Source organism: Palaemon carinicauda, chromosome 11 (assembly GCF_036898095.1).
Source record: "Palaemon carinicauda isolate YSFRI2023 chromosome 11, ASM3689809v2, whole genome shotgun sequence".
In the NCBI taxonomy this organism is placed as follows: domain Eukaryota; kingdom Metazoa; phylum Arthropoda; class Malacostraca; order Decapoda; family Palaemonidae; genus Palaemon; species Palaemon carinicauda.
This window is the reverse complement of record NC_090735.1, coordinates 21,983,490-22,055,578: the sequence shown is the minus strand read 5'-3', so window position 1 is coordinate 22,055,578 and position 72,089 is coordinate 21,983,490. Positions and strand designations below refer to the sequence as shown.

At 40.9% G+C, this 72,089-nt stretch overlaps 1 long non-coding RNA gene across 1 annotated transcript; it reads right to left on the bottom strand.

The window, feature by feature from the left end:
• Positions 1 to 37,669: 37,669 nt before the first annotated feature.
• LOC137649993 (uncharacterized) lies at positions 37,670 to 64,585 on the bottom strand. The gene is made up of 4 exons (XR_011045890.1): positions 64,509 to 64,585; positions 63,853 to 64,088; positions 57,640 to 57,750; positions 37,670 to 38,006 (listed from the first exon to the last, which is right to left on the bottom strand). It is a non-coding gene; the product is annotated as an uncharacterized lncRNA (long non-coding RNA).
• Positions 64,586 to 72,089: the final 7,504 nt, after the last annotated feature.

Genomic DNA, 72,089 nt, shown 5'->3' with positions numbered 1-72,089 from the left:
TCGGCAATGAAGCCTGTCGCTCAGCCTTTCCCTCACCTTCAGGCTTAAAGGAATAACTTTTTCCTGCCCGCTGGATCTATCCTCGCTCATGCGAAGCTACGATCGTCCCTGCCCTAGTCGGAGGAAGACCTCCAACTTGGAGCATGGCTCGGACTTTTAGTCCTTTAAGAGATCTTCTCAAGACCCTTTATGACAGGCCTCGGATTGTATTCCGCCTTGGGTCTCCTGCTCACTCTGGCCACGGCCAGTGTGTAAGCAATCTTCTTGGTCTCTTACGACTCCCCCCTTTCTAAGGAAGTGGGGAAGGCAACATTCAGGTTCGCTCCTGAGTTGTTGACTAGACTCAGAATCTGGGGGTCCCGGCCCTTCGGTCCAATTCCTTCAAGATTTCGAGTCTCCATTCTGTATCTGATATCCCAAGACCTTCTCTTTCTTGCCAGTAAAGGAATCGAGAGGTTAGCACTGGAAACAGCTGCAGTTTGTCCTCAGTTGCAGCCAATTTGGGAGCACAAGGAGGACACGGGGAGAGTCACCAGTATACCTCTTCAGCCCGGACTCAAGGACATTCATCTCAACCTGTCTCCAGACCCTCCCCCGTCACGTCGCCCTACAGCACGATGTTGGATACATCGCAACGTCCCTCGCCTTCGAGTAATACTACTCTGTGACGCAGGTGCTACAAGCTGGAGTCTGGAAGCGTCTAATGACCTTCGCAGCCCGCTTCCTGCAGGGCATGACCCACAGGAGTCTCGATATGTTTTCTATTGCTCTGTGGTGGCTACACAACAGCTGGTCTAACCTCAGGCTCCTTTTTTTGGACAGGTAGCAGAAGGTTGAGGGCATTGTTATCAGGTTTTAGTCTGCATGAACGAAAGAAGTATGTCTGGCTCTTATTTCTTTCTTCATCATCCCCTCTACGGGGAAGCAGCATCCTGGTCTCTGCATAGCTGACCTCGAACCTCTGCAGGTAAACCATGCTTCCTTGTGTTCCGAGTATTGAGTCAATACTGTCGCGTCCCCCATACCCTGACGAGGTGGTATTGGGAACGTCCTAACCCAGAGTTCCTTCTGAAACTCCAGGTCAACTGCCTAGGACGGGTCACACTTCTTCCTTCACACACAAGCTTACGTAGGCCACATGGTTCCTTGCGGAGCAAGGAACTTGTGAGGTGCAGGGACTCCTTTTCTCGAGTGCGACTCACTCGGATTCTGAGTCCCCGGGTAAAGCCAAAGCCAGTATGGCTGGGGACTTTCCACCCTACCTAAGGGGTAAGTCACCCTCTGTAAATAGCGTGGTTTGTATTTCGGTTACGGAACAAATGACAAATTCGAAGATAATTTGTATTTTTCCTAACCATACAAACCTTAGCTATTTACACATATTTGCCCGCCAGCCCTGTCCCCCAAGACAAGTCCTACCTCTAAGTGAAAGTGAGCATTCATCTGTGTGTGAGGAGGGGGAGGGGTAGCTAGCTACCACTCCCCTACCCCCCCCCCCTCTAACTAGCACGGGGGTAATACACCCTCGTTAAATTCTAATGGCTCGCCATTTCAGCTGAGCTAAAAGGTAAACCCTCTGTAAATAGCTAAGGTTTGTATGGTTAAGAAAAATACAAATTATCTTTGAATTTGTCATGTTTGGCGAGCAATGTATGCTATAGATACCAATCCACCTGTTGAGAGGCGGGGCAAATTTTCCTGACATTCTACACGGACCCAAACATTCGCACGGACCCAAACATTCGCACGGACATCTGAACTCAATGCTTCGGCATCATTGCATGAGTTCATTATTACATCACAAGGTCATGAGAGAGGGAATACCACCTCTCGAGCTCTTGTCCCCCAGGGAGGGGAACATGTCTGACAATGAGGTCTCCAGGCTCCTACAGTCGACACTTGTTTGTAGAAAGGTGCCGGTAGGCTGGATACCAGTTGGTGACCTCTCCTCCCTGAACAAGTTTAACACACTTCGTTCGGCCTAGAAAAGGCAGACACAGGTCAGACAAACAGTCAGACCCATCTTCCAGGAAGTTTTAAGAATCATCCAAGATGATTGACAATACCATTTCAAGGGCCTGTATTTCAACATGGTTGCACCACCTCCATTTTGTCATGGAGTTTTCTCCGTAGTGTTAACCAGGACCCACGGAAAAGCTTTCATCTGTTACGACATTGGGCCGACTGGCTATTTCTACCAGACTTAGGAATTTTTCTTCTTCAATGCGGAGTCAGGCATCTCGAGTTTAGCTGCAATCTAAGTGTAGTGGCAGAATCTTGAGAGTTCATCCCTACAGCTAATACAAAACTGGCATACCTAGGAATGCTACAAGACATCAGACTAGGAAGTCTTTCCATCCAAGAGCAACAGAGGGACTGAAGAAGATTTTAGGTCCCTTCTTACTTCTTCTCTCTCTGCCAGCATATCGGTGACTCCATCTAATAGGCCACCTGACTGCCTGGGAGCTCCTGATGACCAACAGAAAACAACACATACTGCCTCTCCAGTGGCTGCTGAAGTCCATTTGGACCCAGCAAAGACCCACCGGACTTAAGGACTTATGCAAAGAGAAATCAGGAGTGGTGGACATCGGATATCATCCTTCTCAGAGGGTAGCCTTTCTCTCCCCCCATGGAATTGATGATCTTCAGGATGTACTAAAAGTTGGGGGTGGGGGGGGGATCCCTTCTACGACATCACTCAGCCTCCGATCTCTGGTCCAAGACTGAGTGAGCCCTTCTATGGCATCACTCAGCCTCCGAGCTCTGATCCAAGACTGAAGGATCCTTGTACATAATCCTCCTGGGTGAGGGAAGCCGTTTTGGCCCTGCAACAGTTTCATCACCTCCGGCAGTTCCCTTCATGGTGTTTATGAGTGACAACTAAACTTCCACTGTACCACTCTCTGGAAACGGATCCCCAGGCATGCCAACAAGATGCATTTCAACAACGGTGAGACAACATGGAGGTCTACGTGTGTCCCTCGTTTTGCCTGATGAAAAGAGTACTGTACTCGACAAGGCAGGTGCTTCCACAAGCAAGGCAATGACCCTCATAGCCCCACTATAACATTACGTCTAAGGTTTTCTAGCATGGCCTCGTGAAGAGAGGTTGTTTGCAATACGTTGCGAAAAAAATGTCCAGATACCTCCGATAATCTTCAGCTGCAGTGTACCAGGCTAAGGGACAGTCGTCCATGGTAGGGATCGTGGAAAGTGTATCTCTCCCATCGATACCACTATTCCAGCAATATTGGTTCTTCTTGCATACCTTTGGCAGGAAGAAACTCCTTTTAGTCTTGGCAGTGAAAGGCTATTGCTCAGCCTTGAGCCTCGCATTTAGATTGAAAGGAGTTGATCTTTCAACATCATTGGAGTGCTCTCTCCTCAATTCTTCACCCAACCCTAAACGTTCTTTTCTATTCTCTTTGGCTTCAGTCAAGGGAGTAGACAAACTGTGTGGTCTTTCCTACAACGTTTTTGTGTCCAAGGGGATGGAGACAGGTAATCCCCGGCTTTGTCCCTGAGCATACCGCAAGACTCAAAATCAGGAAGTAATGGACTCTAGTTCGGACCCCTCCAGATTGAAAATCACCATTACCTAACCATTGACCCAGAACAGCAGCTACTATGCCCAGGTAGGGCTCTGAGGTCTCACCTCAAACAAACTTTAGAAGCTCGTCCCCTAGCGAATGGATTGCCTGGCATCATAAGGAATGTTAAAAGAAGAATGGCAAAGATTTTGATTGCGGCATGGATTTGCATGGTCTTAGATCTGGCCTTGAATCCTTATTCTCCTTTTCAGACGGATAAATCTATAGTTGTTCCGTAACTGACATACAAACCACGCTATTTAATAAGGGTTATTACTTTCGGCGTAGCTGAAATGACGAGCCATCAGAATTTTAACAAGGGTTTACTACCCCACTGCTAGTTAGCGGGGGGGTAGGGAGGGTAGCCTGCTCCCCCCCCCCCCACACACACACACACACCTGTGCTTGAGCTCACTTTTGCTCTCAGCTCGGGTGGTAGTCGGACGTGTCCGCTCTCACCCTCGCCTCTCTGACAGCCATTAATGTTTCTTTGCTTTCTCTCCTACAGGTTTGCTTGTGAAGTTGGCCTCTGCAATCATGCGCAAATGTCCTGGATTACCCGACCGCCCTTGTGGTACATTTATGTCGGCGGTCGAGACGGAACCTCACACACTTTGTCCTTACTGTAGGGGCCAACAGTGTGATAGAACTAATAAGTGTGGTGAGTGTAGGGAGTGGTCTATCTCCCAGTGGGAAAGGTTTTCTCGGCGACGGAAGAAGTCCAAGCGGGTTATTTCTCCTTCAAAAATTTCTTAGAAAGGAGAAAAACCCAAGGACTCTTCTTTCGTTGCCCAAACCACCTCCGAAGCTCCCACTCAATTGGTTTCTTCCGAGAAACTGTCGAGTGGTAGCGTAGACCATGGTTCTGTTTCCCGACCTCGAGGTTCGAGAGATGGCGTTGCCTCCCCTAGCGAGGCAGCTCCACCTCTTCCCCCATGGGAGGAATTAAATTTAAATGTAAATATAACTGATTTATTTCAGCTTTGGTCTTCCTTGGGGCTCAAAGGTTCGCCCTCCAAGGAAGCCTAGTTTGACATCATCCGGTTGGGTGCCGCTGTCAAGCAATCGCCGACGTTGGCAGAGGTTGATCCTCTGTCTATCGTCGACGTTGTGGTGGCAGAGGTATCTGATGCGGTATCTCCTAATGCCTCTGCAACTGCTCAACCTGCTGTAGCTGAAGGCTTAGTTTCTCCCTCTGCTCAACCTTCTTGGGAGGAACTTAAGTCCAACAGTCTCTCCTGCCGGTGATTCTCCCCCTCGGGGGAGTTCACTCACAGAAACTTCTCTTTGGAGGACTGCTGATGGTCAGCTTGCAGACCCAATGGCCCCCAGAGGGCGCATGCGCTGGAAGGCTCCCCTTCCTCTTCGCCGGAGAGGTCTTCCTTCATCTCACAAGGGTGTGAGGAGGCACCTCTTTGGTTCGTCGCCACCTCCGCAGTCCGCTGCATAGGAGCCTCGTCAACGATCTCCGACTGTTCCTGCTACAACCTGGACCTCTCTGCAGATCGTTCGCGATCCCCTTCGGTGGAAGGTCATCCTTACAAAGGACACGCCGTCCTTTCACCTGTCAGACCTGCTGACCTGCCGTCGCCGTTCCTGGCTGCTGATGCGTTGTGGGCGCCAACGAAACCTGTTTTTATAAAACAGGCATCGGTCCCTTCGGGGCAGCAAGGCCGTATGCGCAAATTAGTACGTACGTCCCTTACGCGCCATGCAAAACATGCGCGCCAACGTTCAGCTGACCTCTCTGAGGTTTTGGAGTTAGCGCACAGGAGCTCTCCTACTGTTGCCGATATAGCGCGCCAGCGCTCACCTGCATGCCAGCGTCCACCTGCTGCCGAGGTTCCTAATAAAGCGCGCCAGCGCTCACCTGCGTGCCAGCGCTCACCTGCATGTCAGCGCTCACCTTCTCGCCAACACGCCACTGCGCGCCATCGTTTTCCTGCGCGCCACCATTCACCAACGTGCCAGCGCTATCCGCGCCAACAATCTCCTGCGCGCCCACGATCTTCGGATCTGGGCGCCGTAGGGAAGTCTAGAACTTCCCCTACTCGCCAGCGCTCTCCAATGCGCCAGCGCTCACCGACGCGCCGTCTACCTTCACCTGCGTGCCATCCCTCGCCAGCGCGCAAGTCACCTGCAATACAAGCGCCCACGAGGTTGCGCGCCCGCCCTGCGACCCCACGCTCATCTCCTCCTGATGTGCGCCCACAAGAGGCGCGCCAACGCACGTAGGTTCCAGCTGCGCGCCCGCTCGCAAGAGATATCTCTTCTGCGCGCGCGCCCATCGACTTCTAGAGCACACGGTCTCTCGCCCGCACGGACTCTTCACCTTGATCCTGCACCCCCGCGCGCGCGAACATTCACCTTTGCGCGCGCAATCTGATTCCTGCGCAATCTATGAAGTGTCCTCCGTGCGCCCCTAAGCGCCAATATTCGCTCCCGCACGCCCTCGCAATCGCCCTCGCGCGGGACCCGGGGTATTCCCCATCGCGCGATCGCCAATACCCTCCCACGCGCGAGGCTGCAGGACAACGTGCTGTAAGGTCACCATCGCCACATTCCCCCCACAAGCGTAAAACAGCGCGCTCGCTGGTAGGGGGGAAGGTTCCAGAAAGGTCCAGGGATATTTATTCTTTATCCTCATTTTCTTTTTAGGCGAACTCCCCTATGGAAACTCCCCCCATTGATCCGTCGATCCCTGTCCCTCCAGAGGGAGTGTCTGACAGCGCAGCCGTCAGCCGGCAGCCCTGGTTTGGGGCTCTAATCAGAGTGGTAGCACAGGCTTTCAAGCCTGTTCTCTCTGAGTTGGGCCACAAATCCTTGGCTGCATCTACTCCCCTGAAGAGGAAGAGAGGAGTTTTGGACGTGTTGACTTCTCTGAGGACGAAGCTGTCTCCTCGTAAGTCTTCGAGGCAGACCCCCTCCCCCCCCCAGACTTTTTCTCCCTCCCCTTCGGACAAGGACTTCCCGTCCTCAGGGGAGTCACGTGAGGTGAGACGTTCCCCCATTGCACCATTGAGGGAAAACCCACCTCGCGCTAAAAAGTCTTCTTGGGTAGGGGTGGAGAAGTGTCTACCTCCGTCGTTGTTGGAGTCCTGCATCCCTCCCAGGAGGGAGTCGAAGGACTCCAAGAATGTACCGAAGTCCTCAGCAAGACTAAGACCAGAGCCAGCCAGTCACTCGGAGAACGTCCGCGAGTCTCCCCAGGAAGAGCCTTTGGGGACAGGCGACTTCGCTGCTAGTCCTTCCGGAGGAGAGCTGCAGGAGTCAGAACATGCATTCTGGCAGGTTCTGACTCTTATGAGGACTCTCAATGGGTTTGCGGACCCAGAGATTCCTCCTCGGGAGGGGGTCTTAGACCGAGTTTTTGGGACACAAAAACCCTCTAAGGCCAGTGCAGCTTTGCCCTGGTCTCAAGTGGTTAAGAGTGCCCGGGACAAGATCGCAGTCTAGCTCTCCGAGCTTGCCTCCTCCAGCCGATCCAGTGCCGGCAACAAGCTTCTCCCACCTCCTCGTGTACAGCAGAGGAGGTACTTTGAGATTGTAGAGGAGCCTTGTTTAGCTCTTCCCCTTCACCATTCATTGGAAGAGCTTACCAGGGGAGTCCCTCTTGAGAGACTCTCCAACCGGCAGGTCGCGTTCTCTGCGACTGAGATCCTTATTCAGGAGAAGGTTGCGAAGTGTGCCATGCAGGCCACTTCGTGGCTGGATATCTGGTTAGGGACCTTAGGTATCCTGTTACGTTCGGAGGATTTATCCAAAGAACGTACCAGGAAAGCTATGGAGACCTCTTTACTCTCAGTCACTCGCACGATCGAGTTTCTGGCCCACCAAGTCTCGAACTTGTGGGCTAACACCATCTTGAAACGTCGAGATGCGTTGTCTGAGAGGTTCCATCAAAAGGTCCCCAACACCGAGATCAGCAGGCTCAGACATTCTTCCATGATGGGGACGAACTTGTTTGAGCCTAGGGACGTGGAGGAAGTCGAACCAAGACTCCCTCCTACATGGGGCTCTGACATCTAAGCCCTATAAACCTCCAGCACCCCAACAGCCACGTCCTACCAAGACCACGAAACCGACAACGGCAGCGAAGACAGTGGTGTCTAAGCCCTTTCCTGCCAAGGACAGGAAAGCCAAGAAGTCCTCCAGGGGAGGGAAGAATCCTAGAGGGAGCAGCCGAGGCCACAAACGCTTGGATTGGCACTCCCCCTGTATGTCCACCAGTGGGGGGATGCCTACAAAGTTGCACAGACAAGTGGCAGCAACTCGGGGCCGATTCCTGGACGATTTCCGTAATCAGTCAGGGATATCGCGTCCCGTTCACAACATCTCTACCTCCCCTTACAATGAATCCAGTGTCATTGATCTCCCTTGCCATGGGATCAGCAAGGGGGCAGGCCCTTCGGGCAGAAGTCCAGACCATGTTGAAGAAGGGCGCTCTCCAGGAGGTCCTCGATGGATCTCCAGGCTGGTTCAGTCGACTCTTTCTTGTAAAGAAGGCATCTGGAGGCTGGAGACCAGTCATCGACTCTCGGCTCTGAACAAGTTTGTCAAGCAAACTCCGTTCAGCATGGATTCTCTGGTCAACTTCGGAATTAGATCATCTTCTCAAAGGCATCTTCAGAGCCTTTGAGGTATTCAATTTCCTCGACTGGACTCTGGGAGCCTTGGGGAAAAAGGTTTCTGCCCTTAAAGATGGTGACACTGCTAGTCTCATCTACCTCATGTCCTATATGGATAAAGCTTTACGAGACAGATCTAATGAGTTGGCAGCGCTTTTTTCAGCGGGGATCCTAAGATGAGAGCTCAGATGTGTTTGTTTCTGTCTCTTGGGGTTACTGTACTCCCTTTTAGAAATCAGAATTGCTATATGCACCTCTGTCTTCCTCTCTTTTTCCACACGAGTTGATTAGAGAGATTTCATCTGCGTTAACCCAAAAGGTCACCCAAGATTTGGTTTCAAAGACGGCAAGAAAGTTTTTACCAACTTCCTTCGCTAGCCCAAACCAAAGGAAGAAACTCCATTCCCTAAGTTTTCTCAGCCCTTTCGAGGGAAGACTTCCAGCAGGGGTAGCTCCAGACCCGAGGGAAGGAGGGCTAAGAGAAGAGGATTCAGAACAGGGCGAAGCAGAGTCTGACTGCTTTCGCCTTCAGGCAGTAGCAGCCAGACTACACTACTACTGGCAAGCTTGGGAGAAGAGGGGAGCAGACCTTTGGTCAGTACAACTACTAAAGGAGGGTTACAAAATCCCTTTTATAGGGAAACCTCCTTTAGTTTTAGCTCCAATAGATCTCTCTCCCAGATACAGAGAGGAGTCAAAGAGGCAGGCTATGCAACTCCAAATGTCTCTCTTGTTGGAGAAGGGGGCCATAGAGAGGGTTCGAGACTTGCAGTCACCAGGTTTCTAGAACCGCTTGTTCCTGGTTCCCAAGAACTCTGGGGATGGCGTCCAGTCCTGGACGTAAGCGTTCTCAACGCGTTTGTTCAGAAGACGAAGTTCTCCATGGAGACATCAAGGTCAGTCCTTGCAGCATTAACAAAGGGCGACTGGACGGTCTCGTTAGACCTCCAGGACGCTTACTTTCACATCCCCATTCATCCGAGCCTCAAACATTATCTGAGGTTCGTTTACAAGGAGGAAGTGTTTCAGTTTCGGGCTCTGTGTTTTGGTCTCGGCACCGCCCCTCAAATATTCACGAAACTAATGCTAAATGTAGCAAGAATACTACACTCAAGAGGCATCAGAGCCTCCCTGTATCTGGTTGATTGGCTTCTCAGAGCTCATTCCTACGATCTTAGAACAGAGGAACCCAGACCTTGTGTTGTGTTCCGACGCCTCGGACTCTAGGTGGGGAGCAACACTGGGCAAGTTGGAAGTTTCGGGACTGTGGACAGAGGATCAGAAGAGCTTCCACATCAACCAAAAGGAACTGTTAGCAGTCCTATTGGCCCTCAAAAGCTTTGAAGGATCAGTTTTGAACAAAGTGGTGCAGGTCAATGCCGATAACACCACAGCATTGGCTTACATTGCCAAGCAAGGCGAAATCCACTCGAGGTCCCTTTACGAGACTGTGAGAAGTCTTCTCATCTGGGCAAAGAAGAAAGTAATCCTTCTAACAAGGTTCATTCAGGGGGAGAAGAATGTGATGGCAGACAGCCTCAGCAGGAGAGGTCAAGTTCTGTCCACAGAATGGACACTTCATCAAGAAGTCTGCAAGAACCTGTGGTGACTTTAGGGTCGTCCTTGTATAGACCTATTCGCAACCTCGAAGACAAAGAGACTAGAAACTTACTGCTCCCCAGTGCCAGATCTCGAAGCAGTCCACATAGACGCTTTCCTGTTAGACTGGTCCAATCTGGACGTGTACGCATTTCCACCGTTCAAAATCCTTTACAAAGTGATGCAAAAGTTTGTGTCACACGAAGGGACCAGATTGACTCTAGTGGCCCCCTTGTGGCCCTCAAGAGAATGGTTCACAGAGGTACTAGAATGGATGGTGGACACTCCAAGAAGCCTTCCATTAAGAGTAGATTTACTCAGACAACCTCTCTTGGAAAGGTACCATTCAAGTCTCCAAGCTCTTCATCTAACTGCCTTCAGACTATCGAAAAACTCACAAGAGCTAGAGGTTTTTCGAAGGAGGCTGCTAGGGCTATTGCAAGAGCAAGGACTTCTACCATCAAGGTTTATCAATCCAAGTGGGAGGTTTTTAGAGAATGGTGCAGAGTCAACTCTGTTTCCTCATCCAGTACCTCTATAGCTCAGATTGCTGACATCCTGTTATACTTTCGAAGGAAGCGCAATTTTTTATCCTCTACCATCAAGGGATACAGTAGTATGTTAGCGACTGTATTCAGGCACAGAAACTTGGACCTTTCGAATGATAAAGACCTACAGGAACTTCTCAAATAGTTTCTAAGCAATGGCACCAGGATTCACCAGCTTGGAATCTAGATATAGTCCTTAAGTTCCTTATGAGTGACAGGTTTGAGCCCTTGCATTCAACTTTATTTAAGGACCTCACGATGAAGACTCTATTTTTGGTTAGTCTAGTGACAGCTAAAAGAGTCAGTGAAATTCATGCGTTTAGTAAAAACGTTGGCTTTCGAGATAACAAAGCTATCTGCTCCTTGCAGTTAGGCTTTCTCGCCAAGAATGAACGCCCTTCTCAACCTTGGCCCAAGGCTTTTGAGATTCCGAATCTTTTGGATGTGGATGGCGAGGAGTTGGAGAGAGTCCTGTGCCCAGTAAGAGCCCTGAAGTTCTACCTGGACAGAACAAAAGAGTTGCGAGGCAAGTCGGAAGCTCTTTGGTGCTCGGTCAAGAAGCCCTCGTTACAGATGTCAAAGAATGCCCTTTCACTCTTCATCAGACTCTTAATAAGAGAGGCTCATGTACATTGCAGTGAGGCAGACCTCAAGCTTTTAAAGGTCAAGACGCATGAAGTTAGAGCTGTAGCAACTTCGGTGGCCTTCAAGCAGAATAGATCGTTGCAGAGCATTATGGACACAACCTTTTGGAGAAGTAAATCTGTGTTCGCTTCACACTATTTGAAACGTGTCCAGACTCTTTATGAGGACTGCTACCCTCTGGGACCATTCGTAGCAGCGAGTGCAGTAGTGGGGGAAAGATCCACCTTCCCATAATCCTAATACCCTTTTCTTCTCTTGGAACTTTTATATTTTTATGGTTGTTTGTGGAGATTGCGACAGTCTTCCGCAACCATTGATTTTAGTCAGGTGGTCAATTTGTTCCTTGAGAGTGCCCAGAACAAGGGCATTGGAGGAGGTCCTATTACCTAGAGGTATTTACACCGGTGTGACAGCTCCTAGAGGTCTTCAGCTCCCTGGGAGGATCGCAGGATCTCATAAGGAAAGCGGACATAATGAGACAGAGAATCATTGAAGTCAGCATCCTTACCAGGTACGAACCCTTAAGCTTGTTTTATTAACTCTTAAGTAAAATTCCAACAATGTTGGCTGTCTCTGACCCTCCACCAAAGGTGTCAATCAGCTATATATATAACTACTGGGTAAGTCAGATGTTTAAAAATGATATTTTCATTATAAGATAAATTTTTTAACATAATTACTTGGTAGTTATATATAATTTAATTCCCACCCTCCTCCCCTCTAGAGACTATGGGCATGGAAGATCTGAGAAATCATGGAATGGTTCCAGGTACCTCACTAGAGGGCGCACAGGTGGTACACCTGGCTACCCAATCAGCGATTGGAGCGAGTTTTGAAATTTCTGCCGTGACGTCAGGGACGTAAGCTATATATATAACTACCGTGTAAGTATGCTCAAAAATTGATTTTATAATGAAAATATCATTTTATGACCTACTGTAGATCTTCACATGCTCAGAGACCAATCCAGGATATGATATCTTTCCATGCTCTGAAATTTTACCAGAAAAAAAAACTTCTAAATCATTTCCACAATAGGGATTAGAATAAAACACTTGTGTGATCTGATCTCAGTACTTGCTCAAGCACCAAAATGCCACATCATGCTTGCATGATTGTTGGCAAGGATCTTCGCCAACTAAAGACTGGCTCTCGTTTGACTGTTACGTGACGTATGGTGCCAAGCTCTCCTGTTTGTTCTCCAAAAGCTAAGGCACTTAGTGCCTCTTAACCTCTTTGAGCATGAGAGCAAGACGATCAGTCATCGAAAAAGACCAGCTACCTCTTGTTAATCCCTTCTTCCTCTACATGGGATTGTCCCATTCCAGTCATGGACCAGCTGGTAAGTATCTAAAGGGGAGAAAGCATTCTTCTGAGAATGTCAAAGGAATCATCAACTTTAATCTGTTATCTACGAAGGCAGAGATCTTCAAAACTTAATCCACAATTATTAAGGTCATTGCCTATATTTGTGAATTGTTAATTATACTTCTTTCATTGAGAGAGGCAATTTCATCATGGGCAGCTCCTCTATGATTGCTTGGGTAGTTCCTTAAGTATTGATAGTCGGCAACGAGTGTTCCCCTCACCTTCTGTTCTTCCTGGAGCAGAAATATGGGACAATCAACTTTGGTATCTTCATGACAATCCTCATCACAGGAACTTCCCTCTTTCAAGGAATCTGCTTTCCACAGACACATATGTGTAGCATATCCACCTCTTGGTATGATCCTCAAAAAAAAAAAACCTGCTTTTCATCCTAACAGTAATGCATATAGAGTGGCTACTTTTTTTACTTTGCAAAATATTCAGAGGTTTGGTGAAGCACTCAGTAGTGTTGATCAACGGCAATGCTTGCATTTGTTTTACGTCAGCAAAGGGGGTCATTTCATAGACCCTTAACAAGCAGGTGCACTTTTGGGAAGTCGACATAATGGTAGAACTGTTTGCAAGTTTCATTCAGGAAGGACTTTTCGAGCATATACACTCAGTATGCAGGGTCTTGGTGTAAGAGCCAATTGTGATCCATACATTATCGCATGGCAGAAAGACTTCTTATGTCAGGTTCTCACCCTCACTCGAGTAGCACACCATTCAGTATGATAAGAAACTTCAAGTAATTTGTTCCCCAGTCTCAGTCCGTTGGCAGCCTTCAAGGACATCTTCCAATATCCCTAGAAGTTCTATATACCTTCTCTTTTCCTGCCATTTTCCCATTTTACCAATAACTCGACAGTCGGTTGAAGACATTGAGGCTCGGCATGACGCTGATAGCTGCTAAGCAGCTGCATACTGAATGGTATCCGCATCAAATGTTTTCTATCGTCATTCACCGGGAAAGCTCCCCAATCTGTGTGGTGAAGGATACCACTCAGCCCTCCTCGGTCCAAGAGTTCATGGTCTGGACCTAAAATCTTGCTGCTCACAACTTCAAATATTTCTGCATCTCTTACCTACAAGAAGTGACCAGCGGGTCAGGATGACTTGCCTTTCTGACCTAGGGGGACACTGCAACCCCTACAGTAACAGAAGGAATAGAAAAAAGATTCTTGAACACAAGTTATTATTCAGGCTTCTTGGGACATTCAGATATGCTTTTCTTGCAGGCAAGAAAAAGAAATGTTCCCACCGAACTCAAGCGTATGAAGTAATTCATATCTGATCTATCCCAGCTCTCAGGAAGAATATGTCCTAGGAGCAGTTCTCATACAAAATGGTCAGGTAACAATAGACAAGCTTCTGTGCACTTTATCTAGATACTCTACCTGTATATTTTGTCAGTCAGTAGTTGCACAAAAGACCATGTAACATACCTAGCTCTTTTCAAGGACAGGAAAGATCTCATCTTAAGATAGCTGTTATAATGTAAGTCTAAATGAGAGGTAACATCAACTATCATTCTACCTAGTTTTGCTTCCCATTCCTTGTGGTGAAGCAGTCACTCCTTTATTTCCTGAATCGGACACTAAATAGAGGAAGCCACATAATCAAGCTAATCATCTTAACAAATAGGTTTTATATATTAGTACCTCCCCCATCCTTCCAGACAAAGCAAGAGAGTTCTTTACCCAATTGTAAGGAAACCATTTTCTCATAAATGAACACCCATTCGGACAATATATCCTCCAAATAGATACATTTTCTTCCTTGACCATTTACCAGTTCCTAGTAGTGACCAAGACAAACCACCTGCCTCATCTTCATGCCCATGTTGTTAGGAGTTTGACATGAGACATAACTTGGTCCTGTAGAAGATTGAAGTGCTTTGACATATCCCCAGAAAATGAGATCTTGGTTCTTAAGTTACACTTCCCGTCTCAACCGCCCTGTAAGTCCTAGAATTAAAGTTGAAGGACTCGGGTTTGCATAGTTAGGAAAAGTACAAATTACTCTTGAATTTTGGGATACAGTTTTAATGCTCCAAAGAATTTATAGAGATACTGGTGTGTCTTATCCTCATAAAACATTAGTTATGGTCTTTAATTAGGTACAGTAGGTCATCCAATGCTTTTTTTAGGGAATTTGGTTCAATTTGAGTGACAGAACCTATTTAATAGGGTAGGTTAGCCAATGCTTTTATAGGAAATATGGTTAAGTTTTAGTGACATAACCTATTTTTCAAGTTGATGAGTGCTTAGTATGTTTCTTATTACATTTTATTTTGCTTAATGCACTTAGTATGTTTCCTATTACATTTTATTTTGTTTAATAAGGTTACAATTGGTATAGTAGAACATCTTTTGAGACATTCAGTTTTTAAGGGGATCAAGGGTGGTTGATCAAAAGCTGTGCTAAAATATGATATATAAAGAAATTAAGTTTAGATTGTAAATGGAAATCCAGGTAATGCTGACTTTGCTTTTTACTCCACTGACATCTAAAAATAATAAATTCTAAAAAATAACATATATACATAATTTTTTTATATTCCTCTTAACTGTTATCCACCAAAGAAATAAACTACAATAGCCTTCCAGCCTAACTTAGCACTATTATTGTGATCTCCCACTCTGGTTCCCCATTGCCAACGTCATGGCAAAGTTTCTAAATATGTATGGTGAAGGTAATAATGTCCTCCCTATTGTGAAGTACGGGTGCCATGGTGACATCAAATCGTCGTACTCACCAATTGGATGTCATTTTTGCCTGATCATCTCCTCATCTCGAAGCGTCTTTTTAGATTCTGTTAACTATTAATTTTTAACTCCATAATGAATCATCTTTCTAAGCGTTATTAATGTAATTGAACGATTTTCATTAGGTTACTTATCTTGTATATTTTCTTAACTCCTTTTTTTTAATTTTGTAAAAGAATCTTGATATTTCTGTCCTAATTTTCTTCATTTTTTTGCAAAGAATCAAAAGAACATAGAAAATTTAGGTTTGATAACTGAAAAATGAAATTGTTAATGACTATGTCTGCATCGACAGATTAATGGTAGGAAATAAGATAATTTGATATGCAGTACTGTGACGTAGTTCTGTTACTGTAAAGATAGGTTCATTAAAATATGAATTCAGCATTTTCTCAAGTGGTTACTTCTATACAATAATAGTTAAAAAGTCAAGTTTTTGTAGGCAAGGAAACATAGGATTATGTATATGAGATGTTTGCCTCAGAATGCGTTGTGGAATGAACATTTTTTTATACTTTTTGGTGTATTCATGCTTAAATATAATTTATGCTTTCAAGAGGTGTCTAAAGAAAAAGTTTTATTTTGATTTATTCAATCATCACAATAATTATCCAACAAACCATTGATGCATGGTATTTAAAAAGCTGTTCATTATTAATGCTTAAATTCAAATTAAAAACTGTTTCATAGCTATGTATTTTAAAGAACTTGGTCTCAGTAGCCTATAGCAAAGTCCTATATGATGTAGTATTATAACTGCCTAGTTTTACCCCTTGAATGCTATACTTGTCTCTATAGAAAAAATGCTTAGTCTTTGCCATACTGGTACCTGGAGGAAAACAGAAAGCAGTATCATGCTGCAGGGATATTTGCAAGATTGAATTACCTCCACTTTATTTCAATGTCTTCCTCTTCATTCATAAAATGAATGGATTTTGCGACAGTTTTTTGCATCACTGCTGTGCTGCCTCTATTATTCAGGTTCTGTCCTTCGAAGGACACTGCCATCAGCACACCTCATGTGGTGCAGTAAAAGTATGAATAAAGGGTTTTCACAGTCCCTGTGGCCCTTACCTATGTCTCTTTTTTTATCCTTCTACCTTATGTTCCTTCCAAATATCACTCTTACAACCTTCTGTTTAATATCTACTAACTTTTACTTCTTAGTGTATCTGAGGGGATTTTCCTATTTCGTTTGCAGGCGGAATACCCTCCCTTACCTTAGCAATGTGCCATATGACCACAATCAATAAATCATACTGACACTGTACTCACTTTATGTACCTGTTGGAAGATATTTATAAAAAAAACGCTGTCCAAGTTGACATCAAAAGATTTATACCCCTTGTCTACCAACTTAAATTTTGGACTATGCTAGGAAACCTTTAGTTGACAACACATCAATAGGAAGGACTAGGTAAGGTCTGAGGGTAGCTGAAAGGGTCAATTGATCCATAATTATCTCACTACTATCCTTCACAAAATTAAAAGTCGCTGGCTTTAAATTCCAGTATCTATACAGCAAGTTCATTGATTTCTTTTCAGTTAAAGTATTTGATAAGATTGTAATGTCCTCCATATTTTATATGAGATAAATAAAATTATACCTAATTATTTATTCATCTATGTAATTGTGAGAGTTTTACCTTATTAACTTCTTAATCTTCAAATGCAATATTACCAATGCACTGACGATACTGGTAACCTTAATTACTCATAAAACCATTAATTCAAGAATAGGTTGATATGCAGGCCCAATCTCATGTTATATATGGCTGCTACTATAGTTTCGGATAGTTATCAAAGCTGAACTTTGTCTTATTCTTGTTTTATTTTACGAAATTTTGTTATTAGCGCTGTTTTTCCTTCAGAAAGTTTTGTCAACATCACAGCATGATCAAATTTAAGGTTCATAAGTGTCTGTTATCTTTATCTCTAAAGGTGAAGCTTAATATGACAGTTATTCTAATGGATAATCCTAAAAGGTGACTTATGTATCAAGTTAATTATCAAGAGTCAGAACTTACGTTGTAGGGGAAAAACATTTGGAGTAAAGATATTTTACTTTTCTTTCAGAATCATTTATTTACCTGCACATTTGAAATCCAAAAGCCGAAGCCAGTAAACAAAAAAACTTTGTGGACAACCCGATTCCCCTAATAATATGAAAGAAGATGGATGCTTAAGGAACGCTGCTGACTCAAGATCAAATTGTTCATATCTAAATCAAAGCTGATAACAGGGATGAAGGCTGTAATGTTTAATTTACATCAGTTGAAGGATAAGTTAAAATTTTAATTTAAGTTTTTTTTCAAGAAGTTTACACTTCACATAGATCACTGAGTAGATAATGAATTTCTATGGAAGGTAGCTGATATGCAGTGTACAATATAGTGTTTAGCTTATACCAAAAAAAATGTCCAGTATTGTTCTCAAATTATTTTTTGGTGATATGGTCATAGATTTTGTCATTACTATTCATTATTGATTTTATTTTTGTATACTATTGGGTCATTCTAGGTATACAAATATTTCGCAAAAGGTAAATTCTGAAGAAGTCTTATCATTGATGCAGTAGCTAATGAAAGATTAGATAGTACAGTACACTTTCATGGGTCATAGATTTTAAAGACTGCCTTAGAACCATAGAATATCATAAAAAATTTTAGTCCTGTACTATGATATCTGTTGAATAATTAATACAGTAATTATAATACACGTATAAATTCATAAAATTTTAACCAAAAAGAAGTAATATTGATTATTTTAAAGTCTAGTAATTCTCTTCCCATATGCCCAAAAATTATTTATAAACTTATTTGACCTGGGACCCCTTGTTTGACATTTGAGGCGAGTGCAGCTGCTTGATTACTATAACATGTTATAATTAACTGATATTTCAATTTTCATTCCAATATTAATACTCACTTATATATATATGTAGCATGCATTGCATGCGTGCATGCTACATACATACATACATACATACATACATACACACACACACACACATATATATATATATATATATATATATATATATATATATATATATATATATATATATATATATACATATATATATATATATATATATATATATATATATATATATATATATATATATATATATATATTCACTCGCAGAAATATTATACAGTAGGAAGCAGCCGAAGGGAACTTCCATCAGGACGACATGGCTATCTCACCCAAAAATAGATTTTTCCTTCATCCAAATCCCTTATATATACAGTATATGTGTGTGTAATAGTTGAAAAAAAATCTTAGAAAAGATTATATGATACAGGTACCATATTTCAAGTTTCAGTAATTCAGCTATCGGTTGTATCTACAAAATAAGGCAAATCTATAGGGATTGTAGATGAGTTTTTTTTTGTTTTTTTTTAATTTTGGTAGTAGAAGTGAACAAACGCTTTATGTAATGCACATATTTATTCACTGTCTTATCTTACAAAAAGGTCTACCTTGAAGAAAATTTCACAAGTGATGAAGGAATTCTGAAGATTGAAAGTTTTTATTATGTACATAAAGGTTACATTAACAAATCAATTGAATATTGTAATTTAACATTTATATAATTTAGATCTTTTGTAAATTGTACATTTTACTAAATCATGTTAGTTCAAGAAAAAGAATAATGAGAATATAAGTTAAGTAATTGATATCAATAGATCAATTACTGTTGATATAAATCAATTGTTGTACTTCCATATTTAGAAGTCTTGAGTTTTCTAATATTCTAAATGTTACTCCTTTAATTTCTAAAAACATTCCTCATAATTTCTTGAGTATTTTGTGTATATCAATAATGAGATACCCTAATTTCCATTTGTTTAAAGCTAGATTCTATCCATGAATGCTATTTTTAGCAAACTCTGGAATTAAATCTGTTTTGTTTACATAAGTCTAAATTATTCATTTAGATCACACATTTAAAAAATTTTATAAACTGAATCTATTGAATGCATGTATGCTTGGTTTCTATTGGTTATTCTGAAAGAATAGCTATGAAAACTAATTTTTTTTTTTATTTTTTTTTTTGTGCTACAATCTCATCTTGAAAGAATTTTATGATATTTTATTGTGTGTGTCAGTTCGTCCATCAAAGCATCTAGTTTGACCAAAATTGTAATGACTGATGCCAGATATGATGGTGATATTCCATTAATCACAAGAAAACTTCTGTTCTTCTCTGCAAATGGAATTTAAGATCCACGACTTGGTGAAAAAAAATGCATCCCATAGTTTTAGATGTGGAGAGAATGAATGATTATAAACTTATTGTGTAGATCTGTTTACAGTGAGGCTCTGAGTATCTTAATTATTGTCTAATTAGTCTCTTAAGGTTAACTGTTAGAATTCAGTTGCTGAACTAATATTTTCTGCAAATTCTTTTTACATTATACCTGTTAAAGTTTTAACTATATCGTAAATGCTACTGTCAGTAATTTTTTTATTTGAAAATATCAACAAATAACTAAGCGTAAAATGAGTTATATTTTATTTGCAACTTGAACTATCACTGAATTATCACTTCAAAATCTTTGATTACCATTTCAGTCGTTTGCTATCTTCTGTCATACTAAATTTAGTTTAAGCATCAATATTAAATCTCCTTCTCACTAATGCTAAACACATTTGGGATAACGTTTTTTGTGCTTCCGAATATTTGATAGCTATAATATCTGTTTACCGTTAGAAGTGACACAAACCCTTGGTCTTAGCACTATTATAAATCGGAAAATGTATTAAGCTAAATTTTGTTACTAATATTAAATAGCTAGTTTTTTTTTTTTACAAACAAGCACTGCATTATCTTTAGGTTGATTTTTCTTCTTTTTACGAAAATGGCACATAAAATCTTCAATCCAATTATATGATATAACATATGTTTTTAAAACAATATAATACCACAAGCCCAGATATTTGATATTAACTTTACTTAATATATTTTTATGACTTAAAGTTCTACTGATGATCAGTTTCTCAATCAAGTGAGGCCTACCTGGTGAAGATTTTTTTAGAGAGTGATCTTTATTGTTCATTGTATTTTCCTAGTACCGATCTCAGGGTGACACCTATGGATATTGGGCTAACGTTGATAGAAGGAAAAACTACTTAACAATTTCAGGTGTTTTACCCTGTGTTCTAGGTTGCTGTATCATAAGGTTTTGTTTACATCCTTACTTTCCATTAGGCCTTCCTATTCTGTAAATATTTTTGGTCATTAAGCTTTGCCTTTAATTAGAACGCATCATATGGTAGGTAGTAGGATGGCCAAATCACCGGTCACAATTTGAGATATTACTGCTAAAGAGTTAATGGGTCCGTTGAGAGGCCAGATAGTACTAAGTTGGATCCCTCTCTGGTTCGGTTAATTTTTCCTTTGTATACACATACATTGAATAGTTTGGCCTATTATTTACACATTCTTCTATTTTTTCATACATCAGACAACTCTAAGATAACCTAAAAAATTCTTTTTAACTCAAGGGGTTAACTATTGTACTGTAACTGTTCAATGGGTTCTTTTCACTTGGTAAGGGTAGAAGAAACTCTTGCTATGGTAAGCAGTTCTCATAAGAGAGGAGCACTAAAAAATCAAACCATTGTTCTCTGGTCTTTGATAGTGACATAGCCTCTTTTCCATGGTCTACCATTGTCCTGGAATGGAGTTCTCTTGCTTGATGACATAAAACCTGTGACGTTTGATATGCTTTTTTTAGTTCTCTGTTTAGATGCTGCTTTTTGTGAATAACCAAGTTTCAGCAGCAGTAATTTAGTGCTCATGATGCTGAAAAATCAGGAGAATTGCACATGATATGCCGTCCATATTTGGTTATTTCATAATTCTTATCTCCTGTTAATTGGCTAATCTAAGCTATCAAGTTTATGTTGTGATTAATAATTGATTATATATAAAGGTCTGTCTAAAAAGTTATTCTCTCTGAGAATATGTTGTCGGATACTTTAACAAGAGTCTTCTGAAATCTCTTTTCATAGATCTTGCTGAAGGCTTGTATTTTATCATAGGTTATTGCTGATGGTTTGTTGAGTTGGAAATCTTGTCATTTTTAGGGAGTTAAGGCTTTCTACAAAGTTCAGTTTATCTAGCTAGAAAATTTATTCCTAATCAAGCCCTGAAACATAATTTAGACTTAAAATTAATTTCTCTTTTCATGATTGGTTTATTTTATTATATATACTGTAAAGAAAATATGGATCTCATTCGTAGATTTAATGATGATTTCACAGCTTTGATAAATTCAATAGCAACCAATAACCTACTTAATAATGGTAATAATTTCTTATGTTGGTTCCAGGGATATTCACCCTAACAATACCTGTATATCTATGCTTTTCTTCCTTGGGACTATTATCGTTAGTTGCAAAAAAATTTAAGAAAATTATGTAAACGGTTATGATATTCTCATATCACTTCAAAATATTTCCTTCCTACTTAGGTTTGTAAAGTTTCACGAAGCCTTTCTAAGCTTCTAGATTATGCTTGCCTTAACTAATGGTTTTAGGCCACTCTAACTAACAGTTTTGAAATGGTCAGTTTGGTTTCAAGAGATTTTTCATTTTCCTTTGACTTGTTTTTTTTTATGACTGGGTGATACGACCTAGTTTAAAGCATCTCGTAGTAAATTCTGGTGGTATCCTTTGTGCTTTTTCTTTAATCTGTTGAATTACTTTTGGCATTCCTTGGTCTATAGTTGTTTTGAGCTATCCTTGTTTACAGATTTTTTCATATGATTATGTTTTAAAGATATATTTTCGGTCACTTTGTGGTATAAAGAACTTTCTGTAGTATTCAGGCTTTTTGGGGGCACTTTGTTTGAAAATGTTTTGCAGAGTTCTCCTTGTCTTATGAATTTTCTCTGGGCAAAGATTAGCTATTAGGTAATGCCTTGATTTAGCAAGCTTTCGTTATTATAGTTCTTAGTTCCGATTTGCTTAAAACTTCTTAGGTAGCACTCCTTGGTCTATGGAGTTATTTGAGGAACTCCTTAGCTATGGATTATGGGGAAATTTTGGCTCTCCATGTTTCTTTTACTAGATTATTTGGGATAATTATTAGTCTATGCAGTAATCCTGGAATCTTTCGTTTATGGAGTTATTCGAGGAGTTTCTTGATTCAGTAACCTATCTGCGGTGCTTATTTGATTTACCGGTTTTGAATATTCCCTTGTTTGCAGAGTTTTGTAGTGCACACTGATTTATTCATGATACCACTTCGTCTATGGAGTTATTTAGGCTATATTCCTTTGTCCATTCAGTTATTCTTGATCAATCTTGGTCTTGGAAGCTATTTTGGGCAATTTAATTTTTAGTTTTATTTAGAACACTTTTATGGGATTGTCTTGGGCACACATTGATAATGAAGTGATCTATAAGTTATTTTGTGCTCTATATTGCTTTTGCAATCATTTAGAGCAATCCTTTGTGTATGGAGTTATCCGCTACACATTTTGGTCTAAGGAGCTTTTTTGTCCACTCATTTGATTGATTATTTCATGTTTCTCGCTGTTTTCTTGTTTCTATTCAAGTAATTCCTTTTTGGGGTTTTTTAATCACTCTTGTTTTCAAGAGTTCCCATTTTCGTGTCAATCTCTCGGCTCCAGAGTTATGTGGCATCGCTCTATGACTTAAGATTTAATTGACAAAATCTTTGTAAGTGGTGGATTTTAGATTTATACGTATTTCTAATCATTTTGCTTTTATTTTGGGGGATATTTAAAAGAGAACTTCTGTATCAATGGAATTCAAGGTATGTTGCTCACATGTAGTACCTTAAGTTTTTCTTCCTATGCAATATTCCAAACAATCATAAAACTGGTGAGAGATTTCCTTCATCCCCTTTATTTCTTAAATATGAAAATATTAAAAGTTTAGAATATTCAGTATATTACATGTATATTGCCAAAGTGAAAACTGTGGACTGATTAAAGTTTGCCTTACTTTTATTAAAAATAAAAATCATATATTCCTCTTTTACAATTCAGTTTTCTAAGGACAAAAACAAACTAGAATACTTTTTATGATTTGTATGTAGAAGATAAGTATGGTATCTTATATTTATTATTCATCCTTATATGAATAATTCTTAAATATTAGTCAAATTTCATCCCAATGCCCATTCTCCCTTTGACCCTTTGCATTGCATTGCAACAGTTTGCGTCTCTCTCTCTCTCTCTCTCTCTATCTCTCTCTCTCTCTCTCTCTCTCTCTCTCTCTCTCTCTCTCTCTCTCTCTCTCTCTCTCTCTCTCTCTCAATCCTTGTGTGAGAAACAGGTAATGAATAAGCAAGCTAATCAAATGTGATAGGATAGGTTAAATGGGAAAGAAATTAATGAAATATAGGTCAATGTAAGTCCATTGAACAAGATTATGAAACGTTTGTTTGGGAGACGAAAGCGAAAGGTCATTGGATTTTAGTTATTGATAGGCTAGATATGAAATGTATTATACAATCTCTGTTGGATCGTAGTGCCATCAATGTACCACCAGCGGTCCATTCTAGGAATTTCTTAATGGTACTGTATTTGCAATGCTGCTCCTGACCATACCCCTGCATGGACGCTCCTTTTTACCCTATCCGCTATCGCTCGTTTCTTCTGACCCTATCGGCAATTGCCTGCTCCTTCTAACCATACCCGCACTTGGACATTCTTTCTAACATACTCATGCACATTACTTCTTTCTCTGACCCTATCTACACTCGTATGTTCCTTCTAATCCTACTTGCTTCACATGCATGTTGCTTCTGACCTTGCACTTGCTCATACCTGCTGGTCTTACCTACACTTGCATGTTCCTTCTGACCCTACCTACACTTGCATGTTCCTTCTGACCCTACCTACACTTGCACATTCCTTCTGACCCTACCTGACCCTACTTACACATGCACGTTCCTTCTGACCCTACCTGACCCTACTTACACATGCACGTTCCTTCTGACCCTACCTGACCCTACTTACACATGCACGTTCCTTCTGACCCTACCTACACTTGCACGTACATTTTAACTTTACCTACACCTAAAACTTTGATTGTTTATTTATAAATTGCTTAATGTAGACCTATTCCATGAAATGAAAGAATCTAAATTGTATAATCATTGATTGATATTAGAAAGGACTTATTAATTAGGAGTTTTAGAAGGTGATATCAGCAAGCAGCTGATTACTAAAAATACCTAAAGTGAATTGCACAGTCAGATGAAAATTTTTATTTTGGGGGGTTAAAAAACACTTAGTCTAAAGTGTTTCTGTTTAGTTAAAGGGAGGGAGATAGCGGTTGGAAGCATATGGTTGTGTAGATAATAGAGGGTTTGAGATTATGGGTAAAATAGATCCATTTTAATGGCCAGTCCAATCTAAGGAAGCTCTTTCAATTTCCAGCTACTTTTAAGTAATCTACTCTCTCTCTCTCTCTCTCTCTCTCTCTCTCTCTCTCTCTCTCTCTCTCTCTCTCTCTCTCTCTCTCTCTCTCTCTCTCTCTCTCTCTCTCTCTCTCTCTCTAATATACCTTGAAGGACAACATGTTAATTATTAAAAGTAAAGTGGGATTTTCTACACATTTTCTCATTTTTAATTATGAAGAAGTTCTCTTTTATTTCAAACTAACGCTCACTTCCAGTTTCAGATCTCCCACTCCCCATCCTTGATCCTTCCTTATCCCAAATTTGGAAATGTTATAAAAAAAGTGACTTGCCTCGTATGGCTGAAGAGTCTCCCACTGCCCCCCTCCTCTTATAGCATCAGCAGTTGCCAATTTATTCCTCACCATAAAAAGGGCTAAAGGGTCCTTGAAGTAGATCCTGATCTTAACTAGAGAAATCACTTATTCTTTTAGACTTATTTTATTCCCCATGTGCTGAACTTGTTCATTCTTTTACTGGTGTCGTGAGAGCTGTAGCTCAATGTGTTAGTTGGAATATATTGTACTTGTCAAATGCCAACAGTCTGTACTGTACTGGTAAACATGCTGGATTTTAGTCTGCTTATTGATCCAGCTGTCATGTCATTGCAGGTTTTATCCAGACAGCTATATTCATGAAACATTATATCTATGTTATGTCATTATTAACTTGCTCAAAAGCCTCAAATTCTTATAGTTTGGAATGTTTTATAAAGGATCTTTTTTAAATCAAATATTTCATAAAGTTTAAGAAGCTTGCACTGTGGGAGGTTATAATGTCAAATGTACAGGTTTTGGTACTGTTATTTTCATTTCTAGCAAAAGTTATATGCACTTGTGTTAATGACAAAAGCATCAAATTTCTATTGAACTGTGTATTGTAAGTAGTGGAAATTCTATCAAATGTAAAAGGATTCATTCAATGTGCTCCAGATATGTTTATGCTCTTTTTGAAGTTAATGTGTAATAGATGATAACTGTTATTTACAATTTTTTTTTTATAAAAACTTGAAGTTCAAGTATAATTAGAATGTTAAAGAGTAATGATAAGTGTACGTAACGTAAGTGAGTTGAGGAATTTGGTAAGATGGTCATTTTCAAGTCTTGCATTTCAGAGCTTTTTATTATGACGAGATACCTAGGCTCTCTGAAAAGGTGAACAGCTCGGTTCATAAATTCCATTTTGTTTCTTGGCTCCTGCCATTTGTGCCTATGACATAAAGAAAGGATAAACTACACTTTAATCATTTTTAGCAGAATTGTGTAATAAGTTTTTTAATATCTTGTCGTTGATGTGAAGGTGGTCCAGATTTGTGTATTAGTGTGTGTGTGTTGTTTAAAAGGTTGGGAAACTGATTTGGTATGAAGAATGGGTTAAAAATCATTGACAAAAAATCTTGTCGGGATTATGTGTTTTAAGTGCGAAGTTTCCTGGATTTGTTCTCCTTATGTTGGTCAAGGTATAAAAATTCCATTTCTATAAAGATGGTTTTTTCACTTTTCCTTATAATCTGGATTTTGAAAACGCATTGATTTCGGATATTTTTATTGGTTAATGCAATACTATACTGATGTGCAGAAATAGTCTTGTATTCAAACAGTATCCTTCCTTGAGAAAAATTCATAAAATTATATAAGAGACAGATTAGATGCTTTACATCAGGGCAATGCATAATAATTTCAATATAGTGCTCAAAAGTTCATTAATTCCCTAAACATAGATCATTCGTAATATGCTTTACTCCTTTTAAACCCATTAACTGTGTTTATGGTTAGATATCTTGACAATGTAAAGAAATTATAATATTTATTAGGTTATACACTGGATCATGGGCAGGTTCATACCTGACCTTTTTTATAGCCATTTTAGCCTTTGTTTGTTTGTTAGACTGCCTGGCCTTTTGCCCAGATTTTCTTTTATTTCATCAAATCACTGGTATCAATTTATCCTATTTGAAACTAGTATGAACTTTCATTACAATTTTCATGATTAAGATAGTTCCCTCTCGGGATATGGATAGTTATCAAATTAATAACAAACCATGCTCCTTAGTGATGAGAAATATACTTATTGCCATATTGAAAGAGAGTACAATTTAGAATGTCAGTACAATATTAAGGGTTATGTCTTTCGATGTCTCTTAAGGTTTTAAATCTTGCCAAAAACAAGTACCCTTTCTGACCTCGTAGGTAATTATTTGTGTGCCCATACCCTTCCAGGATACCCTTGGTTTAGTTGTTTGCTCTTAAGGGGTCATGAGAGCTCTCTCATGCTAGAGTAGTTTTAGTATTATATTGAGAATTATAAGGTTAGATTAAAAATGATTGATGGAGCTGCAAAACTTATGATAAATCGAATATGAAAAATTGCATATTGTATAACCTAGCTACCTTAATGTTACTTTCATTTTGTTCCACGACACTGAAATAGGGTAAATTACACCCCACCATCTTTTCTTCATGCCCTACTGTAGCTGAGCTTTATAGCCTTCAACTTTACCTCGTTCTTTCCTGCCTCCATTCTTCCATCTTGCCATCAAAGTCTTATAACTTTAACTTCAAAAAGTACCAGTATGATTTTCCCCCTCTCGTACTTGGGGGTGCTGAATGACCTCACGTACCCAAGCACTCTTCTGTATTTCTAAATCCAATCCAATATCCTTCTTAAAAAACGCTAATCACTGGATTCCCCGTCTAGAATTTTTTTTCATTTCTTATTGGTAACAAAATTGATTACCCCCTCAGATGGTTATTCTTCGCACACCAGTATAGGAAAATGATTAAAATCCTTGATATCAGTGACTGATTTAATTGTGATGAGGATTTTCAAATATTGAATGTTAGGTCTTGTGCTATGAGAGAGTTATAAATTCCACTACATGGATTGAGAGAGTATTGTGCTTGTATTGAGTGATTGGTGTGAGATTCTTATGGAGAAAGTAGGTCGTTCTTTTATTTCACTTCAGTAGATCATATCCCAAGGTGGACAAGGGAAGTCATTTTTTGTTATAGTTTCCCCAAAGAAGCCAGAATGAAAGGATTTTAGTTACAGTTTTTTTGATAGATGAGTACGAATTAGGATTGCAGTTTTTTATGTAGAGTTATTGTCGTTTTTTGCCTTGTGATTTATGTAGCGTAGCTTATGAAGAAATTTTATTTAACTACGTGAAAAGGTGAAAAATAGCTCTACCCATTTAGCAAGTATAACACTCTGTCAGTGAAGTTTCAAACTTGAGTTTTTTCAAAAACAATTTCAAAGTGTAGAAATGTATGCTTCAGTAAGCAGAGCATATAAAAATTGGTATTTTAAGTTTTGGAAATGGCCCCTGTTATAATCCTAAATATTATAGTTTTTCTGAGATAACTGTATATTTAACTTGAAAAGTTAATCTTTTTTATGAATTTATGTAAAAATTCTTTAAAGAGCAAATTCTTTTCTCAAGTTAAGAGTTTTGAGGAGTTGATTTTCTGATATGCTGAACTAGATTATCTAAGGAGAAAATTTCAGTATTCATAAAGTAACCAAGAAGTAAATGATAGAACATTATAATTTTTCTTCTATGTTCAGAGAGATTGAGTTTAATGCATCACTCTTTATAATCATATATTTTCCAAACAATAATTAACTTGTATTGGAGTTATAATTCCTGGTCCTTTGTTTCTCTATTATAAAAAATATTCTAGTTTTTACATTATTTGAATTCAAACGCGTAATGAATTCATCATTATTAGATGTCGTTATGTTGATTAACTGCTGGGTATTCTAGATAATTAAGTATTTAATAATCTAAAGGTATATTTGAATTTGCTAGTACTTTTTTTCAAGTACATAATATTGATAGATTTTTAGGAGCTCAGGGATGTTTTTATTCCGAACAATACTAAAGTCATATCTTTTAATTGATATTTGTTGATCTTGTGCTGGTTTCCAATAGAGAATATGGGAATATCGTACTCGGCAAAAGCGACCTCCCTCTGGAGATATCATCTGTGTCTGAGCTAGTCTGGTAATTTAAATAAAGACAATTTAAACCTAACTTCAGGTTGGGTTAATCTAAAGTCTGTTAAGGGCAAAAGTCCAGAATGTATCAATTTATTTTAATTACTAAAAATAACTTGATCATTAATATTTTAGATACTGAAAATAGCTTGATCATTAATATTTTAAATACTAAAAATAGCTTGGTTAATAATATCTTAAATACTAAAAATAGCTTTGTCAATAATATCTTAAATACTAAAAATAGCTTTGTCAATAATATTTTAAATACTAAAATTAGCTTTGTCAATAATATTTTAAATACTAAAAATAGCTTGTGCATCACTATTTTGACCATGACTTGTTGTAATATATTAAGTTACACAGGACCTGCGTAAAATATGTGATAAATCATGAAGAATCATCTCCTTTTATTATGGGCTAAAGATATCTAGGGAAATATATGCTCGTGGTAGTATAGTAAAGGATTATGACCAGAGGATATTTTGCTGTAGTAAGGAATTAAAAGTTGAAGATAGTATAAACTGAGGATAGTGTATAGTGGGGGTGACTTTGATTCTGTGGGGTTATAAGCCGTATTCATATTTCTAGTATTGTATGTCTTAGGGTATTGGTTATAGGCCTAAGTTTTTTATCAGGAGTTACTATATATGAACTTTGAATTAAAACTTAATCAACCTCTAACTGTAGATAAACATTCAATTAGAATCATATGTTTCATAATACAGTCTGCATGTAAATAGAAATCCATTTTCATAAGGTAATTCCCCTTTTTTTTAAATTGTGTCGTTAGTTTTATGAAGTGTTATAGGTTAAACTTGCTTTCCAGCGTTGCTTTTTCTATGGTTTGTTATTTGAAAACTTTATTACACAGCTAACAATATTTAGGTGTCCATGTGTAAGGTGAATGCGTACTTCGGTCCGATCTGACTGTCTGCTGGGAGAAGTAGCAAGGATGGTCAGGGCAGTAGCCTTGCACGTCTCTTCTCTTTTACCTGACTCAATCATATGCATTAAATGGCACGAGTCAGGGAGGCAACTTGGCATTTGTGAATCTTGTCTGCTTTTGAGTGAGCTTCGGGTGTCTGTAGTAATGGATCGTTCTGAAATTGCACAAAGGCTTGAAAATGATTTTTTATAGCTGTTAAATTTTTCATTTTTTCCTATTCTAGAAATATTAATGTTTTTTTCTTATCTAAGTGTATAATTTCAAGTGTTGAAGAATTAACGTAACTATATTTGCTGGAATCTGCCTTATAATAATGTAAATAATAACATAAATGTTTTACCATTTAACTTCGAGAGCTCCAAACTTTTCCTGAAGTCTTTAAATTGCAATTCCAATATCAGTTTGTAAAATTATCGATAAAGAAAAAATTAAAAAAAAAGAAGGAAAAGGAAAGCATTCAAGGGCCAAGTAACATTGCTTCCTCAGAAGAAAACTGTGCATTAAGTTTCTGGTTACTAGGTGGGACAGGGGATGGCCTTGGTGGGCTTTCCTTTTCCTCCATTTTTTATCAATCACTTTCTATTAGAGAAAACACTGCTTACTTACACAGTTATGATATATGTAACCTCATAGGCTAAACTTCAAATGAACTAGCAGCTGTTCAAAAAAAAAGAAAAATAAATAAATAAAAAATGAACACTGGAAAATAAAGAAAACGGATGTTCTGTCATTCTGTGCATCATATTCGATGAAGGGCGACTCTTGAGATCCTTTCTTGGTTGAATCCTGAGCTTAATGCATGACAAACATCAAGTTTTCTTTGAATCTAGGCTATTTGAAGCTTTCAGAAAATGGGATTACATGAATTTGATGTATGTCATTGACCTCAGTGTGTATTGTTCAATTATGTAACTAAATTGATAACACTGAAACCTGTCTCATGTTTGACATTCAATCCTACAATAAAATTAACGATTTTCCAAGTTTTTCTTCAACCAAATTGAGTTAATGGGAAGTTTTAATTACATACTTTAAATTTTAATAAAGTAGCTTAAAGATTGAAAAAAATTAATAAAAAAAAATTCCACCTTGAAACTAATTTAAGAGGCTTTAGAGTAATATTAATTAATGGAAATATCATTATAGCTCAGTAAGAAAAAACCTCCCTGACATAGAGCTGGATTAATTTGCGGATTTTGGTCCAAAATGAAATTATGCGAGTTCGGCCATTTTGACTTCAAATATAACCAGCTAACACTAGTACTGCTGCTCTCATTCCTCACTTACCATATGAGGGGGGGGGGGGTGAGTGAACAAGTTCTTTATATGGGTGGGTTGAGTCTAAGTAAGTGTCTGATTAGGATAAAGGACTATTTCATGAGCCTTTTGGCCCATTTTTTGTGGGAATAAGGCATTTACTTATGTTATTAGGGGGAGGGGGGCGATTGGGGAGAATACTCGGTCATACGAGATTTAATATAGGTTAAATACTGCCCTTATTTCACTTTTTCACGTAGTTTTTCCTTTTGTTTTTGTTTTTTTTCATTCCAGGTTTTCTTTTAATGTACCAGGGAAAATTAAATAAATTTAATACTTTCTAAATATGCATTTTATTTCATAATTCAAAAAATGTTATAATGCTCGAGTATGGTAAATATAAATATTTCAAGATAAAGAAGTAAAATTACTTGAAACGTTTTGTTGCATATAATAGGGCCTACTCAATAATATCAATTGCATAATAAAAAGTTATGGACGAAATTACTCTGATACAAGAGGTATGGATGAAATTAGTAATGATACAAAAGAGCAAGGCCATGAATGATGATTAAAGGCAAAAAAGTGACATACGACTGCTAATAGTAAGACTACATATATTGTATAAGTAAAGGTATATGTCCCAACATAGTGGAATACTTTGGACATTCTAGGTTCATCATATTAATCAAGCTAGAAAGGGTTTATTTATGATACCGAGTTAAAGATAACTGAATAGCTTATAAGAATCAACTAAATTTATAAAAGAAATAAGAATTGTAAAGTTGAGTATTCTGGGGTATTAGCAAGGGGGGTGGTGTTATTCCTTATCTCCATTAATTAATGGTAGGCCTTTGTTATTCCTTATCTCCATTAATTAATGGTAAGCCTAAGTTTTTGTCCTTATTTTCAAAATTGAAAGATAGGCAAGACCAGTCTTACACGGTTAAGGTCGACTGAAAAACTACAGATCAGTAAACTTTTAATATAAATGCCTCATTTGACACTAAGTCTGTCTACAGTTACCATAGGTTTCATTATTACTAGCACTGAGCTTATGCAAATAAAATTAGGCTTTTGTAAATAGTCTACTAAAAAAAAAAATTGTTCAGGGTCAATCTGATATATTTCTATCTCAGTTTTGGAAAAAGAACAAAATCTTGGGTTTTTAACATTTCCTATGGGGGATATTAACAATTAATTGCACCGTTGCTAAACCCCAAGACTTCTCAACTTAAGCCTTACCAATTCTGTTATAGATGAAGTCGATTCTAATTAGCTATTCATATATCTTGAAGACAATATCATGAATGAACTTCTCTCCAGCTCTTTTCACTACAGTATAATGAACCTAGATTGACTAAAGAAGTCAGTAATGCTCATACTTCTAACCACCATGTCCAAATGCTGGTTCATTTACCTTTACTTATTTGATATATGTTATTATACCATTATCAGTGATGTCACTTTTTTTGCCACAAATTATCATGTAAGTCTCAAGCTTCTGTATCTTGCAAGTAGTTTTATCCATGCCACTTTTTCCCAAGCAATTGACATTATTTAGTACCTATTATTTACAAAATTGAAGTAATCATTCTAACCAATGTACAGTTATGAGTTATATATGTATCTCACATTTCGGTTTTAATGATTAATATATGGTAAAATCCTAAATCACTAAACTTAGGAATTTATTTTTCATAAAAAGCAACTGGTTTTAAGCACTTGACACTCATTAATTACCATTTTCAATTATCCTATTTATATGAAATTATTTTTTATATCTGCAAAACAGTTCTACTTATAAAACCACAATTGATAGACAATCTACATCTCTAGCACAATTAGTTATTTCCACATTACCCTCTAAATCTGTATTATTTTAAAAGAATTAATCTTTAAAATACTCCTTAATAATGCCACTTCGAAAAGAAACTCGCAGGAAATTCACCCCTTTTTAAGATTTTTTTTTTCTGAGCTAATTTTTCCTTCAAAGCAGTGCTTTAGATACAATTAAAAAAAAACCCAGGTTTATTCATGTATCGTAGAACCAGCTGTCTCTAAGCAGTCTCTTTACAAAATATTTACCCTAACCCTTTCATTTGGTAAAGCCACTCCTTTAAATCTTGAAGCTTAACATTAAAAGCACTCTTAGAACATCATTACCCATGAAATATCCCATGAATGTTGACCTAAAACTACTATATTGATGGTTTCTTTTTCTTAAGACTACAATAAAGATTAAATTACTATTCCTTTCATAAAACCTTCCAATAAAATTTGATTTGTAAAATGCTCATAACTACAACTGTTACTATCTATATAGGCTATACTGTATTCTAGAGTGCAAGGCAGTTAATTGCTTCTTTTGTATAAAGAATATGCAAAGTTTAAAACCAGTTGACAAGAGATTTTAACCTTTCAATGACAATTTTGTCATTTTAATGTTTTGCACAAATTTCTATTCACAAGACTGAAGAAAAAAAAATAGGATGATCTACTGCAAACAAGCATTTGGTAATAATACGCGATCAGAAATATTAAAATATTGATATGTTGGGAAACTTATTTTGATGAATTTTCTAGATTAAGCTTACAAACACTTCAGGGAAAAACGCTTCAAAACAATCTAAACTTATTTTGAAACGGGTATATTTTTTTCATTGTGGATATAACCTCAATTCCAAGATATATGAGAGAGAGAGAGAGAGAGAGAGAGAGAGAGAGAGAGAGAGAGAGAGAGATTTTAACCTTATTATGCTAAGGCAGTACTATTCAAGACCTTAAATAGTCCTTCCCTTCACAAAATTATTCTATTCAGAGCTCTCCTTGTTTCCCGTTACAAAAGATATACGAATCGGTTGCTCGCACAATATGTAACCCTACAGTATTCAATAAGTAAAAAGCAAAAGAGTCACTCGGCATACTTGATTCTCCCTTTGTTTAAAGGAAATATATGGAAATCAATTCTAGTACTGGGACTATAAGAAAATTATCAGTTAGTATTTTTTTACTTCTCTAGTAGGTAGAAGGTGTCAATGGGAAGTATGGCGTACCAGATGAAAATGAGTGGTGAGAGACTGGTAGATGATAGTGATAAGTTCTATTTTTTTCAAAAAGAAAGATAAAAACAAGTATACATGGGTAAGAGTGGCAAATGGAAGAGTGGATTGTGTGTTGATAACTAAAAGAATGTTTGGAAGATTGAAAGACGATTATTTGGTGGAAGGAAAACTAGTTGTAGCAAAAGCGTGGGGGAATAGAGTAGGTGGATGTAAAAGGGAGCTAGTGAGGGTTGAAGAGCTAATAAAACTGGGGGTAAAAAGTAAATATCAAGAAAAGTTGAAAATGGCATATGACGAAGTGAAAGTAAGAGAAACTGGTAATTTAGAGAAGTGGAAGTTAGTAAAAGAAATTTTGTTGGGATTGCAAGTGATGTGTGTGGCAAGAAGTTTGTTGGAGGCAGCATGAGGAAGGGCAGTGAATGGTGGAATGAAGGAGTGAATGTAAAAGTGGAAGAGAAAAAGAGGGCCTTTGAAGAATGGCTGCAGAGTAATAGTGTAGAGAAGTATGAAAGATATACAGAGAAAAATGTGGAAGTAAAGCGCAAGGTAAGTGAGGCAAAGAGGGCAGCTGGCATGAGGTGGGGTCAGGGATTGGGTCATTCATATGAAGAGAATAAGTAGTTTTGGAAAGAAGTGAAGAGAGTAACGAAGGCTGGTTCAAGAATTGAAAAGACAGTGAAAGATGGAAATGAAAGGTTGTTAAAAGGAGAGGGGGCAAAGAAAAGGTGGGCGGAATATTTTGAAAGTTTACTGATGTTGAGGATAATAGAGAGGCAGATATAATTGCTGTTGCAGGTGTTGAGGTGCCAGTGATGGGAGATGAGAATGAGAGAGAGATTACAAGAGAAGTGAGGAGAGCACTAGATGAAACGAGAGTGGGAAAAGCATCTGGTATGGATGGTGTGAGAGCTGAGATGTTGAAGGAAGGGGGGTGTGACTGTACTTGAATGGTTGGTGAGATTGTTTAATGTGTGTTTTGTGTTGTCAATGGTACCAGTAGATTGGGTTTGTGCGTGTATTGTACCACTATATAAGGGTAAGGGAGATGTGCATGAGTGTTGTAATTCAAGGGGTATTAGTTTGTTGAGTGTAGTTGGAAAAGTGTATGGTAGAGTACTAATTAATAGGATTAAGGATAAAACAGAGAATGCAATCTTAGAAGTACGAGGTGGTTTTAGAAGAGGTAGGGGTTGTATGAATCAGATTTTCACAGTTAGGCAGATATGCGAGAAATACTTAGCAAAAGGTAAGGATGTGTATGTTGCGTTTATGGATCTGGAGAAAGCATATGATAGAGTTGATAGGGAAGCAATGTGGAATGTGATGAGGTTACAGTATATGGAGTTGGTGGAAGGTTATTGCAAGCAGTGAAAAGTTTCTACAAAGGTAGTAAAGCATGTGTTAGGATAGGAAATGAAGTGAGCGATTGGTTTCCGGTGATAGTGGGACTGAGACAGGGATGTGTGATGTCACTGCGGTTGTTTAACTTGTATGTTGATGGAGTGGTGAGAGAGGTGAATGCTCGAGTGCTTGGACGAGGATTGAAACTGGTAGACGAAAATGACCATGAATGGGAGGTAAATCAGTTGTTGTTTGCGGATGATACTGTGCTGGTTGCAGATGCGGAAGAGAAACTTGGCCGATTAGTGACAGAATTTGGAAGGGTGTGTGAGAGAAGGAAGTTGAGAGTTAATGTGGGTAAGAGTAAGGTTATGAGATGTATGAGAAGGGAAGGTGGTGAGAGGTTGAATGTCATGTTGAATGGAGAGTTACTTGAGGAGGTGGATCACTTTAAGTATTTGGGGTCTGTTGTTGCAGCAAATGGTGGAGTGGAAGCAGATGTACGTCAGAGAGTGAATAAAGGATGCAAACTGTTGGGGGCAGTTAAGGTAGTAAAAAATAGAGGATTGGGCATGAATGTAAAGAGTTCTGTATGAGAAAGTGATTGTACCAACTGTGATGTATGGATCGGAGTTGTGGGGAATGAAAGTGACGGAGAGATAGAAATGGAATGTGTTTGAGATGAAGTGTCTAAGGAATATGGCTGGTGTATCTCGAGTAGATAGGGTTAGGAACGAAGTAGTGAGGGTGAGAACGGGTGTAAGAAATGAGTTAACAGCTAGAGTGGATATGTGTTGGGGTGGTTTGGCCATGTTGAGAGAATGGAAAATGGCTGTCTGCTAAAGAAGGTGATGAATGCAAGAGTAGATGGGAGAAGTACAAGAGGAAGGCCAAGGTTTGGGTGGATGGATGGAGTGAAGGAAGCTCTGGGTGATAGGAGGATAGATGTTAGAGAGGCAAGAGAGCGTGCTAGAAATAGGAATGAATGGCGAGCGATTGTGACGCAGTTCCGGTAGGCCCTGCTGCTTCCTCCGGTGCCTTGGATGACCACGGAGGTAGCAGCAGTAGGGGATTCAGCATTATGACCCTTCATCTGTGGTGGATAACGTGGGAGGGTGGGCTGTGCCACCCTAGCAGTACCAGCCGAACTCGGTTGAGTCCCTTGTCAGGCTGGGAGGAACGTAGAGAGGAGACGTCCCCTTTTTTGTTTCATTTGTTTGATGTCGGCTACCGCCCAAAAAAATTTGGGGAAGCCCCTTGATATATGTATGTATGTATGTAGTATATTTATATCAATAGATGTTGTGATGACAGCTTAAGTATGATTAGCAATTCTCAACTCCACCCCTCTTGAAAAAGTGACTGACCAGCACTGGCAAGGTGTGGCTAATTAGAGGGCCATTTTTTTTTTTTTTTTTTGTACAATAGCTACTATCTTTTGCATAACTGTTTACACCTTTTAAGAGAACTTAGGCCTGCTATAGATACGAGTTAGTGTAGAAGAAAATACAATGACAGTTGCTAATAATTAGAGAAGTCCCGAACGCCAGAAATGAAATGGAATACATACACAAAAAGTTTTATTTATAGTTAAAATAATTAGTTGGAGGTTATATTCACATGGAATTTATGTAATTTAATATAAATATTCAGATAATTTGAATCACTTGCTAAAAAGATGAGTAATATAAATTTCCCTTCAGTCACACCTTCAAATAACTTGTTTACAGTAGTTTACACAATTTTAAAAATAATACGATTTAGAAGTATTTTAAGAGGTCCAGAAGAAATTGACATATAACAGGTAGTTGAAGAAAATTAAAACATGATCAACAAATTTCTAAGGAAGAAGTCCTTCCTCACTTACATCTGGTGGTATTAATTGATTGTTAATGTTAAATTTCCTCTTATTAAAAATTTTTAAAAAATATACTATAAAACCAATCAGGTTAACATTACCTATAATAATTCAGGTTAATTATGTTAATAGGAATTGATTAATATTAGGTATATACGTATTCGACAACTAGTTAGTAGCTGGCAACTAAACAAATTGTGCTTGGTTGATCTTGAAATAAATTACAATCTGAATTCTAATAAGCAAGTCAAAACAGCTCATAAATGTAGATCTGAACCTAATTTTCAAGGTAAATTTTGTGCATTTAGAATCAATTAGAATAAAATTACACTGTGCATATTTTAATGGAAAGATACATGGAATTAAAAATTAACTAAAATTAGCTTTATATGCACTGACTTTGCAAAGATTGAGAGCTAATAAAATACTTGTTACAAGACAGCAAAAGTTAATAGCTCTAATAATTAAATTCATGACTTCTAAAAATAAGACACTTTTGATAAACTTTAATCTGGTAATATCGTTGGTGTAAAAATATATATCATATAAATATTTACTGTAATTTACCTAGTTTTTTATATTCTCTGTTAGTGATTGCTACTGAACCTATAGGATATAAATAGAGTGAACACTATAATACAACTCTCTAAAATTTCAATAACTCTGGTAAATTAAGTATTTCAAGATATTTGCAGTACTGTACTGTAATATTATTTCTCATAAAGGCTTTTCAATACTCCAGAAAAGTTTGATGACAGAATGGCTGCTTCAGTTGAGACGATTTGATACTTCTTTCAAAATAAGAAATTAGTAAATTTCTAGTCTTCCTCAAAAACTTTCTGGATGATGTCATTAGAAATGTCTGAATATACTTGCTGCTTAATTTCCTTTTTTGAGAAGGATGCTTTCAATAACTTCCTTTTCTTTTGTGGATTCTAGTCTGAAAAATAGATAAAAGATGTTAATTGTACAGATATATGTCTTATTCATCTATTTTACTATGCACTTCAATAGCAAGACTATACTTTTAGTAAATTATTCTGTATGATTTACTTACAATATAAAATATAAAATATTCTAATGTAAAATATATAAAATATTGGAAATAATGGCAAACTAAACATGTTCATGACATTTATAACAACAATTATTACAATCATTAGTTATATCTTGTATTACTTCCCAAATCCTAACGAGGAAATATTTCACAACAATCTAATAACCGGCCTCACGTGATCCACTGACATAATATAACTCCTTATCCTTCAATTTTCTTCAAGAGATACTCGATAACCCATAATTCCCTACATAAAAAACTGTACCTTCTGAAACAGATGATGCCTGGGCAAACGCACACAATACTCAAAATATTTATAATAAAATATGTATAAAATCTGAGCAAAAATAGGATTTACTGACACGGTAACAGTCACAGTAGAATATTACTCAGTATACAAAAGTATAGTGGTGGGCAAATGAATAATTAGCAGTTTTTTCACTCTCCTAAATACAGACAAAAAAAATTATCTACCACTTCATAAATTTACCAAGCAAATGCATCATTCTCGTAATTGAAATGACATGCTAAATTTTCATTATGTATTGTATGGATACTCCATAAACTAACTCCAAATATCCTATCATAATTAATTTACGAGGATTTCTTTGGTTACTCTTCAATAAATAAATCAGCTTATTCTTCCCCTCTTCATGTGGCTTATCTTGCCTTAAACTATGGAAAATGGAAAAACTTATCACACACACCGACTCACTAACCTAGTCCTGGTTAGTTTATTGACTAGATTATCAAACATAATTGTTCTTTACTTAGTGGATATATTTCATCCATGGACTAGCATCCATCCAATACTATTAAAATGACAACCTGATCTTATCGGAGTCAAATCTTAAACGTTCACAAAAACAGAACAACAATAAATGCAGACATTTCTAGTCCCCTGTAGGTTAAGGGCTCAGACATGACAATTAATGTCTGACTTTTTCATAACCATGCTGGTCATTGCTGATTGGTAATGGTGGGAGATTTCGTGATTGCTCACAGCAAACCAACTTAGTAGGGGTGGCTCAGACCAGTACAGCTTTGCCGATCATCGCAATACGCAAATGTTGTTGTTGTTGGGGTATTAAAGCCAACACTTGTTGTTGGCACGGGCCTTTCCCTTGGTTGGCCCGTAGAATACGCAAACCCTTTCCCACATTAAGGTATCCCTACCCGGAGTATTACTTTAACTGAATGAAAATTTTATCCAACCTTAACCATTTATTATTCAATCTGGGCTTTGCCTTCGTACACCAAATTACTAACCTTATTTTACATCAACTAATAAATTGATTATCGTTTTGAATCAAACAATTGTTTACACATTACCAATCTTTAGCAAAAACCGGCATAACTGACAATTGTGGGCTCCTAGATTTTAGTGCTCCTTTGTATGAATCTAACCTTTGGGTTATATTCATACTGTATCTAATAATTTATTAACAATGGCTTAGATTAAGCCAACTATCCTACAACCTTAGTAATTAATAAAAATATCATAGAATCATAAGTCTTTTACTGTATTCCTCTTTACTGATATTAGGAAGGTTGTAAGTTACTCATATAAACCCACCTGTAATATAAGGCTTTTAATTTAGTAGTGTGTGTGATGGTACCTGGGTATGCAACTAAATAGATAATGAATTACCTAGAGTAGCTATTAGTTATTATATCAAAATTAAACAAAAATTTTTATAAATGGAGTTAAAATATCAAATGAAAAATGCATGGCTTAGAAAAAATTTATGCAAAAAACTACAGATTTTTCTTCTTACTGGAAAGTATACACGATTGTTAAGATGTCAGGGAGACTACAACTGATCAGTTTCCTCGCCTCTAAATCTGAATTCCTCTTTAACTTTGAGATTCAGTGAGTGGGGAGATCTATTTCTCAGGGAACCAGCACCACTACTCCCAATACAAAACTGAGCACTAACAATAAGTGCAAGAACATCTATTTGAATTACCCAGACAAGTTGGCAACTCCTGTATATACTTACAGATGTTTCTTTCCATAAAAGTAAACTACCATCACTCACAGCAGGCTGGTACCACACTTTCCCTCCCACAAGAAGAGAAAGTGTAAAGTCAAGCAAACATAATCCCTATCAGTTGAATTCCCTGGACTTCTTGAAAATTTTTGTTGTTCTTCTCCTGGAAGTAGCAGCGTAAGTTACAGTAAAGAAGAGGGAAGAACATAAAATTTACCCTCACAGGCTCGGACAGTACAATGACAAGACACTCACAGGGAAAGTGAGGAACTCTAAAGAGAAACAGCAAACAGGATGGTTCCTCAGCATCTTCCTGGAAACAAGGCGGCATGGAAAGAAAAGAGATAAGCAGCAACCTTTCCCATGACACTCAGCAGTGGCTTCCTTTCATGGAAGTATATCGTAGCCTAAGGGTAGACTCCTTCCTGAAGATTCGTTATCATTGTTGTCATAATGCAATTTTAGCAATGGAGACAGCAAACTGTCATGCTATCCACCAAGAGAAAGGAGGAGTCGGCAAGATGCCAAGACTATTGTCCCACACGAAGTTATTGGATATAACTGCAAAACCTTTGTCTTCCTTAAAATACTTTGCACACAACAGTCTGTCAAAACCATTACATGAAAGAAAAATAAACATTAAAACTGCAAGATAAAGATACTGGGAGTACATCTATACTCTCTGCTGGCCATAAAAGTGTGAGCTCAGTGGCCTGTCGTGTGGGCAGGGCAGTAACCTAGCAGTAACTATCACCTCATTAAAATAGCAACACTCGGAAGGATAACTCCTTCGACAGGAAAAGAAGGGCGCTTCCCTCAGGAAGGATACCAGGGGAACGTCTCCCTTCGAAGCCAGATTGAAGACTCCGTGGGGCAGACTTAAAATTTTAAGACATTGAAGGTGGTTGTAGGAGGAACTAAAGTTCCCAGACAAACTCAAGGAGGAAGGACTAGAAGTTCCATTACTAACTTACGCAGGAAGGACTTAAGTTCCAAGAAAAACTGGTGAAGCAACAATTGAATGGCACTTAATTATTATCATTACTTGCTAAGTTACAACACTAGTTGTGGAAGCACGATGCTATAAGCCCAAGGGCCCCAAAAAGGAAAATAACCAAGTGAGGAAAGGAGATCCAGGGGTTTCATAACAAGAACATTAAAATAAATTTTTCATATATAACTAAAAACTTCAAAATAAGAGGAAAAGAAACAAGATAGTGTGTGCTCGAGTGTACCCTCACACAAGAGAACTCTACCCTAAGACAGTGGAAAACCATGGTACAGAGGCTATGACACTACCCAAGACTAGAGAACAATAGTTTGACTTTGGAGTGTCCTTCTCCTAGAAGAGCTGCTTACCAAGAGGAAAGTATCCACTGAACAATTATAGTGCAGCACTAAACCACTTAAGCAAACAAGATTCTTTAAAATCAGAGAGAGGAATCCAATGTAGTACTGTCTGGCCAGTCAAAAGGCTGAAATAATTCTCTAGCAGTAGTATCTCAATAGGTGGCTGGTACCCTGGCCAACCTACAACCCACTTTTCCCTTGGGAAAGGCACCAAGTAGGAGGGACTCCTTCCAAAGCCTCTAAGGGAAGACTGGAGACTACACAACTTCCCCTTGGACACCACAGGCATCTATAAGATGGTCAAGAAGTTCAACAACGATTTGGAAAAGCAGCAAGTGAAAGTTGCTTCCCTCAGGAAGGGCATCTGTCAGAAAACTCTCCCTCTAAAGCCTTCAGAGGAAGACTGGAAACTCGGACACCAGAGATACCTGTGGTAAGGTCTAAAGTTCCATAACAATCTGGAGAAGTAGCAACTGAATGGTGCTTCTCTCAGGAAAGGCACCTGGGAGGAAGGGCTAGAAGTTCTAAGACTATCTGGATAAGACACGGTCAAGACACTTCTAAGATCCCCCTTCAAATAGGAATGATCTGGCAAAGTTAAACAACCTTGGAGGTTATGTTCAGGAGTAGACCTCCATAAGGGCAAGACCCTGGACTCAAAGCTGAAGAAACCATTGCTATCGCCAGCAGCCCTTACAAGGGGAAGATCCTCTGGAGGGGAGACATCTCCCACTGAAGGTCTCACAATAAGGCAAGGGATGAAGAGGAAAACATTGAAAAGTAACCTCCTCCTCCTCTGGGAAAGGCTGTTCCAGCTCCTGCAGGGGAGGGGGGGGGGGGGGGAGGGCACCACAGGATTAACTGCCAAAAAGTCTTGAGGACTTCACATTATAAGACTCTTCTGTTTCACTTGGAGGAGGCAACTCTCTTGACTGACTAGCATCTGACAGGAGAGTGAGAAGGGAAGTCTAGATGTTAGATGAGATGTCTAGGCTAAACACCATCTAGGATGACTCCAAAGGCATGAAGACCTTTTCTCCAAGGACGACAAACCAACTTTTAAGTCCAATCCCCCGAGAGGCTAAGAACACAAACTCTAGCCACAGAGAATGTCTGTTTTCACTGACAACTGAAATATGACAAATTCGAAGATAATTTGTATTTTTCCTAACCATACAAACCTTAGCTATTTACATTGGGTTTACCTTTTAGCGCAGCTGAAATGACGAGCCAATAGTTTTAACGAGGGTTAATTACCCCCGCGCTAGCTAGCGGGGGGTAGGGGAAGGGTAGCTTGCTACCCCTCCCCCCCCCCCCACACACCGGTGATTTGCTTCACTTCACTTAGAGGTAGGACTTGACTTGGGGGTCAGGGATGGTGGGCATATATGTGTAAATAGCTAAGGTTTGTATGGTTAGGAGAAATACAAATTGTCTTCAAATTTGTCATTTGTTCCGTAACCGAAACACAAACCACGCTATTCACATTGGGTGACTTATCCCTTAGGAAGGGTGGAAAGTCCCCAGCCTTACTGACTTCGGCTTTGCCCGGGGGCTCAATCCCTCAGTGAGCAGCAGTAGAGAAAAGGAGCCCCTGCACCTCACAAGTTCCTAGCATCGCTAGGAACGAGTGGCCTACATAAGCAGTGTGTGGAGGAAAGTGTGACTCGTCCTATGAAGTTGACCTTGAGACCTTTAGATAGGAATCTAGGATAGGACGTTCCCAATACCACCTCGTCAGGGTATGGGGGACGCAACAGTATTAAGCTTAATACTAGGAGCACAAAGAAGCATGGGTTACCTGCAGAGGTCGAGGTCAGCTATGCGAGGACCAGGATGCTGCTTCCCCAAGAGAGGGGAGAATGAAGAAAGAAGTAAGGGTCAGACATACTCTTTCATTCACACGGACTAAGACCGGGTAACAACGCCCTCAACCTACTGCTACTTGTCCAAAAAGGAGCCTGAGGTTAGACCAGCGGTTGTGCAGCCACCACAGGGCCGATAGAAAACGTATCGAGGCTCCTGTGGGTCACGTCTTGCAGGTAGTGGGCTGTGAAGGACGTCTGACGCTTCCAGACCCCAGCTTGAAGTACCTGCGTCGCAGAGAAGTTTCTCTTGAAGGCCAGGGATGTAGCAACACCCGACATCGTGTGCCCTAGGGCGACGTGACGGAGGAGGGTCTGGATTCAAGGCATGGTGGATAACCCTTCGAATCCAAGCTGAGATGGTGTTCCTGGTGACCCTCCTCTTAGTCCTGCCTGTGCTCACAAACAAAGCTCGCACTTGAGGACGGACTGCAGCCGTTCTCTTCAAGTAGTGCTTCAGACACCTCACTGGACATAGTAGCAGCTGGTCAGGGTCGCTTGTTACAGAACGGAGACACGCGATCCTGAAAGAGTCGAACCGAGGATCCGGCACTCCAGGATTCTGAGTCTTGGCTACAAACTCGGGCGAACCTGAACGTTACCTCCCCCCATCCCCTTGAATGGGCGATGTCGTACGAGAGACCATGAAGTTCACTAACCCGCTTGGCCGAAGCCAAAGCGAGTAGGAAAGCCGTCTTCCAAGACAGGTGGCGATCAGAGGCCTGGCGTAATGGTTCGAAGGGAGGTCTCTTAAGAGCCCTGAGGACTCGAACCACGCTCCAAGGAGGAGGTCTCACTTCAGATTGGGGGCAGGTAAGCTCATAGCTACGTATGAGTAAAGAGAGTTCTAGCGAGGAAGATATATCCACGCCCTTCAGCCTTAAGGCCAAGCTTAAGGCTGAGCGATAGCCTTTCACTGCCGAGACAGAAAGGCGCATTTCTTCCCACAGATAAACGAGGAAGTCCGCTATTGCTGGAATAGTGGCATAGAGTGGAGAGATACCCCTCCCACGACACCAACCACAAAAGACTCTCCACTTTGCTTGGTAGACTCCCTCAGAGGACCTTCGCAGGTGCCGAGACATTCTCTCCGCAACCTGTTGCGAAAAGCCTCTCTCCGTGATTGATTAATTGATTGATTGATTGATTGATTGAAAATTTTCTGGCATTCTGACATCTAAGGTCATTGACGCCTATAGCATTATTATATATGAAAATTAAAAGAGAATTCAATTAAAACAATAGAAGTTAAGAAGTTATTACAATAGTTAAATAGTTTTCAGAAGACCTGCTTCTGAAATAAATCTAAAAATTCCACTCGCATAGTAGGACACATCATGTCCAAGAATCTTGGCAAGGATGAACCTGCCATCCTCACCTCGAGCCTCAAACAGATATCTATTTCTTAAGTTAGTAGAATTAGGGCATTCGGTCAACAAATGCCTCACTGTTAAAGGCACTAAACAGTCCTCGCAATACGGTTGGTGTTGGCTCTTCAGCAGAAACTCGTGTGTCAACCGAGTGTGCCCAATTCGGAGGCGACAAAGAGTCGTCTCCCATTTTCGGGGTATCGTGTTATACCTCCAAGGTGATATGATATTTGTTACTTCCCTCATTTTATTGCCATCTTGATTATCCCAGTGCTGTTGCCATTTATTACAAACCAATTTCTTGATGTAAGGTAGGATATCATTACAGGGAATGGGATGCCTCCTTGGTAGCAACTCGGATGCCGCATTCTTCGCCAGTAAATCGGCCTTCTCATTCCCAGACATACCTACATGTGCTGGAACCCAACAAAATCGAACTGTTATACCTCTCCGTCCAATATTAAAAAGCCATTCTAAAATCTTTAAAACTAGAGGGTCACTAGAATTAAAACTTGTAAAGCTTGAAGAACACTCCTTGCATCACTAAAAATGGTAAAATTACCCTCCTTTTCCAAAGCTATTTTCTCAATAGCAGTTAGTATGCCATACAGTTCGGCAGTAAATATGGAAGCTGTTAGAGGAAGTGCACCTCTACAATCAAAATCATTACTATGTACTCCAAATCCAACGCCAGCATCAGATTTGGAGCCATCAGTATATATAAAAGTCGATCCCCTATGTTCTTCGATATGTTCCATAAAAAGAGACCTGGATTCTAAGTCAGTCATATTCTTCTTAACTCCAATAAAGTATTTACGAAAAGATATGTCAGGTAATTTCCATGGAGGCGTTGATGATACCTTGAATGGAAGCACATTAATTATAATTAAATCCAGATTGTTTAATAATTGTTTCACCCGAAACCCAAAAGGTTGAGGAGATTTTGGGTGCAGCTCAAAGTAGGTTGAATGTCTTACAAGGCTTGCAGTCTGAAAGGCAGAAGAATTAGGGAGTCTTTGCAATCTAAACCAATACCGAATAATAGAGGACATTCGGTAAAGGTCTAGAGGCAACTCCCCAGCATCAACAAGGAGACTTGTGATAGGCGAAGTTCTAAAGGCTCCTGTGGACAATCTAATGCTAGCATGATGTATTGAATCTAATATTTTTAACCGGCTTGGGGCTGCTGACGAGTATATTTCACATCCATAACTAATTTTGGAAAATATCAAGGCCTTGTATAATTTTAAAATTGTATTGCGGTCTGCCCCCCATGATGTATGGGACAATACTTTTAAAAGATTCATAGCTTCAACACATTTAGCTTTTAATGCTTTTAAGTGAGAAACCCATGTAAGCCTACAATCAAATATCAACCCTAAAAATTTAGCTTCACTTGCACATGGGATCCGTTGACCTTTGATGTATATATCCGGGTCTGGATGTACTCCCCGTATACAACAGAAATGGACAATTGTAGTTTTACTTGTTGAAAACTTAAATCCATTCATATCGGCCCAATGGATAATTTTATCAATAGAGAGTTGGATTTTTCTCTCAACCATTGCCATTCTGGCCCCAGCAAATGATATGGAGAGATCCTCCACAAATAATGTTGCGAGAACATCCCGGGGAATGACTGATGATATCCCATTAATTGCTAGAGCAAAAAGGGTTACACTCAGCACACTCCCCTGAGGAACTCCTTCCTCCTGGCATTTACTCTGTGATAGAGCTTCCCCAACTCTCACTTGGAAAACTCTATGTGAAAGAAATGACTGGATGAATATTGGTAGCTCTCCTCTCAATCCGCACTCATGGATTCTTTTAAGTATACCGTATCTCCATGTGGTATCATATGCCTTTTCAAGATCAAAAAAAGACTGTCACATGGTGCTGTTTGGAAGCAAAGGCTTCACAAATGGAGGACTCAAGTTGTATCATCACATCAGTCGTTGAGTGCATTTTCCTGAATCCACATTGAATGGGTGATAAAATACCCTTCTTTTCAAGGTACCACATCAGTCTTACATTGACCATCTTTTCCATGATTTTGCACAAACAAGATGTCAATGCAATTGGCCTATAATTTGCTGCTAAAAGCTTGTCCTTACCGGGTTTTAAAAAGGCTAGAATAATGGCTAGTTCCCTAACACTTGGATAACTATGATCATGCCATATTCTATTAAAAATGCTTAAAATAAATAACTTTGTGTTAAAATGTACGTGTTTAATCATTGCATATGGAATTCCATCGGGTCCAGGGGCTGTATCGTTACACGTAGCAAGAGCAGAATCAAACTCTCTTTCAGTAAAAGGAGAATTATATGACTTGCTTTCTTGTTACAAAATTTAAACCTTTCTTTTCTTCAATGCTCCTATACTGGTGACCAGGAGCTGTTCCACACTTGCAAGATACATTTGAAAAATGGTCAGCCAGGGCATTGCTAACTTCGGTTGCTCCAGTCATATACTGGCCATTTATCTTTAACACTGGTGGTGGGTTTGGGGTGAATTTGCCTGCTATCTTCTTGACTTTCCTCCACACAGATGAAGTTGGTGTTCTACTGTTAATGGAGGAAACAAACGACATCCAAGACTGGCGCCTAGCTTCTTTCATGGCACGGCGGAACTGTGCTCTACAAGACATTTCTTGTATATGACTAAATTCTCCTCAGTACGGCGCATGCGCAATCGAGTTAAAGACTTTCTTGTGGCTCTGTGCAGGGCAGTTTGTTCAGATGACCACCAGGGGACTGGTCGTCGTCTGAATATCCCTGTTGTTTTGGGAATGGAATTTACTCCTGCTGTATGAAGAGTTCCATTGAGTAAGTCCATGGCATCATCAACACTTTCAAACTGTTCTGCATTTCCTTCAATTTCACTTAGCTCCCGAAATCTATCCCAGTCCGCCTTATCAAGATTCCATCGAGGCGTTCTCTGTAAAGGTGGACCATTGTTGGTGTTTATAATGATTGGTGCATGATCACTAGTATGCCAATCATCTGATGTTCTCCAATTAAAATCGAGAAGACAGAGCTTGCAACTGATAGGTCAATGCAGGACAAGGTACCTGTCTGTACATGAAAATGTGTGGGCTCTCCTGTATTGAGGAGTCCGACATCTTCATTCTCCAAAATTGACGAAATAATATTACCCCTTGCATTTGCTAAAACATCACCCCATAAAGGATGTCTACTATTAAGGTCTCCTAGTAAGAGAAAGGGTTGTGGGAGTTGTTTAATCACTTCTACTATATTATCATATGAGATGTTGTCATTTGGAGGCAAGTAAAGAGAACAGATTGTGTATTTTCTCCCTATATCAATCTGTACAGCCACTGCCTGCAGAGGGGTACAGATAGACAAAGATATATGGGGAACATCTCGACGAACGTATATAAGACTTCCCCAATGGCTCCCTGCTCGTTGATCATATGGTGTCCTATAGCTAACATACTCTCGAGGACAAGGAGTATTAGCATCGAGCTTGCTTTCTTGTAGACATACTGTTATAGGGGAGTGCTCACGTATGAGGAGCTTAAGTTGTTCATATTTCGCCCTTAAACCCTGGCAATTCCATTGCAGAATGGAGGAAAAAACTATGGTTTATTTTTTGGAAGACACCTTAGATGAAGTCTTCCCATTGGCAATATTTGATCTAACAATATTTCCCGGAGGTAACTCTAGAGAGGATCTTGATATAGTGGGTTTTCTGTTTCTCTTTTTCTTTGTGTCCTTTTGATCTAATTGTTGAGGAGGATGGTGGACCTCAACTTGAATTTCTGATTGGTTCAATTTACCTTCTAGTTGTTCAGAAACATCAGCAGACAAGATATCATATTTATTTGAAGTCGTGACTTTAATGTTTCTTATGGTAGGAGGCGAGAGAGATGGAGGTCTCTCTCTTTTTCGATTAAAAGGTTGTGATCTATCAGGTTTTTGCACCTTCCCCACTACAGGTTCACCAGGTAAATTGGTTTCAAGTGCAACCTCCATCAGATCAGTCAAGGACACGGCCTGTGAGAGGTTTGTACTATTGTTTAAAATCGGAGTAGTTGGCTTTTGAATAATTTTCAGATCTTTAAGTATCCGTTTTTGATTTTTCTACAATTTCCGGATATAGATTTTCGATAAGCCTTTCAACCTCTTTAACTACTTTCATTTGTTTCTTTATCTTAGAAGTAGATATAATTTTCATCTGTGTGGTTTGGCAAGTTTTTCTTCAGAACCATTGAAAAAGGTTGCCCTGGTATTATTTGCTTTTCAAGAGCTCTTTTACGAGCCTCTTTAAAAGTAACCCTTTCCATGGTCCTAATGGCCTGTATTTCTTTTTCAAAAATAAACTTTACACAGCTTTTAGATGTAGCTGGGTGTGCTTCCCCACAATGTATGCAATTAGGGTTTTCTATGCATACTCCATGACTACTTTTTCCACAGTTGGCACAAACAGCTGGCTTATTGTTTAATTTTTCTTTACATTTCTGGCTTAAATGGCCATACATTTGACAATGATAACATCGCAATGGTGAAGGGATATATGGTTTTACCTTCAAAGATAGTCAACCAGCTTTTATAACATTTGGTAATCGGCATTGATCAAATGTTATAATCAGAGTAGCAAGAGCGATACGTTGTTCTCCAACTCTCTTTCTCATTCGGACTACTTTAACTACTCCTTGATTTTTTAGTTCATCCTCAATTTCTTTTTCCTCTATATCCAACAATTTTGGAGCATATATCACACCTCTACTCTGGTTGAAAGTAGGGTGCGAAACGCATTTTACGCTATGACCATTCAATGTTGTAAGTGTTTTCAACCTTTCACCTTGTACTGGGGACAGTGTCTCTATCAAGAGACTTCCATTTCCCTGGGGTAGAATTTTTGGCTGCCCTCCACATAAAGTAACTATTTCCCTATTAGCTTTAAAAACATTTATACGCTCATTTCTTCCGTTTTCAAATTCCAAGATAAAAAAATTTTCATAATTCACTACTTCATAGTGACCAGGTAATACTTCTACTTTTCTATATCTTTCTGTACTGTCATCATTTTTCACTCTCTCTCTCTTCTTCTCTAGCGTTTTATTATTCACATGACGTGAAAAAGGTTCCAACGTTACAATGCTAGAACCCGAGTTGGAGCTGTCTGTACCGAGGTCCATGTTTGTATTTTCCAGGTTGTCAACAGAGGTGTTGGGTTTTTTTGAAAAAGCAAGCCGGGATATCCACCTCTTATCGGAGGATGTCAGTCCTCCTATCCCATGTGGCCCAACACGAGAAGAGGCTTCAGTGGGGACCAGTCCTCTATTAGAGAGGGGCTGCCTCTCTTAAGGTGGGCGTACACTGGTCAGTGGGGGTAGTTAGCCCCTCCCACCGTCGACTCCAATGCCTGGCGTCACCCATTACCCGCAAATATGGGTGACTTAAAACCGGATCACTGGAGCCCGACTCTTAACAGACTTGGTCTGCACCCAATGGGGTCTGCCAGAGGGTGATGGCGTCTAAATTGGCACAGGTTGAGATGGAATGCCGTCCATTCCACACTGTGCCAAATCCAAGACAGTATCCAAAGTATAATCGAACATGCCAAAGTCATCAACAATATTGAGCCCAAAAGGAAGAGATGAGAGAAAAAAGACATAATGAAAAGTAAAAGAGAAAGTGCTGACTGATTTAGTTGGCTCGACAGCTGAGCACCGAGGTCCAATGGGAAGTAGTTCCCCCTGTTCATTAGAGCCCAGCTGCTAATCCCTAAGCCCCCCCATCCTCATCAAGGCTTCAGCATCTGGGGGGCCTCTCTCCGTGAGGAGATGCTGGATAGTCTCCAGGCGTGAACCCGAAGCGAGGCCACGACCTTGTGAGGGACGCCGGAGTGGGGTTGTCTGAGAAGCTCGTGTCGTGGAGGAAGTTCCCTCGGGAGCTCCGTCAGGAGCTGCAGAAGGTCCGGGAACCATTCCGCGGGATGCCATAGCGGAGCTACCAGAGTCATCGAACAGTTGACCGATAGTCTGGTCCTGTTGAGCACCCTTCTCATCAGACAGAACGGTGGGAAGGCGTACATGTCGATGTTGTCCCACCGTTGCTGGAAAGCATCTTGCCAGAGTGCCTTGGGGTCCGGGACTGGGGAGCAGTATAGGGGCAGCTTGAAGTTCAACGCTGTCGCGAACAAGTCCACAGTCGGGGAACCCCACAAAGTCAGGACTTTGTTGGCTATCTGAGGATCCAAAGACCACTCGGTACTCACTATCTGCGAGGCCCTGGTCAGACTGTCGGCGAGCACATTCCTCTTGCCAGGAATAAAGCGAGCTGATAGTGTTATCGAGTGGATTTCGGTCCACCTCAGAATCTCTACTGCAAGATGGGATAGCTGCTGCGAAAAAGTGCCTCCCTGCTTGTTGATATAAGCCACTACCGTGGTGTTGTCGCTCATCACCACCACGGAGTGACCCGCCAGGGACCGTTGGAACTGCTGAAGAGCCAGAAAGACGGCCTTCAATTCCAGCAGGTTGATGTGTAGGCACTTTTTCTGATTCTGACCAAAGCCCTGAGGCCCTCTGGTTCAGAACGTGCGCCCCCCACCCTTCTTTTGACGCGTCCGAAAACAGAGTCAATTCCGGGGGGAGGACGAGAAGACTCACTCCCTTCCGCAGGTTCTTGTCGACCAGCCACCACCACAAGTCCGTCTGTTCCAAAGACCCCATCGGGATTAGAATGTCCGGAGAATCGGATCCTTGATTCCACCGGGACTTGAGCCGCCACTGTAGGGATCTCATCCTGAGGCGGCGGTTTGGAACCAGACGAGCCAGGGAGGATAGGTGACCTAAGAGACGCAACCACGACTGGGCGGGGAGCTCTTCTCGCCTGAGGAAGGGTTCCGCCACCCTCCTCAGCCTTGCTATCCGGTCGTCTGATGAAAAGGCTTTGTGGAGATTGGTGTCTATCAGCATGCCTAGATAAACCAGTCGTTGGGACGGCTGCAGAGAGGACTTCTCGAGGTTTACCACGATCCCCAGATCCTGGCAAAGATCCAGAAGCCTGTCTCGGTGCCGAAGAAGGGTCGACTCCGAGTCTGCTAGGATCAGTCAATCGTCCAGATAACGAAGGAGACGAATACCGTTCCTGTGCGCCCAAGATAAAATCAGGGTGAAAACACTGGTGAACACCTGAGGAGCTGTGGAGAGACCGAAACACAGCACCTTGAACTGGTAGATCTTGTCGTCTAGGCAGAATCTCAGGTACTTCCTGGAAGACGGATGGATTTGGATCTGGAAGTACGCGTCCTTTAGACCCAGTGTGCACATGAAGTCTTGTGGTCTCACCGCAAGTCTGACCGTGTCTGCTGTCTCCATGCTGAACCGGGTTTGCTTGACAAACCCATTCAGAGCCGAGAGGTCGATGACAGGTCTCCAGCCTCCAGACGCCTTCTTTACAAGAAAGAGTCGACTGAAGAAGCCTGGGGAGCCGTCGACGACCTCCTGGAGAACACCCTTCTCTAGCATGGTCTCGACTTTGGCCCGAAGGGCCAGCCCCTATACCGACCCCGTGGCATAGGAGCTCAACGACACTGGATTCGCTGTCAGGGGAGGTTGAGATGTTGTGAACGGGACGCGATAGCCTTGGCCGATCACTGAGACCGTCCAAGCATCGGCCCCGTGTTGCTGCCACCTGCGGACGCAACGCTGAAGGCATCCCCCCACAGGTGTACATGCAGGGGGACTGCCACCCCTAGGGCTTGCGGCCGCGGCCGCTACCCCTAGGAGTCTTGCCTCCCCTGGAGGACTTGCCGCCCCTCTTGACCTTGGCTGGAAAGGGCTGGGGCTTAGACACCACTTTCTTAACTGCCGGTGCCTGCTTCGGAGCCTTACGAGGCTGCTGCTGCTGTTGCGGCGGAGCTGGAGGCTTATAGGGCCGAGCTGTAAGGGCCCTATGGAGGAGGGAGTCCATGCTGGATTTCCTCCACCTCTCAGCCGTTCGCTCCATGTCCTGTGGCTCAAACAGGTTCTCCCCAAGAAGGGAAGCATGTCTGAGCCTGCACACATCCACGGCGGGGACCTTCGGATGGAATCTCTCGGTCACCACATCGCGCCGCTTCAACACCGAGTTGGCCCACAGGGTGGTGACCTGGTGCGCCAAAAACTCGATGGAGCGGGTGCCCGAGAGTAAGAAGGTCTCCAGGGCCTTCCTATTGGTCTCCTTAGACAAGTCCTCGGAGCGCAATAGGATGCCCAGAGTTCCTAGCCAAAAATGCAGCCACGAAGTGGCCTGCATGGCACACTTCGCGACCTTTTCATGGCTCAGGATCTCTGCCGCCGAGAACGACACCTGCCGGGCAGAGAGTTTCTCAAGGGGAACTCCCTTCGCCAGCTCCTCCACGGAGTGATGGAGAGGAAAAGCGAGACTGGACTCACCCAAGATCTCAAAATACCTCCTCTGCTGATGACGAGGAGGAGGGATGAGCTTGTTCCCGGCAGAGGAACGACTGGAGGCGGCAAGAATCGCGAGCTGGGCGTTGGCCCTGGCTCTGGCACTCTTCAGACCCCGAGACCAGGGCAGTGCCGCACTGGACTTAGGGGCCTTCCGAACGTCGAACACTTCGTCCAAGATAGTGTCCTTGCCTTCACGGGGGGCGATCACGGGGTCCATAAGCCCGTTGAGTTGCCTCATCAGGCTCAGGACCTGCCAGAAGGCATGTTCAGATTCCTGCTGATCTCCTCCTTGCGGGCTGGCAGCTAAGTCTCCTGTCCACGGGGAATTTCTTCCTGGGGTGAAGCGTGGACGTTCCCCCTGGGAGCCGCGGCTTCCTGGCGAATCCTCGAAGATGATTTTGGGACAGTCTTGGAGTCCCTGGATTCCCTCCTGGGAGGGATACAGGATCCCAACAAAGAGGTTCGAAGAGCCCCTTCCGCACGAGACGACTCTCCTCCATGAAGAGAAGGCTCCCCCCTTGGTGCCGAGGGGAAGACTACCGCTTCACTGGACTCACCCGAGGACGGAAAAGCCTCGTCCACGGGAGAAGGAGAAAACGCTCGAGCAGGAGAAGGGGCCTTCGCGACAGACCTCTTGGGAACCAACTTCGCCCTGGGGGAAGTCACCACGAAGTCCACTCCTCTCTTTCTCTTCAGCGTAGGAGAGGCAGCCGTTGGTTTGTTGCCCTGATCGGCGAGTGGTGGTTTCATTACCCTCACCAACGCCCGCATCAGAGGACCAAACCAAGTCTGTTGCTCCACGGACACAGAGTCCGAAATCCTCGCTGGAGGGAAAGGGATTGGGCGATCCTTCTGAGTGGACACCACTGTACCTGCCTGAAAAGAAAGGGGGGAAGAAAGACGCACTAACCTCTCCGCAGTGTCTTCCCTGTCCTGCACAACAGTCCTGCGTTTAGATGGAGGCGATCCAGAGCGCTGTCTGGAAACACGCGTTACTGCTGCTATCACGGGCGCGCAGGCGAGTGGTCACGCGGGTGCGCAGGCGAGTGGGCGCGAGGGCGTACAGGGGAACGAGCGCATGGCCGAGCCGGCAAACGAATGCGTTGGCGCGGTGGCGAGGGAACGCGTTGCTGCGTGGGCGAGTGAAAACGCTCCGAAGATCGCTGGCGACGTAGGTCAGGAGACCTGTAGCGCGAGGGAGAGCGATTGCGAGCAGGCGATCGGTGGTGAGCTGGCGAACGCTGGTGCACAGGTGAGCGATGGCGCGTTGTTGCATGGTGACGCGTTGGCGAGCGATAGCGCGCAGGACGCGCAGGTGAATGATCGCGCGAGGGCGAGCTAGCAGAGGGCGAACCATGTCCTTCCAGAATTTCTGGCCGACGACGCGTTGGAGACCGCGTGCTCGCAGGCTGTAAGTCACGCGGGCGGTCCGGAGATCGCCGATGATCAGGTGATCGTTGACGTGTAGGAGAACGCTGACGAGCAGGCGATACTAGGATCGTCTGTGAACGCTGGAGAGCAGGTGATCGCTGGCGAGCAAGACGGCGACGCGTGAAATCCTGTGAAGGAGCAGTTGGCGCGGCGCGTTCACGAACAGGAACAGGAAGAGCGTAGGCGCGTGGGCGAACATGTTCTTTAGAAACACGCACTGCAGAACGCGGACGATGTTGAGTAGAAACAAGATGAGGATCGCGAGAGAGCTCAGGAGACTGATGGCGCGCAGGGTGCCCCTTTGCCCCGAAGGGACCGTTGCTCGTCGGGTGACGAGGTCCCCAGAAGGTTAAGTTCTAGCAGGAGTAGAAGACCGGTCCCCAGAGAGGTCCAAAGGAGCTGGAGCTGTAGGTTGAATACGATGAGGAGAGTCCCCTTCGGAAGAGGAAGATCCAAAAAGGCGCCTCTTAACACCCTTATAAAGGGATGGGAGGCCCTTGCGACGCAGCGGACGGTGAGCCTTACAGCGAAGGCGGCCACGGGGAAGATCATCAGGACCATCAGTCCTCCGAAGGGGAGTCTCAGTCAAGGCACTCCCCTTAAAGGGAAGCTGGACAGCAGACGAGCACGTAGGACTCACTTCCCCCTTCGAAGGATGTACGGAAGGGGGAGGAGAGCCGTCAGCGCCAACATCCTCAACTGCACCTGCAGAGGATTGCCCCGCCCCGTCGGAGGCCTCTGCCACCACGACGTCGACGATAGACAGAGGGTCTACCTCTGCTACCGCCGGCGACTGCTTAACGGCGGCCCCCAACGAGACAAGGTCAATCAGGGCAACCCTGGAGGGCAAGCCCTTAAGCCCCAGGGACGACCAAATCTGTAAAAGATCATCATTAGACAATGAATTATCAATAACATCCCCTGGAGGAGGAGGGGCAACCGCCCCGCAATGGGAGGCGATGCCCTCTCCCCCCACCCAAGGTCGGGAAACAGAACTAGGGCCTGCGCTACCACTCGGCCGACTCTCCTTAGGAGCCGGACGAGGGGGAGCTTCGGAGGAGGTTTGGGCGACGAAAGAAGAGTCCCGAGAACCTTCCTCCTTCAAGGCAACCCCCGAAGGAGAACGGTCTCTCTTGGACTTCTTCTTACGCCGGCGGCCAAACCTCTCCCACTGGGAGGCAGACCACTCCCTACACTCACTACACGTTTTCCTGGTCACACCGTCGGCCCCGACACTGCGGGCAAAGGGTGTGAGGATCCGTATCCAAGGCCGACATAACGGTCCCACAAGGGTGGCCGGCAATACCAGGGCACGTACGCATAGCAAACACACACACAAGCTGTAGAGAAAAAGCAGAAAAAAAGATTAAAGGCTATCAACGAGGACGATGGACAGACACGTCTGTTCATCGCCGAGCCAAAAGTGAAGTGAAGCAAATCACCGGTGTGTGGGGGGGGGAGGGGTAGCAAGCTACCCTTCCCCTAACCCCCGCTAGCTAGCGCGGGGGTAATTAACCCTCGTTAAAACTATTGGCTCGTCATTTCAGCTGCGCTAAAAGGTAAACCCAATGTAAATAGCGTGGTTTGTATTTCGGTTACGGAACAACTACGCGATTTCAGCCGTGGGGTTAGAGAGGCTGTTGTCTGCCTGCTATCAACAGTCATTACCCTCATTATGATTATAACTGCCATGTTCCAGCTTCGATGTTTTCTCTTCTAGGTAAAGGACAATGGTTAGCATTCGTGTAGGAACAAATATCAATTAAACTAAATCGGTCACCATTTATGTCTAGCCTTTTCAATCATTGTTGATTCAAACTAATAATTTTTGTTCCTCGACCCCTAAAATGGTGCAACTATTGTAGCTTCCCAGTTGGAAATGGTGCTTTAAAGGTGGGGATACCATAAAAAGTTTATTACACAATGTACGAATGACAGACATGCATAAATCACACAAAACCAGCAAGAAAAATACATAGCTTAAGTGTGCTATGGCAAACCTTGGATCTGGGTGTGGAAAACAGAGTAAAAGTAGGATGCATCATATCCAAACCACACCCACCTAATATAGCCTAAGGTGCTAAGAGGTCGCCCTCATTGAGTGGACTCTTCACTCACTGTAACTACCCAATTTCTTAATGAGGCCATGTTAATTAACCTTACACATCACACTTACCTTACCTTAGTGCCATTATAAATAGATTGTATTCCCACTAAGTACTTATGAAACACTTAGCAGCCTGTGAGTAAATGAAGTAAATAAATTTTCCCCCAAAGGCACTAACTACAAACATCAGCACTTACGCAACTCCATCAACTAAAAAAAATAGAGGTTATGTGAAAAAAAATTCTGAGACCTGTAGCATAACACTTTTGGAAGTTAAGTTTGGTTCAAAGGGTCAGTAATTAAATATGTAAGAGATTAAAGAGTCCTAAACCCATATGACAATAGCATAGGCACAATTACTCAGCATTAATTTACAAAGAACCAAAAAGATTTAGACAACTGTTCTTTGGTATATACAGTACAGTATATGTTAACTTTAATTTCTACCCAAATACATGAACCATACAGTATATTTTTCCTACTCTTCATTCTGTGCTGTATCCCTTTCTAACTATGAATATTGGGGCAAACCACCTGTTCATTATATGGCCTAAACCTCTCATAATAATTCTGAAGGAACCCAGTGCAAAACCAATCATTTGGGGAGGGGGGGGGAATAAAAAAGTCAGATCAGATGAAAAAATATATGGTTCATGTAATTGGAGCGAAACTAAAGTATCGTAATTACTTATGATTTACATCATGTATCTCAAATAGTTTTTGAACTGATGTGGCTCACTATAAAAAAAAAAAAATCTCAGTTCCTCTGTTCTGGCAAGCATAGATTACTATCAAATTATCATGATTATCTATAATTTATATCACATTCCTCAAATGGTCTCTGCTCTGCTGTGGCTCACTTTGCTTGCAAATAAACAATCTCACTGCTCCTCTGCTCTTTCAAATGATACATGGATGTAAGGAATAGATATTAAAGTATTAAAGGTACACATATTTACAATAATCCTTACCTTAAAGTTTGGGAGGTTGAAGATTGAAGGTCCTCTGTAGAAGAATGGGGGCACTTAAACTGGTCCTTTCATGGAAGCAGGAAATTATGTAAATGTTCGGAACTCCTCATGCTGGTGAAATGAGCTCATATTAGTATGATAGTACATGAAAAACCAAACTAAAAAAGGGTTAAAATCCCAAACGTTTATACTAATTTGTAATTTTCCTAGCTATAAAAACTTGAGTCCTTTAATTAAGGATATCATCTCAGAGTGAGCTGGAATCGGTCATTAAAAGTTGGATAATGAGTGGTTATCCAACTGGGTAAGTAGCGGGGCAAGGAGCCCCACCCTCTTCCAGTATGATAGTCTTACACTTTCATTTTGATTTTTCAGCTCAGGATTTAGAGGGGTGGTTTGAGAAGGGAAGTTTTATTAAACTAATCAGGTTTGTATGGGTAGGAAAAACCCAAATTGCTTTAGAAATTTGTGATTAATTATTAAGCAGCATACAAACCCTTGTCCTTTAATAAGGGAGACACACTGCTTGCTGGGATGGATATCCCATGGAACCAATCTGAAAGGTTCAATTTCTTCCCCGGAAGTGATCAATACTCTAAACATGAAGCAAAAACCCTTGTCACGGGAGTCCTTTCCTCTAGAGGGGTAACACCATAAGAAAGACTGCAACTCGCCAACTTTCTTCACCATTGCTAGGGATAACTGAAAAAAAAAATTTGGAATGTTAGATCTCAGTTTGAAAACCTTCCAAAAGGCTTAAATGGGGTATACATTAAAACCTTGAGGACCAAGGGCACATCCCGTTCAGGGACCTGAGGCCCCCGGGAGGGTAAGATAGTTTGAAGCTTCTCAGGAGCCTAGATAACTCCCAAGAAGTGACTTCTAAGTCTTTCAGTCAGAAAACCACAAAATCGAGCAGTATCCTTTGAGAGCTGCAACTCAGAAAAGAATATGGAGGAGATCTGTAACCTGTGTTAAGAGTTGCTATGACCAGATTAACCCCTAAGACATCAATAGCAGAAGATGGACCATTTGACTTGGTAGACAGCTGTACAGGACCTCCAGAGATACCCAACATCTGTGCAGTGCCTCACAAACAGCCTTTCACTCGGAGGAGATGCAGGATAGTCTCCACCCACGAAGTGCTAAAGACTCTATAGCATGGTGATACCTCTGACAGTGCGGCCGACAGAGAAGATTGGGCCACAGCGATACTCCTCTTGGGACCTCAACCAGAACAGCAAGCAGTTTGGGTTACAACTCAGCATGAAGCATTCTGAGAGCCAAAAGATTATCCTGATTCCTGACATAACTAACATACTTATTACCTGGCAGATTAGGCTGAACGGCGGAATGGCGTACATGTCCAGGTAATACCATGGGTGTTGGAAGGTGTCTTCGAACAATGTCCATGGTTCCGGAATGAGGGAAGGGAGCTTCCTGTTCAGTCTCATAGCGAGCAGGTCAATGTCCAGAGAGCCCCACAAGGCAAGAAGGCTTTCTGCTACCAGGTGTAGAGACCACACTGCTGCTACAAACTGGTTCTGGTGATCAAGTGTGTCTGCTAGTACATTCCTCTTGTGCAGAATGTAACCTTGCTGACAACTCCGGGGGATGCAATATCAGCCGGTATGAATCTGCTTTGTTAGCTTGGTAAGAGAGCATTAGACCGTCCGTCCTTGCTTGTTGGCATAGGCTACTATGGTAGAGTTCTCGCTCATCCACACTACTGAATACCTGCTCAAACATTCAAGGAATGCTTGCAGTCATGGGAAGGCTACTTGCACCTTATTCAGGTGTGCTTCCCACCCCTCCTTCGATGCATCTGAAAACAGAAGCATGTGCGAAAACAGAGTCGAGTAGGACTCCCTCAGAGATTTTCCTCATCAAAACCCCCAGGCAAGATCATCTCAAGCTTAGTTCCACCAGAACAGAAAGGAAGAACGGGGGATCTCTGACTGCTGACCAGTGATCCTTCAAGCGCCATTGAAGGGATTTCTGGTGGAGGCACAGGTGATGAATGAGCTTCTCCGAGGAACAATGACCGAGAAGATATTGTCAATGTCAAGCTGGGATCTCTGTATTTAAAAGAAAGGGTCACACAACCTTCCTGTGGTTGCTGTAAGGAAGACTCTCACTGCTACCCTGTGTATCAACATGTCCAGGTACTTCAACCTCTATTTGGGTATGATATTCAATTTCTCCCAGTTTACCACAATCTCCAGATTGTGGCAAAACATGTGAATCTGATCTCGATCCTTAGGCAACTGCCCCTTTGCAGAGGCCAGGATCAACCAATTGTCCTCTAGTTCTATTAAAAGCATGAAATCATCTCTGAAAGCATGAAATCATCTTCCCTGACTGAAGACAGCTAAGAGCCTACGGTCTTTATCCTGAATTTTGTTTGACGAACAAACTTGTTCAACGGAGAGAGATCGATCACCGGTACCAGCACCATATCAACTTCTCCACCAGCAAAAGTAGACTGTAGAAGCCCAGAGATCCTCTCGAATGACTTGAGCCAATTCTTCTCCAACATCCTTTCCACCTCTGCCCATAGGGCTAGGGCTTTCATGGATATTAGATGCTCCAGTGGGAACTATCAGAACTAGAGATAGGGGAAGCCAGTAATCCAGAAAAGATAGCAAGTTACCATACCAGACACTAACCACCCAAGACTTGGCTCCATATCTCTGCCAAGTCACCCAATGGTGAGACAAGCAACCTACTCTTGTCAGCCAGTGAGTGGGAACACTGGAAATGTCTCCCTCTCCTCACTGCCAACCTTCTTATCAGAGGGGGCTGGAGTGATCAAAAAGGCTGTGCGTGCCCAGACTGTTTTTAGGAAGAGGTCACAGGTGCTGCAGGCTGGTGTCTTGGAGTGGGCGCAGAGCCTTTCTATGATCCTGACCCTGCAGGCTTAGTCGAACCTGAAGGTTAGGCTGCTGTACCATTTGAAGGGCCAGGGCCCTCGACAGACGAGAAAGCATGGTGAATCAAGAAATCCTGCGAAGCAGTCCTCCAAGAGTCCACCGCCGCCTGCACATTACCCTTAGGCAATAACGTAGCAGCACAATGCCACCTATGAGATAATTTTGAGATGTGAGAAACCAAATCATCTACCTGTATCCTTTTCAAGCCTCAACTAGCCTACGGGTTTGCTTACTTGTGGGCTAGGTCTGCTTTCCCACCCGAACGCACAAAACTCTTGTACTTTTCCGAATCCTCCAAAAATGTTAACTTCACAGACTTTGTGAACTATATACATAACTGTCCCTGATCAGTGATCAAGCTCGGAAACACTGAAGAGCAACCAATGCCAAAGCTTCCATGGCTGCAGATTCAGAGGCCAAATAGGACATGCCTTCTGACTTGAGTCTCTCCACCAAGAGTCACAGCGCAAAACCTCAGAAATGCACACATTGCATTCTCCGGCGAGTAGACCCTCTGCTACGTGGAAAGTGGTGGAGACTAGATCTTGCTTAACCTGCGGGTGTAGAGTGAATTCTCAGACCTACTGGTACAATGTGAATTCTCAGACCCACATATATGATCATACACTTGGTCCTGGGCCAAATCCAAGAGATCTTACCGGGTCAGCTCCAAAAAGGGCTTCAAATCTGGAGTGAGACAGTGTTGATCCATAACAGAAGTCCTCTCCATTGGAGTTGGCAAGGAAACCTCTTCTTGTTTTTCCTCCTATATCTATGTTTAACCATTGGCCATGACTAGTCCCTTTGTCCATGTCATAGGGTTTAGTTGTGCACGTTAGGATCGTCCTTTAGAAAAATGTATTTCCTGTAGTTATTCTCACTTGAAAACCATAGAAAAGTTCCATGTCAATTACATTGGTAGGCTACCACATGTGCAAATAACAATTTCCTAAAATTGCATAGTGTTATGCTATAAACATTACAAATTTTTAGGCAATACTTTTCTGTGTTTCTTTACGCACCACAACCGAACCGAGACGTAGCATCTTTTATTCCTTACCACTAGTCATCTTTATTCTCAGCTACAACAACAATTGGCAGAAGACCCCAAACATAAGGCGAGTCCCTTTTTTTGGATTTAAAGAAAAGCCATCAGAATTTTTAAAAACTATACCCGAAATAATGACCCATGGGCGGCCGAGTGCAGCTGAGCATGTACCGCTTGCCAGTACATGGTAGTAGTTATGTTTTCTATTCTTTGCAAGCGAAGCGAGTCACGGCGGCGCTAAACCATTAAAAGTTTTAAAAAAATATCTCAAAAATAATGACGCACGGGGCAGGTGCACTTCAATATGTACCGCTTGCCAGTGTTCAGGAGCAGTAATGTTTTTTGTTCTTTGCAAGCGAAGCGAGCCAGGCTGGAGCAAAAACTATTAAAGTTTTAAAAAGTATCCCCAGAATAATGACCAACAGGTGGACAAGCACAGCTCAGCATGTGTCGCTTGTCATTACATAAGACAGTGATGCTTTTTGTTCTTTGCGAGAGAAGCAAGCCACGGCGAAGCAAAAACCATTATAGGGGCTGTTTTTCCTGAAACAGTCTGGAATAGCTAAGTTTTTTCCTCTTCGCCAACAAACACCTGGTTGGTTGACAAGGCTAGATACCAGAATGGGCAATTAGCCAGAAATAAGCGTCAAATTCCAATGGAGCATGTTATTTACTACAGGAAAATTAATTGTGTGTTAGAAAATGATCTGACCAGATTTATAATTTTACACAATCTCAATGCTACTCTGTTCTGGCAAGCAGTATATGGATGTACTGGACTCGCCTATATGTGGGTCATTATTTTTGGGATATTTTTTAATTTCAAATGAGCAACAATAGCTATATACTGAATGGAAAGTTTTTAACAACTACCACAATATATGAAATAACATTAAATTTCAAAATAGATTGTACTACGCTTTTTAGAAGGTAGTTGTGCTGGAACTGAAGGAGAGGGTGGAGAAAAATTGCTGCCATAAGAAAATATCCAGGAACATGCATAAGTATTTAGAATCCCTTTTTTGAAGGAAAAAAAAAAAAAAAAAAAAAGTCGAAATAATGACTCATGGGGCGTGTGAGCACAGCTCAACATGTACCTCTTGCCAGTACATAGGAGCAGTAATGTTCTCTGTTCTATGCGAGCGAAGCGAGCCCTGGCAGAGCAAAAACCATTAGAAATTTGAAAAAATATCCCCAGAATATTGACCAATGGGGGAGGCGCAGCTCATAATTTACCACTTGCCAGTATACAGCAGTAGTGAATCATTATAGGAACAGTTTGCTAAAACAGTCGGAAATAGCCATTTCTCCTCTTTGCTGACAAACACCTGGTTCCCAGGCAGGTTGGTTAACAAGGTGGGGTACTGGAACGGTTGATTAGCCCCTGAAATGAGGGTCAAATTCCAGTGGAGCATGTTACTTGCTGCAGGAAAAAATATTTTATTCGACAATACTCTGACCTGATGTATAATTTTACCCAATCTCACTGCTACTCTGATCTGGCAAGCAGTACATGGATGCACTGGACTCGCCAATACGTGGGTCATTATGTTGGGAATAATTTTTACTTTCAAATGAGCAACAACAGCTATGTACCGAGTGAAAAGCGTTTTTAATAATTACCATACTACAAGAAATTACAATAAATTTCAAAATAGATTGTACTTGAGTTTTTTGGAGATGCCTTCTTTAGACTATATTCGTACTGGAACTGAAGGAGAAGGTGGGGAAAAAGTACTGTAGTAGGACAATAACTGAGAACTTGTGCATAAATAATTGGAATCTCTTAATTGGTTAAATGGCCAAGTAATGAGTACATAAAAAAAAATAACAACAGCTGGCAGAAGCAAATGCAAACAATGCATGCCCAGTAACTCTGTCTCCCAAAAGTAAACGGAATTAGAGAAAATCCAGAAAAAACTTTCCTAATACAGAAATTTGGTTTTATTTAGAAAACCTCCCATTTTCCTAAAAGATGACCATCACAGTATTTTTATTACTAATAAAGTTAATAAGATACAGCCTAATATATTCTTCGATAATTTACTGAAAATTGATAAATGGTAAACCTAACCTTTTCTTCTCGTTACATCATTCCCTGGGACGCACAAGAGATCTACAAAAAATTACACCAAATATTGGCATCCTATTCCCCTGAAATATTTATTTCACTCTTTTGTTTACATTTTACAAATGATGCGTATCCTCTCCTGCTTGTACGTTTGTACATACCTTGTGACCTGGGTAGGGGGTTTGGGAGACTTGCCTGCCAGCTAGGTCTGTGACCTTGGAAGGAGGGTCATGACCTGGTTAGGTCTGTGACCTGTCAGGGGGCCTTGTCCTGGTTAGGTGCCTGACCTGAACACTACTATGTTAGGTTAGGTGGGGTGTGTTGGGTTCTCAAAGGAGTTGATTAATCACGTTTTCCTCCTATTTAAGGTGACCCAAAGTCCCAGGTTCCCACCTGTCTGTCAGAAAAGAGGGATGGGGGTTACCGGAGGACGGTTCATTTGTGGAAGGAATAAAAATCAAGTTCATTGAAAGTGCGATATTTACAAAGTTTTTTTTTTCTATGTAATTCCGCATTCTATGATTTAACCAAGTAAACTATGAACTTAGACAAGGAAATTTTCAAAATGTAATCAGTCAACTGCCTTTTAAAACTAGGATAATAACCATCACACACTGAACTCAGACTTGCTCAGTACATAGAACTTGAACCTATGAAGTTACGCCATTGGTAAAATGTCTTGGCCTATGACTGTCAACTACAAACAGAGTAGAGTTACTAAGATTATAAACTACCTATCTATTGATTTTCTTATTTGAAAATAAGTCTAATGTACTTTGATTTACCTGACTTTGTATCTAAAATAAACGGTACCAACCTTGGAGGGAAACGTGGGATGTATTAACACAGGAAAGGCCAGCACCTAGGGGACGCAATTTCGTAAATGACACCCTCAAGCGCGGAACAATACATCTGGAAGGATTATTGGAACGTGGGAAATTTTTTTTCTTATAAAATCGTTATCTAATCGTGTCTTTATTTTGAATACCACGATAGAACAACAGATAGAACAATAGATATTATATTAAATGAATACATAACTCCGCTGGTTTTACGATTAGAGGGAGGAAATATTACGAACTACTTTTATGATTTTTTTTTCCCAGACGTTTTCTGATTTTCATGCAAGCAAGCAAATTCATGGTCAACCCATAAAGAATGTACACATTCGTATGCCCTCACAAACTTTATATATATATATATATATATATATATATATATATATATATATATATATATATATATATATATATATATATAGATATAGATATATTCACACATATTGTACATGCATATACTTTTACATGTTCATTGAAGGTAAAATGCTACAAATACCAAATAATATCTATGCTGAACGGTAACAATCCACTTCCTATTTGAGTTGCAGTTGATGAGGTATTATTCGTTTTGCGAGATGATAATAAGTCCAATTTAATATTATCTAAAATGCATATTTTTAGGTTAACTTATTTCTAGTTGATGGATATCATTTGAGGAGGAATTCTGAATCCTCCTTGCAATGCTTTAATTCGTTGGAGATGTGACTATCATTTTGAAAAAAAAATAAGCATAATTATATGTGAAAATAAACATTGTTTTCACTTTATATAAAATGTCATAATTCACCAAGGCTGTTCTTTACTGGATAAAAGCCTATGAATTCTAAAGGATGTAAGCAAAGTAAAATCTCTTACGGTAACCAACACTTTTTCATCACATGGCAGTAATTCTGTTGATCTAAAGAACAGACAGTTCCCATTCAGAAAAACGTAGGTTGAAACGTCTAGAATGGGATGAGAAAAACACTCAAGCTGTCTATGCGACCTCTAATGTTAATCTTAAGTCTAGTAGAATTACAAACAAATCATAAGAAAATTATGTAAAGGGAATTCAAACGCTTCACAATTAAACAAATAGAAATGCTTGGCACATATGCTTGACAATGTTCTAGATTGTTCAATGCAGTTGAGACCAGACTGTGGAATGATTTTCCCAAATAAATAGTAGAAACAGAGAAACTTCAGAAGTTCAAACTTTGTGCAAATGCCTCCCCGGTGAACAGGTTCACATAAGTCTTGTTGCAAGGTATGATTATTTGTTGCTAGTCTGTTTATCATTTTAAATTTGTTATTGAATTGAAAATATTCTCTTTTTTTTCTCTTAAGCTTGCAGTGTATTGGTTTTCCCACTAGGGTAGCAGCTTAGCAAGTAATATGAAAACCTTAAGAACAAAAATCATAAATATTCCGTGAAAAAAAGAAAAAAAAAACAAAAAACATTGGATTTTATCCCCTGAGAAACTGGGTTGTGTCGACCGACTTACTATCAAAAGATATCAAAGATATATTTCGATATAAAAACTTTTTTAATCAACTCTTTTCAGGGCTACCATAAGTAACAGGATCTAATCTATGAAGCCTCAGATTACTTTTGGGATTTCCTCTAAAAATTGAAACTCACTCTCTCTCTCTCTCTCTCTCTCTCTCTCTCTCTCTCTCTCTCTCTCTCTCTCTCTCTCTCTCACACACACACACACACACACACAGGGGGTTTAATACTTCTGCCTTTCGTCCTCCATTTCTGTATCGCTCCTTGTCTCATACAAGTCAGCATCAAGTCGAGCAAGTTCCTCATCAAAACTTTGGGCCGAGTTCAACTTTAATCCTTCCTTTAATGTTTAGTCCCTTTCAGTAACACAGCTACTTTGTGAGATTCAGTAGGTTTTCGGTCCTTCTTTGGAACATTTTTATATATTGCTATATATACTTCCCATTTCTGCCTTTTTATTATTCCAAAATTATTAATTCATCGAAAATAATCATACAATTACTTCTCTTCAAAAGAAAAATTCTTCTTTGAGAAAATTTTTTCACCTTAATCATTGTTAAAATCTATATAAAAAAGAACCAAATAACAGGAAATTATCTAATTTCAGATAAATTATTTTGTCTTTTAAATGCTTCATAACTCGTGAATAATTTTATTCATTACAATTAGCGACATTTACAATGAGAATAATGTAGTAACTGTATCATAATTTTTATTGCGAGATTTATTTATATATTATACTTTCTTATCATTTCAGGGGTACATGCTCCTTCGATCTCTAAAAATCATATTATTTCTAAACTTATCATCTTATCTTTTTACATTGAAGATGAACTTCGAATGACATCATTTCAAACTCAACTTGAATCTCCCCCCCTCCCTCTCTCTCTCTCTCTCTCTCTCTCTCTCTCTCTCTCTCTCTCTCTCTCTCTCTCTCTCTCTCTCTCTCGCTCTGTTAGTATGAGTGTTTGCGTTTTCCCGTTTTTCTATTGAACGGAATCCTGATACCTGACTCCAAATGGAAAAGTAATGCATATTATTTATTTATTAATTTCTTTTTAAGGCGGCTCATGAAAGGCCGAGGCAAGGGACAGAGTCATGGCCCTAGCAAGCAAGACAATGCCCTCGAGACTGACCATATACACATAAGATCAACGTCCAAGGCCCTTCTCCACCCAAGGTAGGACCCAGGAGGGGCAGGCAATGGCTGCTGATGACTCTGTAGGTAGACCTATAGATTCCCCCCAAACCAACCCCACCCCCTTAGCTCACAAGGATGGTGAGGTTGTAGCGACCATAGGAACTAACGAGTTTGAGCAGGACTCGAATCCTAGTCTGGCAATCACCAGGGAAGGACGTTACCAATAGTCCACACCAACCCTGTTTACTGATTATGAAGGATGGCATTAAACACCATGACTCTCAAAGTAGGATTATAAGTAAAGGATATTGGCTCCTCTACATCAAGATTTTTTTCATTGGCAACTTTTCTTTACTTATATGCAGCTCATTTAAATGCTGGGTGTCATTCTTGTCAGAAATTTTACTTCTAAGAAATATTATCGGCCTGTAGATGGAGATGTTTTGGGCATGCTCTTCGCACTTATCAAGAGAGATTAGTTCACCAAACTTTCAACTGGACTCTACAAGGCACTAGAAGAGTTGGAAGACCCAGGCCTACTGGCTGAGGAGTCTGAGGACTATGAAGCGTGAAGAAGGAAATGATGAATGGAGAGGTATTGATTTAAAAGCTCAAGATAGAGACAACTGGCAAAATCTAACTGAGGCCCTTTGCGTCAGTAGGCGAAAGAGGAGATGATGATGATGATGTCTCTTCTTCGACATAAAAAAAAAACAGTATATTGAAAAAGTTTCAAGAACCTGTGAACATTGGTTTGTCATGTCTTTAGAAGCCGACTGTCTTTTTGAATCATTAGTCAAAAACTTGCGGTCAATAAATTCTATATTAATGGATATTATAACTTTTAGTACCTTTATTTAATAAGCTGCTTGTCCATGATATTTGCATTTTGATCTTCTCAAGCTATACCGTATACTATTGGCCTACAGTAAAGGTAGGCTACAAATTGGCTTTTTAATAGTCCTACCTTCCCTTTCATCAGGCTTAATACTACACCGCATTCAGGAAGTTTCATTCACGCTTTGACCAAAGTATAAAATTATTTCCAAACAAATAGTTGAATCATTGGAACTTCATAGGTTCAAACTTTGTGCTAATGCTTTGCGGTTGATAAAAAATGGTTCGTTTTATGGTTTATGTGTTATTTGTATTCTCAATATTGATATTCATCTTGATATATTCTTTTTTAATATTTAATATCTTTTTTCCTTCCTTTGCTACTTTTTTTTCCGGTTTGTTCTGTTTCTTAGGCGTTTTCTATTTTACGGTTTCCGATAATTTTGCAGCTAAGATTAAAAAGGTAATAATAATAATAATAATAATAATAATAATAATGAGAAATTAAAACAATGTTTTTTTATAACAAAAGGCATTGTTTCCCAATTGGACAATTTCCATGGAAAAAGGTGATGGAAATTAACAATTTATAAAAATTCCCAACATATATATTTTTCCTCAGATTTCTATGCTTTATTTTGTAAAGCTTTGTCCTTTGAATGAAAAAAAAGGAAGGACAATTTGTTTTAGGTGTCGTATATTATTAAGTATACGGCATGACAAATTACACAGGGTATTGTCATGGAGGATAATAAAGCACCATTGGTCTTGTAAAAGAATAACAAATACATAATGTAAATGACATTGATTCATTAGAGTTGCCATATTTTATCCTCACCCTATTTAGAATATTTCGTTGTTAATAACTCTTTTCTTAATAATAAGAGCTATAGCTATTCATAAACCAACAACCACGCCCCCCCCCCCTCTCTCTCTCTCTCTCTCTCTCTCTCTCTCTCTCTCTCTCTCTCTCTCTCTCTCTCTCTCTCAAGAAGTCGAGAGAATCTTCATGAAGTTAATTCACTCCTTGAAACTCGCTAAAGAGTTGGTATTTAATCCTGCTGCATTTGCCGAGTCTCTCAGTTGCTGACTTGATTCGTAAACAAAAAGTATAAACTTTTGTTTCTAATTACTTTTCCTTTCTCTGTACCTTCATAGCATAGGATAACAAGTTCCATTAGTTTGTATTGACGATAACAATAATTTCAACATTTTCCTGAGATATTATGTATCATATCAGTGGCGTTCATTTTCCATGAAATTACTCTCTAAATTATAACCAACCTAGTTATTTTGTTTAAAGAAATGTATTGCTAATCATACATATCTGGACGTAGGTTAGTTCCATATTTCATCAAAACAGTTTACTTTATTTCATCAACGAATATAGATTTTAATCTATTCACGTATTGCAATTGGGAATGCTCAGCAGTTTACTATTCATTATACCTGTGTCTGACCTCTTTTCTCCAGAGTGCTTGCATAAGGCAAAATATATTTCATTTTCGATCCATAAATATAACGAGAATCTGTCATTTCTGTCCAATTACTTTCTATACTTCCTAAAGTGTCTTCTTGTATACGTCTACACAATTATTTTTTTTTTTTCAAATAAAACTGGTGATCGCCAGAGTGGGGTTCGAGCGCTAATCATATGTATATATAGTCAGTATCTGGGGGATTGCCCTGCCTGATAGGGCAATGTCACTGACCCTTACCTCAGCCATTCATGAGCGTCCTTTAAACCTTTTCTGAAACCATTTTCATTTTCCCTTTCCTGTGCAGATTTAAATGTAAATATATAAAGTTAGTTTGTATTACAAAAGCAAGTCTTGAAAGTATTTTAATGTGTAAGTTATTGAAATATGTTCATTACCATTATTCTGAATTTCATTTGTGGCCAAGATGATGTTGCTTGATCTAAGCAAGTTATAGTAAGATGTGATGTTGAAATACACCAAATGTTTTTCTTCAGAGTTTTTCTTATGAAATAATAATAAGGACAATGACAAAAAAAATATATATGGACATGGTTATAGATTGCTCATTCAAGAGAGGGTAAGTCCATTATGGCTTCCAGAAATAATTAAGAACACGATTGATCTTATAATGGACTACTTCTAGTTTGTTTATATCCATAATTATGCTAGATTAAATTAATTTTGCAAAAAAATCGACCTCCCTTGTCATAATTAATTAGCAAATTTCACTATCACCACTTTTACATTTTTGCAAATGGAGTGTGACGAGCTGAGAGAGGGTTGTGAACTCAAAGGCAGGATGCAATCAACTGAGTTATATTGTTACAGAACACTCTCCTTTATATACAAAACCTCAAGGCAACAGGACATAACAAGTTAACAAGACAGACAATGTTACAGAGGAAACAGCAGACATGAATTTTCATGTTCGTTTAGCGCGAGGGAAGAGCGAAGATACAAGCATAATATATGCAAAAGGAATTATGTACAATTGTGTGACACACGGTTGGTACATGGCTCCCCCCCTAAAAATGACATACTGTATATGTTAAATAGGGCGCCCTGATCTGGAGAGGCGAACTGTAGGCGGGTCATCTGGCAGAAGATAAGCAGGTTTTAGACGATCAATGGAGACCCAGTCTTCTTTGCCCCGAATGTTTAGTAGGAATGCTTTCGGACTGCGTCGGATCACAAGGAAAGGGCCCGTGTAAGGGGGCGTTAGTGGTGGCTTGCTAGTGTCGTTGCGCAGGAAGACGTGCGTTGCAGAGTGCAAGTCCGTTGGTATGTGATGCTTCGCTGGGGGCTTGTAAGTCTGACGGCACGGAGTTAATTTTCCCACGACGTGACGTATGCGCTGGAGATCGTCGGAGGAGGTTGTAGAAGGAAAAAATTCGGCAGGGACGACCAACGGGTCGCCATACACCATTTCAGCTGCCGAGACGTCGAGGGCGTCTTTAGGAGTGGTCCTTAGTCCCAGGAGGACCCAGGGAAGCTGAGTAAACCAGTTGCAATCCTTGCAGCGGGACATCAAAGCTGCTTTGAGGGTGCGATGAAAACGTTCAACCATTCCATTGGCAGCGGGGTTGTAGGCCGTTGTCTGATGTAGGGTGATGCCCAGGAGATTCGCCAATGACGTCCACAATTGAGAGGTGAAAGTTGTTCCCCTGTCAGAAGTAATATGCTCAGGGATACCGAATCTTGAAATCCATCCAGAGAGTAAGGCAGATGTACATGAGGCGGACGTTGCAGTTTCCATGGGAATGGCTTCAGGCCAACGAGTGGAGCGGTCGATGACGGTAAACAGGTAACGATGTCCTTGTGATGTGGGTAGGGGGCCTACAACGTCGACGTGAATGTGTGCGAAACAATGCTGAGGTTGAGGAAAGGTGCCCACTCCTGAATCAGTGTATCGATGTACATTGGAAGTTTGGCAAGAAGTACAGGCACAGACCCAATCCTTAGCATCCTTAGAAATGACGTGCCAAATGAACTTTGCCTTCAGCAGCTGTGCAGTAGAACGGCACGAGGGATGTGAAAGGCTGTGGATGAGATCAAACACCTGTCGGCGCATGGGAGCAGGAATCCAAGGTCGCGGTCTACCAGTACTGACGTCACAGAGGAGGGTGGTGTTGGAGTCTTCGAGGGGAAAATCCTCCCAACGGAGGGACGTGCAGGATGTTCTACAAGCTTGATACTCTGGATCCTGTCGTTGGGCTTCAGCCAGGGCGTTGTAATCCAATCCCAGTTGAACGGCAGCCAACGTGTTTCTTGACAGGGCATCGGCAACGGGATTCATTTTCCCAGGGACGTATTGGAGGGTGCAATTGTATTCAGCCACGGCGGAGAGATGTCGGCGTTGACGGGCGGACCAGGCGTCAGACTGTCGAGTGAAGGCGTGTACCAGAGGCATGTGGTCTGTGCGAATGACGAAGGGCGTACCTTCTAAGAAATGGAAAAAGTGACGGACAGCCAAGTGCACCGCCAGCAATTCTCGATCGAAGGTAGAATAACCCGATTCTGCCTTGGACAGTTTTCTGCTGAAGAATGCCAATGGGCGGGGCGAGCCTTTGACCACCTGCTCGAGTACTGCACCAATAGCGACGTCGCTGGC